Genomic DNA, 72,089 nt, shown 5'->3' with positions numbered 1-72,089 from the left:
TTGCAACCTCTCCAGATTCCAGAATGGAAATGGGAAGAAATCGGGATGGATTTCATCACTGGTTTACCAAGGACGGCTGCTGGTCATGACTCGATTTGGGTAATTGTTGATCGATTGACAAAGGTCGCTCATTTCATACCAATTCACACTACCTACTCAGGGAAAAGATTAGCCGAGATTTACTTGGCTAGGATCATGTGTTTACATGGAGTACCGAAGAAGATCGTTTCTGACCGTGGAAGCCAGTTTACTTCAAAGTTTTGGCAGAAGCTACAGGAAGAATTGGGAACCCGACTGAATTTCAGTACGGCTTATCACCCACAGACAGATGGTCAGACAGAGAGGGTGAATTAGATTCTTGAAGATATGCTCAGAGCTTGCGCTCTCGACTTTGGTGGAACTTGGGATAAGAACCTACCGTATGCAGAGTTCTCATACAACAACAGTTATCAGGCCAGTCTGCAGATGGCACCTTTTGAAGCATTGTATGGGCGAAAGTGTCGTACACCCCTCTTCTGGGATCAAACAGGAGAACGTCAAGTTTTTGGGACTGAAGTTCTAAGCCAAGCCGAAGAAAAAGTCAGAATAATCCGTGAAAGGTTGAAAACAGCTCAAACCAGACAGAAGAGTTATGCAGATAATCGTCGAAGGGACTTAGCCTTCGAAGCAGGAGACTATGTGTACCTCCGCGTCACACCTTTGCGAGGAGTGCACCGGTTTCAGACTAAAGGAAAATTGGCACCACGTTTCGTGGGACCATACCGGATAGTGGAACGCAGGGGAGAAGTTGCGTATCAGCTGGAACTCCCCGCTAACATGGCTGGAATCCATGACGTGTTTCATGTGTCGCAGCTCAAGAAGTGTCTCCGTGTGCCTGAAGAACAGACCAACACCGAGCACATCGATCTGCAGGAAGATCTAACTTATGTGGAGAAGCCAGCACGGATTCTAGAAACCAGTGAAAGGAAGACTCGGAACCGTGTGATCAGATTCTGCAGAGTTCAGTGGAGTCACCACTCAGAAGAAGAAGCAACATGGGAAAGAGAAGATGAGCTCAAGGCCGCCCATCCGCACCTCTTCGCCAGTGCCTCCGAAGCTCGGGGTCGAGATTCCGTTTAAGGGGGGTAGGTTTGTCACACCCGGAGTTTCGTCCTAAGCCTAAATCGTAAAAAGAAATCCGTAAATAACAATTGGCTTAATTAACTCAGGAAGAATCCCTCTAAAAGGAATTAATTCAATTAAATCGTGGCTCGCAAATCGACTAACAGGATTTAAATTCAAATTGCAGAAGTATAAAATTTGGGCAAACAAATTAATTTAAAACTCGGCAAAAGTGGGGTTTTCCTTTTTCCCTCCTTTTTCCTTTCTTTTTCCTCCCTTCTCAAATTGGGCCGAAGTCCAATTTTCCTCCCTCTCTCTTTTTCCTTTTCTTTTTCTTTTTCTTTTTCCTTCCCGGGCCGGCCCAGCCGAGCCGGCCCGTCTTCCCGCTCGGCCGGCCCAGCCGACCGGCCGCTCCCCTCCGCCCGCCAGCGCGCCCCGCCTGGGCCGTGGCTCCGGCCCAGCTCGCCGCTCGCCCGCGCCGTGAAGTCCATCGCCGCTCCCTCCCCTCTCGCGCCACTGACAGGTGGTCCCCACCTGTCAGTGACCGTTTTCCCCGCGCTCGCGCCCGCGCCCGCGCCGGCCGAGTCCGAGTCGCCGCCGCGCCGCAACGGCCGCCGCCGAGACCGCGTCGTCGCCGACTCGGTCTCCAACCTCCGCCCGCCCTAGCTGGTGCCGCCACCCTATAAATCCCGAGTCACCGCGCGCCGTCGCTCGCTTTCCGTCGTCGCTCGAGTCGCCGCCGCGCTGCCGCCGTTCGCCGCCGCCGCGCAATCTCGCCACCAGTCACCGGTCGTCGCCGCCTAGCCGCGTCATCGTCTCCGCCTCGGTGTCGCCGACCTTTCCCGGGCTCTCGTCATCGCCGGTGGACGTCTCGCGCCCGCCGCAGCTCCTCCGACCTCTCCGCCGCCGCGTCTCGCCCGTCGCTGGCACCCGTCGATCTCCGCCGCCGTTGCCGATCTCCCGCTCCAACCCGCGTCACCACCTTCGCCTCGATCTCGCCGACCCGTCCGCGCTCTCGCCGCCGCCAGTGAGCATCCCCATCCTCCTCCCCTCTCTCTCCCCCTTTCCGGCCGACCGCCGCCGAGTCGCGCGTCGTCGCCGGACGAGGCCGAAGCCCGCCGCTCCCGCCGGCCGCCGTGGTTGTCGTCGCCTCCGCGCCGCCGACGTCTGGCTGCCGTCGCTTGCGCCCGCGCGTGCCGCGCCGTCGCCGCTCGCCAGTCGCCATCGCCGCTGTTCTGCCGGGTTGCGCCCGTGCATCGCCGCCTCGGCCGTCGTCGCCGTCGCGCCGTCGCCGCTCGCCGGTCGTCACCGTCGCGCCGTCGCCGTCGCGCCGCCGTCGCCGTGCGCCGCCGCCGCCGCGTCGCCCACCGCTCCCGCCGGTCGCCGCCGTCAGCCCGAGCCGCGCTCTGCTCCCTCCTCTCTGTTCCCTCTCGCTGACGAGTGGGCCCCACCCGTCAGTCACCCCGCGCCCCTCCTTCCTCTCTCCTCCCGTGGGACCCGCGTGTCAGTCTCTCCCTCTCCCCTTCTCTCACCGACAGGTGGTCCCCACCTGTCAGCCGTCAGCCTCCTCTCTCCTCGCTGACGTCAGCAGCCCCATTAATTGCGCAATAATTGATTTAGGACTTTTCTGTTTAGTTAAAAAACCCAGAAAACTTCTAAAATTCATAAGTAATTCATCTAGTCTCCGTTTAGTTCCATTCAAATTTCATTAAATTCATAAAATTATCAAGAATCCATTAAAAATAGTTTCTTTTGCTGTTTCAGTAGAGTTTGTGCCTGTTTTATTTATTTTTGTGCTTTGTCGCTTAGATTCGGACCCCAACGAAGAGCCGGTTTACTTCGAGATCGTCGCCGAAGTTCCCCAAGGGCCAAAGCAAGGCAAGTGACACTCATCCTTGAACATATTGAACCCATTATTGCAAATTCCCCGCTTTATTACTTCAAATATGCATTGTTTTAATTAAAAGTACTTACTTTATGCTATTTTCGGGTAAACCTTATTATTATGCCGTTGTTTATCCAACTTTATTCATTGCTGGACCAGGGGTAACTTGATTAGAGTCAGGCCTAGGTTAATGCTTAGCCATGCTTAGAACAAATAGCTCATGGGATCACATTTAATTATGCTTAGTTCTGAATAGCCGAGATAATGGTTCACTACCCGGTACGGGTTAATGTCAACTAAAATATTGATAATGGTGGGCTGTGGGTGCATGGTTTTGAGAGTCGCACCCATGGTGATTAAGGACCGGTTCACGGGAAACCCTGGAAGTAAATAAGTGCTAACCACATGCCGAAATGGGTAAGGTGGGATTTGGAGCATGACTTCGAACTATTTGACGTACCCAGGCAAGGGTAGGCGTGATGGAGTATGGACGGGCAATCGTGGTGTAACGAAAGCTTCTCCTGCTTCCGGATCTACCAAGGCACAAGAGGGGACTGCCCGACTTGGTGTAAAGGAGGGGGTGAAACCTGAAGTGTGGTACGATTAAATAGGGAGGGTTGTGTAACGGGTCCTATCACGGTCTCCTTTCCGGTATGCCGTGGTGGTATGTCGGTGCACGTTCAAGTGTAGTGGAGTCGTGTCTTGTGGGTACAGTAGTACACCTCTGATCGGAGTATAAACTATTCGAATAGCCGTGCCCACGGTTACGGGCGAGCTCCCAGCTTCACTGTGATTAGTGAACCCCTAATAACTTGAGTAAATTGGTTATCTCTCGGGACTACTGCGACGTGGTGTAACGTTGAGTAGTGGTTGGGCCTGTTGCAACGTGGTGTAGCGTTGGACAGTGTTGTGGTATTTTACAACTGTTTATCTATTTATGCTGTACTGTATTTAAATTACCTTTATTCTTTTAATCTCTGTTACTTGTTTAAACTGCTGCTTTATCGCAACTAACCCTAGCCTGTCCTTGTTAATCCCTATGCATCATTTATTTTTCCCCCTTGTCCGTGTTACTTGTTGAGTACGGTGGTTTGTACTCAGCCTTGCTTAACTTTCCCAACCCAGAGCTAGAAGCAGAGTCCGATGGAGGTGCCTCTCAGGAGTGAGCTGTTCCGCCGTCGAAGTGTTGCCTGTGGACTAGAGCCGTACCCGCTGGAGCTAGTCTACCCCTTTGTTTTTCTTTCCGCTGCATTTCCGCTAGAATAAGTGTAATTTTCAGTTGTTTCTAAGAACGATGGTTATGTAATCAACATTGTCTTTTTGTGTACCCTGGCTGGTCCTGGACAGGGATTTAATACACAATTAAGTTCAGAAATTCGTGTGAGAAATTTCTGGGCGTGACATCCCCTCCTCCCTCTCCCTCCTTTTCCTCTCCGCAAGCCGTCGCCGGGGAAGCTGCTGCCACCGCGCACCTGCGCGCCTCGGTCCTCGCCGTCGTCCCTCCGCCCGCAGTCTACTTCGCCTCGGCGTCGCCGTGGTGGCCTCGCCGCCACCGGAGCACCGCCGGGCCTGGCACGTCACCGCCGCCTTCTTCCCGAGCCGGCACCATCCTCTGTTCTCCTCCTCTTGGTCCGGCCGCCGTCTTCGCCGTCGCCGCGCGTGCACGCTGTAGGTCGCCGCCTCCGCGCCGGCCAGGCGCCGTCTCCATCGTCACGTGGTCGCCGTGCCGTCGCCGCCGGCACCCGTCGCTGCCTTTCATCGTCGCCCTATCACACGCCGCGCCATCGCTGTTGTCGTCGCGCCCGTCGTCGCCGTGTTGCCGCGCCGTCGCGCCGTGCACCGCCACAGTCGCCGCCCGCCGGTCGGCACCGCCGGCCGAGCATCTCCCTTCCCTGCTCCCTTGCTCTCTCTCTGACCGACGACTCCCACCCGTCGGCCACACCTCCTCTTCCCTCCCTCTCTCCCGACCGACGTGTCCCACCCGTCAGCCGCCGGTCGCCCCCTTCCTCTCTCTCTCCTCCCCGGGACCCACCTGTCATCAACTCGCCACCCCTCCTCTCTCTCTCTCTCACTGACGTCAGCAGCCCCATTAATTGCGCAATAATTGATTTAGGACTTTTCTGTTTAGTTAAAAAAACACAGAAAACTTCTAAAATTCATAAGTAATTCATCTAGTCTCCATTTAGGTCCATTCAAGTTTCATTAAATCCAGAAAAGTGTCAAGAATCCATTAAAAATAGTTTCTTTCCCTGTTTTAGTAGTTTTATAGCCTGTTTTTCTTGTTTTGCCTTGTTTGTCGTAGCTTTTGACCACGTCGCAGCGCCGTTCGTTCTCGTCGCTGAAGTTCCTCGTGGGTCTAAGCAAGGCAAGTGGCACACTTCTTTGAACATATTGATCCCATGTTTATAAAATCCCCACTTTATATTCAAACATGCGTTGTTTTATGCAAATCTATTTATTTTATTTATTTATTCGGCATTTACCTTTATACCCGTTGATTCTCACTCATTATTATTGTCATCCCAGAGTTAATTTGACTAGAAATAGGGTTAGGAAATTCTTAGCCACGCTTAGTTCAACTAGCTCACCAATTCTTATTTAATTATTGATTACACTTTGATAGACCTTTAATGGTTGTGTCATGATGAATTTCCCCGATGTGGATTAATAATAACTAAAATATTGCTTATGGTGGGTTGTGGGTGCATGGTTTTGAGAGTCGTGCCCATGGCAATTAAGGACCGGTTCTCAGGAAACCCTGGAAGTCTTACACGTACTAACCATTAGCCAGAATGGGCAACAGTGAGACTCGTAATCTAGCTTGTCCCTATTCGACGTACCAAGGCAAGGGTGAGCGTGATGGAGTATGGACAGGCAATCGTGGTGTAACGAAAGTCTCTGCTGCTTCCGGATTCACCAAGGCACAAGAGGGGACTGCCCGACTTGGTGTAAAGGAGGGGGTGAAACCTGAAGTGCGGTGCGATTGTCTAGGGAGGGTTAGGTGAAAGGTCTTATCATGGTTTTCGTACTGAGGTATCGTGGTGATACGTTGGGGCATGGTAACATGCTTGGGAGCCATGTCTTGTGGGTAAAGTTGTACACCTCTGCAGAGTAAAACTATTCGAATAGTCATGCCCGCGGTTATTGGGCGAACTGACAGATTCACTGGGATTAGTTGAACCTTTTATAGTTTGATTAATCTTGGAACCGGTTTGACCCTATGCAACGTGGTGTAATGTTGGTCGTGGTTTGGGTCTGTCGCAACGTGGTTTAACGTTGGACAAAGGGTTGACCCTGTTGCAACGTGGTGTAACGTTGGACAGCAGATGATTATTTTAAATGTTACTTTACTTTTATTCAGTATATTTTATCTATTGTTTTGCTAAATTACGGCTGCTTTTGTGCAATTTAACCTTAGCCTATCCGTGTACCCTATTGCATTCATTATTCTCCCCTCTTGTGGGTGTTACCTGTTGAGTACGGTGTTTTGTACTCAACCTTGCTTAATTTTTCAACCTTGCTTAATTTTTCCCCCACCAGAGCAAGTGCCAGAGTTCCAGTCAGAAGGTTGTTCCCAAGGTTAAAGTGAGTTTCAGTCCGCCGTCGAGAATGCCTTTGGTGTGGAGCCGTCATCGCCAGCTTAAGCTGAAGATTAGATGGTTTAGTTTGTTTTCCTTTTCCGCTGCATTTCGATAGATAATTGTTTTATTTGTTTTTAAGTCGTGGAACTGTGTATTGATTTGTCATAGCGTGTACTCGGGCTGATTCCTGTACCGAGATTTAATACATGCTATTGTTCAGAAATTTGGTGTAAATTTCTGGGTGTGACATGAGCTTCTTGAAGTATCAACTCCTTTAGCTCCTCGTTATCCGGTACACACAACATGTTTCCCATCCAGATTGTTCCATGTTCATCCTCTGAAAAATCTCGAGCTTTACCAACTCGCGTATTTTTCTTTAGTTCAGCTATTTCTGGATCAATTGCTTGGGCCTGACAAACTTGGTTGCACCTCTAGGGTTGCCACAAAACCTTCTTCGACTATACCCAAATTTAGAAGTTCAAACTCCTGCTGCAACTGCTCGCAAACTTCTATTGCTACTGAGGCATTGCAGTAATTCTTCCGACTCAAAGCATCTGCAACTACATTTGCTTTGTTTGGATGATAATGAATACTTAGATCATAATCCTTGATCAATTCCAACCATCTTCGCTAGCGGAGGTTCAAATCCGGCTGTGTAAAGATATACTTTAAACTCTTATGATCCGAATAAACTTCACACTTGTTACCAGTTAAGTAGTGTCTCCAGATTTTTAGGGCATGCATTACGGCTGCTAGTTCCAAATCATGAGTCGGCTAGTTACCCTCATGCGGTCTCAACTGACGAGAGGCATAAGCAACCACCTTTCCTTCTTGCATCAGCACACATCCAAGCCCTGATCTAGAGGCATCACAGTAAACTTGGAAGTCTTTCGTTTGATCTGGCAAAATCAACACGAGTGCTGACACCAATCTTCGTTTGAGCTCTTCAAAGCTATTGGCGCACTCGATAGACCATCTAAACTTCTTTTCCTTTTTCTACAACTGTGTCATTGGCTTGGCTATCTTCGAGAAATTCTCAATGAACCGGCGGTAATAACCCGCAAGTCCTAAGAAACTTCTGATCTAGGAGACCGTTTTAGGTGGGGTCCATTTGGTCACTGACTCCACATTACTGGGATCCACTGCTACTCCTTGAGCATTGATCACATGATCTAGGAACTTCACTTCGCGAAGCCAGAAATCACACTTGCTAAACTTGGCATACAATTGGTGCTCACTTAGCTTCTCTAGCACGATCCGTAAATGTTGCTCTTGCTCTTCTTCTGACTTGAAGTAGATCAGAATGTCGTCAATGAAGACAACCACAAACTTATCCAAGTATTCCATGAACACCTTATTCATGAGATTCATGAAGAATGCCGGAGCATTAGTAAGTCCAAACAACATTACCGTACATTCATACAAGCCGTAGCGAGTAGTGAATGCTGTCTTGGGAATATCCTCTTCCTGAATTCTCAACTGATGATACCCTGATCTCAAATCGATCTTGGAGAAGACTTGGGCTCCCTTCAACTGATCAAACAAATCATCAATCCGTGGCAGAGGATACTTATTCTTGATGGTGACATCGTTCAAAACACGATAGTCCACACACATTCTCTTGTAGAAGTTCAAAACGCTGAGGTGGAGCACGCTGGGACGAGCCACCACTGTAGAAGTTGTTGGGGTTGTAGGGACGATGCTGGCGGACAATAAAGGTCGATTGTCCGTGCTGCTGATTCTGGGGATGGGGGCTGGTGTGGAATCGAGGCTTCTGAGGAGGCGGCTGGTTGGACCTGAACTGCGAAGCCTTCCTCTTCTTATCCATCTGGAGGTGCTGGTCCTCTTGACGGATGGCCTTATCCACTAGTCTTTCAAAGTCAGCATAGTCGCCCGAAAGCAACTGCTTCTTCAGCTCATCATCCAACCCTCCGAGGAACTTTTCTTGTCTTTCGGCATCAGTGCGAACATCCTCGGGGGCATATCGCGCGAGGCGATTAAACTCATGAAGGTACTCTGTCACCGTCGTGGTACCTTGCTGCAGCGCGCGGAACTCACGCTTCCTTTGTGTGACTATCCCGTCAGGGATATGGGCCTTGCGGAAGTTAAGACAGAACTCCGCCCAAGTCACTTCCGTGGTAGCGGTGCGGGTAACCAGGAAATTATCCCACCAAGCTAAGGCGGGACCCATCAGTTGATGTGCGGTGAAGGATACTTTCTCTTGGTCAGTGCACTGCAGTAGATTGAGCTTCTTCTCGATAGCATGGAGCCAATCACTTGCCTCCATGGGGTTGGTAGTGCTTGAAAAGGTCGGGGGACGAACGCGGAGAAACTATGGTAACTTGGACTGCACTGGGGGTGGTCCATGCTGTTGCTGGTTGTTCTGATTCTGATTCAAGAGCTGCTGTAGCACTTGTTGGTGTTGCTGCTGTTGCTGTTGCATCTGCTGCATCATCTAAGCGAGCATCTGAGTTTGGCTAGCCAGAATCTGGGCGAGTGACGGGTTCTCTGGTGGAGGCGGTTGGGGTGGTCCTCCGGTGCTGGACTGGTCGGTGTCGCGGTTGCCGTGGCGGGTGTTCACCATCTGCGGGAGCGGGGAACCGAAAGAGGAGGAAGAAAAAGAGACGGCTAAGCAAACAGGGGCTTTATTTAATTAGTGTACTGTAATTGTCTTGCTTAAGAAACACACTTAAAACCACACAACCCCTGGCGGTACAACCATAACCCCACTACTGCTATGGTTCACCACTAGCCCCAAGCGAAGCAAACCTAACACACCAAAACTAACACACAACGACTAAAACGAAGCTAAAGGCAACGCCTAGGGCACGGAAGGAGAGCGACGGTCGACGACAGGGGACGGATCTTCTTCCTCATCTGCAGAATGGCTCCTGGAGTTGCTGGGGAGACCATCTTCATCTTCACCCGAAGCGGACTCGCTGCTGCTAGAGACTGAGACGATCCTGTTATGGCTTCTTGCAGCATTGAACGGGGAGACTCCTTCCTCGGGCACTAGGGTCGGAGAGGTTGGCACCATCTGCATCAGAGGTCTTGGTTCATCCGGGGCACCGGGGTAAGACTGAACTCTGGGCGGCCCATGGGTTCGCTTCCTTGCCGTAGTGCGAAGCCTTGCACCAATGGGCTCTGGGAGTCCTCTGAGCCTGGCATTCTCCTTCTTCAATCGGTCGATCTCATCTTGCAGGCGGACGATCTGAGTGAGCTTGGCGTCGTTCAACGCCTTGGACGCTTCGTGGAGATCGTGATGCATCTGGTCGAGGCCCTGCAGCACCGTGCACATCCTACCGAAGGTAGGGTCTTGCTCACTCCGGACAGACCGAAACCTACTGACCATGGAATTGGGTCCACGACCAGGGTGATACCGGTAAGCCGAATGTCGAAACGTCAGGTCGTGCCTGGCCCTGAGCGTTGTCATCAGACTGTAAGCAGCTTCCTGGCAGGCATGCTCACGCGTGCCTCCGGCTCCTTCTGCTTCCAAGTTACGGAGGAAACCGGGGATTCCATGTAGCTCCAATCTGACTCGGTGGGGAAACTCGCCTTCAAGAGGATGGATCGTAGTATACTCCGGCTCATAGGGGTATCCTGCCGTGAACGAGACTTTTGCCAACTCTGCCACGAATCCAGCCATTCCGTTTCCACGATGGTACAAGGGGTGGTCAGCCATCTAAAGAACACAAGGATATGGAATCAATAGATGCAAAATTTTATTTCAAGATGTGGTTAGCACTTAATTACTTCCAGGGTTTCCCGCGAACCGGTCCTTAATTACCATGGGTGCGACTCTCAAAACCATACACCCACAGCCCACCATTATCAATGTTTTAGTTGACATTAACCCGAACCGGGTAATGAAACAATATCTCAGCTATTCAGATCTAAGCATGATTAATTGTGATCCCATGAGCTATTTGTTCTAAGCACGGCTAAGCATTAACATAAGCCTAACTCTAATCAATTTACCCCTGGTCCAGCATGGATAAAGTTGGATAAACAACGGCATAATAATAAGGTTTACCCGAAAAGTAAATACAATAAATACTTTAATTAAATCAATGCATATTTGAATTAGTAAAGCGGGGGAATTTGCAATAATGGGTTCAATATGATCAAAGATGAGTGTCACTTGCCTTGCTCTGGCCCTTGGGGAACTTCGGCGATGATCTCGAAGTAAACCGGCTCTTCGACGGGGTCCGAATCTAAGCGACAAAGCACAAAAATAAATAAAACAGGCACAAACTCTACTGAAACAGCAAAAGAAACTATTTTTAATGGATTCTTGACAATTTTATGAATTTAATGAAATTTGAATGGACCTAAACGGAGACTAGATGAATTACTTATGAATTTTAGAAGTTTTCTGGGTTTTTAACTAAACAGAAAAGTCCTAAATCAATTATTGCGCAATTAATGGGGCTGCTGACGTCAGCGAGGAGAGAGGAGGCTGACGGCTGACAGGTGGGGACCACCTGTCGATGAGAGAGAGGGGGAGGGAGAGACTGACACGCGGGCCCGGGAGGAGAGAGAGGAAGGGAGGGCGCGGTGTGACTGACGAGTGGGTCCCGCTCGTCAGCGAGAGGGAAACAGAGAGGAAGCAGCGAGCGCGGCCGGCGACGGGAGCTGCGGGTGGCGCGGCGGCGGCGGTGCACGGCGACGACGACGATAGCGCGACGGCGACGGCGCGACGACGACCAGCGTTTGGCGACGGCGCGACGGCGACGACGGCCGAGGCGGCGACGCACGCGGCGCTTCCCGGCGAAGCAGCGGCGACGGCTGGCGCGGCGACGACTGGCGAGCGGCGAACGCGGGCACGTGCAAGTGCAGGTGACGGCAGCTAGACGACGGCGTCGCGAAGGCGACGACGACCGCAGCGGCCGGCGGCGAGGACGAGCTTCGCACCCGTCCGGCGACGGCGTGCGGCTCGGCGGCGGTCGGCCAGGAAGGGGGAGAGAGAGGGGAGGAGGATGGAGACGCTCACCGGCGGCGGCGAACGCGCGGACGGGTCGGCGAGATCGAGGCAAAGGTGGCGATGCGGGTAAGGGCGGGAGATCGGCAACGGCGCCGGAGATCGACGGGCGACGGCGAGGGGACCGGACGCAGCGGTGACGGGGCGGCGAAGGAGTGTGCAGCGCCGGGGAGACTCCCTGGCAACGACGAGGGCGGCAGCAAGTCGGCGACAGCGAGGCGGAGGCGGTGACGCAACTGGACGGCGACGACCGGCGGCTGGCGGCGGAATCAACCGGCGGCGGCGGACGACGACAGCGCGGCAGCGACTCGAGCGGAGGCGGAAAGTGGGCGACGGCGCGCGGCGGCTCGGAATTTATAGGATGGCGGCGCCGGCTAGGGCGGGGCGGAGGTTAGAGACCGAGTCGGGGACGACGCGGTCTCGGTGGCGGCCGATGCGGTGGCGGCGGTTGCGGCGGCGGCGCTGACTCGGACTCGGCACGGCGCGGGCGCACGGGCTGGCGGGTCTACTGTCGCTGACAGGTGGGCCCCACCTGTCAGTGGCGCGAGGGAGGAGGGAGCGGCGACGGACTTCGCGGGCGCGGGCGCGGCGCGGGAGCTGGGCCGAGCGGCGGCCCAGGGGGCGCGCGCGGGGAGGAGGCCGGAGGCCGGTCGGCTGGGCCGGCCGAGGGGAAACGGGCCGGCTCGGCTGAGCCGGCCCAGGAAGGAAGGAGAAGAAAAAGAAAAAGGAAAAAGAAAAGGAAGGGAGAAAAATTGGACTTCGGCCCAATTTGAGAAGGAAGGGCAAAAGAAAGGAAAAAGGAGGGAAAAAGGAAAACCCCACTTTTGCCAAATTTTAAATTAATTTGTTTGGCCAAATTTTATTCTTCTGCAATTTGAATTTAAATCCAGTTAGTCGATTTGCGAGCCTCGATTTAACAGAGTTAATTTCTTTAGAGGGATTTTTCCTGAGTTAATTAAGCCAATTGTTATTTACGAATTCCTTTTTACGATTTTAGGCTTAGGACAAAACTCCGGGTGTGACATTCCCGGTACCAAGTCGATATGGAACTCGATCTCTCTTTCTGGTGGCATCGTTGTGAGATCATCTGGAAAAACCTCCGGATACTCACAAACCACTGGTATGTCTTCCAACTTCTTCGGGTCTTTGGCTGCTTCTGAAGATTGCTCTTCTGCTTTCATCTGATTCAAACTGGTTCCGATTATCGCTGACTCCAGCGACTAATAAGTCACAACTTTACTGCATTCACTGGTCAATGTGACGGTACGTTTGGCATAATCAATCACTCCTTGATGCTTGGTAAGCCAGTCCATTCCCAAAATGACATCTAGGTCTTTGAATTCGAGAAGGATGAGATTGGCTAGAAAGGATGTCTCTTGGATTTCTATGGGTACATTAGGGCTATAAAGGTCCAAAATCATACTATGCCCTGGAGTACTAACCCGCATCGGGTTTCTTAACTCTTCCCTTCTTAACCCAAGCATTCCCACAAACTTTCTTGAAATAAAAGTGTGTAGCGCCAGAATCAAAAAGTACTGTAGTAGGTACGGAGTTGACAGGAAACGTACCAAGTATTACTTCTGGCGCAGCCTGTGCTTCTTCTGCGGTGGCGTGGTTCACGCGAGCTTGCACGAACCTCTGCCCGCTGCGCTTCGGCTTCGGGCACTTATCGGCAAAGTGGTCTAGGTCACCATAGTTGTAGCACACACCAAGCTTAGAACCTGTATCCTTCCCAGCTGTAAGAGGCTGAGCTGTTGGTGGAGGAGCATTCTGTTGTCGGGGAGCTGGTGCTGGGAGAGCGCGTGGAGCAGGCGCGCGCTGGGACGAGCCACTGTTGTTGAAGTTGTTGGGGTTGTAGGAACGGTGTTGGCGGACAATAAGGGTCGATTGCCCGTGCTGCTGACTTGGAGGGTAAGGGCCGGTGTGGAACTGGGGCTTCTGCGGGTGTGGCTGGTTCGACCTAAACTGAGAGGCTTTCCTCAATCTGTCCATCTGGAGGTGCTGGTCCTCCTAACGGATGGCCTTGTTGACCAGCTTCTCAAAATCGACATAGTCACCCGAAAGCAATTGCTTCTTCAACTCATCCTCCAAGCCTCCGAGGAACTTCTCCTGCCTTTCGGCGTTAGTGCGGACATCCTCGGAGGCGTATCGCGCTAGGCGATTGAACTCATGAAGATACTCGGTCACCGTCTTGGTACCTTGTTGCAAAGTGCGGAACTCACGCTTCTTCTACGTGACTATTTCGTCAAGGATATGCGCTTTGCGGAAGTTGAGGCAGAACTCTGTCCAAGTGACTTCTGCGGTAGCAGTGCGAGTAACCAGGAAATTATCCCACCAAGCAAAGGTGGGACCCATCAACTGGTGCGTAGCAAAGGAGACCTTCTCCTGGTCAGTGCACTGCAGTAGGTTGAGCTTCTTTTCAATGGCATGGAGCCAGTCATTTGCTTCCATGGGGTTGGTGGTGCTCGAGAAGGTTGTTCTGGTGCTGGTTCACGAGCTGTTGTAGCACCTGTTGATGCTGTTGTTGCTGCTACTGCTGCATCATGAGAGTGAGCATCTGTGTCTGGCTAGCAAGGATCTGAGCGAGTGACGGGTTCTCTGGTGGAGGAGGTGGGGGAGGTCCTTCGGTGCTGGAGTGGTCGGTGTCGTGGTTGCCGTTGCGAGTGTTCACCATCTGCAGGAGCGGGAGGGGACAGAAAGAGAAAGAAGAAAAAAAACGACTAAGCAAATCGGGGCTTTATTTAATTAATGAACTGTAATTATCTTACTTAAGAAACACACTTAAAAAAACACACAACTCCTGGCGGTACAACTATAACCCCACTACTTTTATGGTTCACCACTAGCCCCAAGCGAAACAAACCTAACACACCAAAATTAACACACATTGACTAAAGAACGAAACTAAGGCGACGTCTAGTGCGCGAAAGGAGAGCGACGGTCGACGACAGGGGACGGATCTTCTTCCTCGTCTTTGGAATGGCTCCTAGAGTTGTTGGGGAGACCGTCTTCATCTTTACCAGAGGCGGACTCACTGCTGCTAGTGACTGTGATGGTGCCATTGCGGTATTTGTAGTGTTGAAGGGGGAGACGCCGTCCTCGTGGACCGGGGTCGGAGACGTTAGTACCATCTGCATCAGCGGTCTTGGTTCATTCGGAGCACCGAGGTGGGACTAAACTTTTGGTGGCCCACGGGTTCGCTTCCTTGCTGTGAGGCGAAGCCTTGCACCGCCGGGCTCTAGGAGTCCTTTGAGCCTGGCGTTCTCCTTCTTCAGGCGGTCGATCTCATCCTACAGCCAGACGATCTAGGTGAGCTTGGCGTCGTTCAGGGCCTTGGACGCTTCATGGAGGTCGTGATGCATCTGGTCGAGGCCTTGCAGCACCGTGCACATCCTACCGAAGGTAGGGTCTTGCTCACTCCGGGCAGACCGAAACCTACTGACCACGGAATTGGGTCCACGACCAGGGTGATACCGATATGCTCAATGACGAAACGTCAGGTCATGCCTAGCCCTGAGCGTTGTCATCAGGCTGTAAGCAGCCTCCTGGCAGGCATGCTCATGCGAGCCTTCGGCTCCTTCCGATTCCATGTTAGGAAGATAGCCGAGGGTTCCGTGTAGCTCCAATCTGACGCGATGGGGAACTCGCCATTGAGAGGGTGGATTGTGGTGTACTCCGGTTCATAGGGGTATCCTGTAGTGAAGGACACTCTTGCCAACTCTGCCACAAATCTAGTCATTGCAAGTCCACGGTGGAACAAGGGGTGGTTGGCCATCTAAGGAACAACAAGGATTTAGAATCAATGGATGCAAATTTTTTTTCAAGATAAATAAATCATAAAAGAAACAAAGTAAATTAAGTTTTACCCGTAAATCAATTTACTCACGCTTGTCAACCAGAGAGATTTAGCTTTTAAATAACTCACGCCTTTGAAAAGCACTAACACATTTTCAACGCAACTCTAACTTTCACAAACTATGCACGAACATGAAAAGCACAGGGCTCTTAGGGTTTCCATTGGGCTGATCCTATTGTCAAAGGTGGCTCTGATACCAACTTGTCACGCCCCGAAATTCCTCACACAAATTTCTGAAATTAATTGTGTAAAAAAAATCCTTGTCCAGGACCAACCAGGATACACAAATAGACAATGTTGATTACATAACCATCGTTCTTAGAAACAACTGAAAATAACACTTATTCTAACGAAAATGCAGCGGAAAGGTAGGGTAGACTAGCTCCAGCGGGTACGGGTCCAGTCCACAGACAAAGCTTCGATGGCAGACCAGCTCACTCCTGAGAGTCACCTTCATCCGGACTCCACTTCTAACTCTGGAGAGGGAAATAGGGCAAGGCTGAGTACAAACCACCGTACTCAACAAGCAGCACGGAAAAGAGGGTAATAAATGATGCATAAGGATCATCAAGGGCAGGCTAAGGTTAGTTGCAATAAAGCAGCAATTAAATAAATAACAGAGATTAAACAAAATAAAGGTGATTAAATAAATTAAAGAAAAAGTAAATAACAGTTGTAAAATACCACAACACTGTCCAACGTTACACCACGTTGCGACAGGCCCAACTACTACTCAACGTTACACTACGTTACAGTAGTCCCAAATGAAAGCCAGTTTACCCAGGTCATTAAAGGTTCAACTAATCACAGTGAAGCTGGTAGTCCGCCCGTAACCGTGGACACGGCTATTTGAATAGATTATACTCTGATTAGATGTGTACTACTGTACCCATAAGACACGACTCCACTACACTTGAACGTGCGCCGACATACCACCATGGCATACTGGAAAGGAGACCGTGATAGGACCCGTCACATAACCCTCCCTATTCAATCGCACCGCACTTCAGGTTTCATCCCCTCCTTTACACCAAGTCGGGCAGTCCCCTCTTGTGCCTTGGTAGATCCGGAAGAAGCAAAGGCTTTCGTTACACCACGATTCGGCATGTGGTTAGCACTAACTTACTTCCAGGGTTTCCCGTGAACCGGTCCTTAATTGCCATGGGTGCGACTCTCAAAACCATGCACCCACAGCCCACCATTATCAATATTTTAGTAGACATTAACCCGAACCGGGTAATGAATTATAATTAACAGCTATTCTGAACTAGTAATGATTAAGTGTGATCCCATGAGCTACTTGTTCTAAGCATGGCTAAGCATTAACCTCGGCCTAACTCTAATCAAGTTACCCTTGGTACAGTATGAATAAAGTTGGATAATCAACGACATAATAATAAGGATTACCCGAAGTTTTCTGGGTTTTTAACTAAACAGAAAACTCCTAAATCAATTATTGCACAATTAATAGGGTTTGCTGACGTTAGCGGAGGAGAGAGGAGGCGCCGACAGGTGGGGTCGACCTGTCGGTGAGAGAGAGGGGTGCGGGCGACTGACAGCTGGGCCCCACGGAAGGGGAGAGGGAGGAGGGCCGACGGGCGGCTGACAAGCCAGGCCCACCCGGCGGTGAGAGAGGGGAGGGAGAGAAGGGACCCGGCCGGTGGGGACCACCAGTCGATGAGGGGAAAACAGAGGGAGGCGCGGACGTCGGCTCCGACCCAGCCGATGGCGGCCAGCGGCAACCGGCGACGGCACCGACCGGCGGCAACGGCGACGGGGCGGTGATGGCAGCTGGGGAGCGGGAGCGTCGGTGGCGCGAGGGGCGGCGGCCAAGCACGGTGCACGGCGACGGCGGTGTGCGGCACAGCGACGGCGTCCGATCGCGGGAAGCAGCCGTGCGGGAAGACGCGGGTGGCGCGACAACGGTGTGACGACGGCGGAGCCAGGCGACAGTCTGGCAGCGACTGCCGGCGACCCACGGCATCCGGCGATGGCAGCGAGGAGAGAACTCGGTGGCGCCGGCAGCGGGAATGGGAGAGGAAAGAGAGGGGAAGCTTACCGACGGAGGACAAGGCGGAGGTAGGCGACGCGGTCCCGCGGCAACAACCGGCAACGAGGCGCGTGATCGGCGGCGGCGCAACGGCGGCCGGGTGTTGAGAGGAAGCGCAGGTGCTGGGGATACCCGCCGGTGACGACGAAGGCGTGGTTGCGACGGCGGCGGAACGGGACGTGCGACGATGGAGGCGGTGGCCGAAGGCGGCGGCGCGCGGCGCAGATCGATCGGCGGCGGCAAGGGTTGTCGGGCGCGGCAGCGGCTTGAGCGGATGGAGAAAAACGACGGCGGCGGCAGGAGAGGGGGATTTATAGGGGAAGGTGGCGCCGGCTAGGGCAGGCGGTCGTTGGAGACCTAGTCACGCACACGGGCGCAGCGGCGGCGGCTGTTGCGGGCGCGACGGTTGCGGTGGTGGCGGTGTTCGGCTCGGACATAGCGGGGAGGCGACGTAGACTTCGGCGCGGGCGCGGCGCTGGGCCGAGGCGAGGCGGAGGGGTTGGGCCGACAGCGACGGCCTAGGCGGGAGGGAGAGGAGAGCGTGCGGGGAGGAGGCGGTCGGTCGACTGGGCCGGCCCGGGAGGAAAGAAGGGAGGGAAAGGAAAGAAGGAAGAAAAAGAGAATGCGGAGGAGAATTGGACTTCGACCCAATTTGAGGAGGAAGGGAAAAAGAAAGAAAAAGAAGGAAAAAAGGAAATCTCCACCTTTGCCGAGTTTTAGATTAATTTTTGGACAAAATTTTATACTCTGCAATTTAAGTTTAAATCCTGTTAATTGATTTGGAACTTCGATTTAATTAAATTAATTCCTTTAGTGAGATTTTTCCTGAGTTAATTAAGCCAATTATTATTTACGAATTTCTTTTACGAATTTAGGCTTAGGATAAAACTCCGGGTGTGACATCTCCCCCTGTCTCCCTAACAGGTCGGACCCGAGGCTCCACTTGTCATCTTCTTCCCTTGGCCGAACTCGTGCACTCGTCGCGTCGCCACGCCTCACCTTCAACCTCCCGTGTCTTGCTCCGCACTCTCGTCGCGTCGTCGTGGCTACCGCTATTCGCCTCGTGTGCACCGCCGTCCACTCATCGTCGCGTGCGTTGCCCTTGCCTTCGCCGCCGGTGCGCCGTAGCCGCGTGCTGTCGTCTCGTGTCGCCGCTAGCACCGCCTCTGCGTTGCCCTGCCTCGCAGCTGCCGCGAGCGTCCGCGCGCCGTCGCACATTGCTGTCGCGCTGCCGCCTCGCGTCGCTGTTGCGTCGCCATCGCTCTCCACTGGTCGCGCCGCTGCCCTTGCTGCCACGCCAGCGTCATAGCTGTCGCCATCATTCGCCGCTTACCATTCTCCCTTGCCGCTGCGCATGTCAAGTCACCGCACCCACATCGCCCCGCGTCGTGCCGGTCTACTGCTGCCGCTGCGTCGCTCACGATTGTGCCTTGCTCGTGCTGCCGCCGTCGCTCGCCGCTCGCGGTCATGCATCGTTGTAACATCCTAGCCCAAGGCTTAATAGGATTTGATAAAATACTCATACCAACAAGTTGTAACTTCTTTTCTGGAAGCTTATCTCTAGAGAACTCCGAGGTTAAGCGTGGTTGACCTAGAGCAATCTTGGGATAGGTAACCGATCGAAAAGTTATTACAGGGTGCGTATGAATGAGGACAAAGTGCACAGAAAAGACTTCTTAGGGTCGGGGCGTGACTGAATGGTATCAGAGCCGACCCTAGCTGTTTCACTAGCGCGGGCATGTTGCGCATGGCACGTTGGCCCTACGGGGACACAATATGGCACATGGGCCGGACCTAGACACATAGACGTGGCCAAGAGGGAAACATTCCTGGTTGTGGGGACGTCGGGTCCTTTGAGGGTGGGTGAATGCATTCTAGCCCAAGGCTTAATAGGATTTGATAGAATATTCATGCCAATAAGTTACAACTTCTTTTCCGGAAGCTTATCTCAAGAGAACTTCGAGGTTAAGCATGCTTGGCCTAGAGCAATCTTGGGATGGGTGACCGATCGAGAAGTTATTCCAGTGCATGAGTGAGGACAAACTGCGCAGAAAAGACTTGTGTTGGTTGTGTGAGGAAAGTATTGATGTACTAGAGAGCGGCCACATGTTAACGGGCCCGACCCAGGGGGTTCCTAGGGTTGGGGCGTGATAATCACCGTCGGTCTGCCGCTGCCTGGCCACCGGCTCTCGGTCGATCTGGGCCATTTGTCCCCCCTCCTCGCGTGTGTGGACTCGGTCGTGCGCCCTCCTTCCTTGAGTCACCGGCAGGTGGGACCCACTTGTCGGCGCCACCTCTGCCCCTCGGCTGACGCCATAAAAGGTATTAATTGTGCAGTAGATCGTTACTTAATTCCAAAAGTTGATTTAAATGGCTCAAAACACTCCAAATTGAGCCATTCAAGTTGCAAAATTCATCTAAAATTGAGATCTACCTGTTTGTTTACTTTCCATGTACTGTTTACTTGGGTTTTTTCCTCATTTTGCGTGCCAACATGTAGTTTCTATCATTTCGGAAGACCGCGGTTGCGTGGGATAGATTTCAGAAGACATTAGTGAAGGAGCAAGGCAAGTCACACATTCCCCTTGAGCACATTGAGCCTATTTTTATAAATGTTTTATCGTTTGCAAATAAAATTGCATGTCTGGCTAATTACATGGGACTATCGGTATTACCTATCTTCTCGCTTGTTCCAAGTTTACCTGACATCAGCCCTTTGTTAAACCTGGGGTGATAATTTGACTATCTCAGGTTACTTCTGTGACCTAGCTAGAAGTATATGCTTAGCCATGCTTAATTAGCACTAGCTCATGTAATGGGATAATCATATTATCAGACATTCATGTACTCTTAATGAGCTATGTGCGTGGGTTATTCGGCAATGTTTCATTGTTCATAATTTACATAATTAAAATGTGACTAAATGGTGGGTTGTGGGTGCATGGTTTGCTAGTCGCACCCATGACAATTAAGGATCGGTTCATGGGATGCTTTGGAAGTCTTACCGCACTTACCACAAGCGGGAGTGGGTAACTGCTTGTTGATGTCAAAATGTGAATATTGATGTATCACACACGTAGGCCTGGGAATCACTTCTCAGAACGTAACAGTGCAGGACCTAAATCTCATAAAACCGAGCGTGCCAGTTAGTTTGATCATATAACTAAAAGATATAAAACATGGAAAGTAGTTAAACCCAAACCGCTATCGGCCAGATAGCCGATACGCTTCAGGACCCTAGCCGATACGTTGAACACTCGGCTTTACAAGAATTTCATGGTATCATGTAAAAGTATGCTCTATCTGCTGAATTATGAATAGGATAATCACCAAATAGTTCAATCGATACGTTGAACACTCGGCTTTACAAGAATTTCATGGTATCATGTAAAAGTATGCTCTATCTGCTGAATTATGAATAGGATAATCACCAAATAGTTCAATCAACTAACTTATCGTAAAAGATCGGACTTAACAGAGACAGTTTTAAGATTAATTAGTCGATCAGACCGATTTAGCACTTATCGCAAATGTAGTCAGTAGCCGATAGAACACTAAACGTGTAAATTAAAATAAAACTAGCTTTCTATACTAATTACTAACATGAAACAATAATAACTAAATACATACATGCTTATGCCAGACCTAGAAGATCGGACTAAACCAAGACAGTTCAGATCTAACCATAACCATGCATGAAATCAGCGTAAGATTGCAGCATATGAGTAATTAGATATCAAACCAGCGTAATCCACGAACCTGCTGTTAACACCAAAATTTGGTAAATTTCTATATTGGATTTGGATGAGAAAAGGTGCAATTGCCGATAGAAATTTTTATCAAGAAGAGACCGAATTCGAGAAGGAATCGTGAATACCAAGGCTTGGCGGTGCAAATTATCTATTAATTAGAGTTGGTTAGGATTTTTATTTTATCTCTAAGAGATTAGAGTCCAATTGGGACTTGTTTGTTTTCTTTTATCTATTAGAAACCGTGTCGTGTTAGAGATAGAGTTTGTTATTTCTTTTTATCTATTAGGAGTTGTATGTCATATCCAACACACCCTAGCATCCATCCGAGGGTATAAATATGTGTGCCCGGGGTTATTGTAAATCGTCTACAAACAGATCAATCAAATTTTGGCACATCAAATTTTGGCACATCACGACCGAGGTTTTTAGCTCTGGTGGAACTTGGCACCTGACGCGGGGCTGCATCGCTTCGATCTCCGGCGGAGGGGTAAGTCCTACGTTCCGTCGAGCCACGGTAATCGAATCAGCTAGATTAGGACTGTCTCGGTTAGGTCCGATCTTCTAATCTAGTTGTGTGATTGCTAGTTATCGTATCAGTTTCAGCTTGATTTACTTTTGTATCTTGAGTTGATCTGGTCAACCACTTTGGGTGATCTATATTGGTTTGATATTTGCTATTTGACATATTCAATCTATTACTGTCTCGGTTCGGTCCGATCTAGTAGATTGCGTTTATCAGATCAATGTATTTTGCTCACTATTTTATCGGAGTACCAGCCGATAAGTTACTAGTCATCGGCTTATTGGCTTGATTGCAATCTAGATCTATTTAGTATCTAGCCTAAAATTGCTAGGCGTAATCTTGAACTGTCTTGGTTGGGTCCGACCTTCTATGATTATTCTTAGCAATCTAGGCTAGATATTTTATAGATCTTGGTCGTTTGTCAGCTGTTTATAGTCGATAATCTTTGTCGATTTACATGTTTATCATATTTACATCAGTAGAGTAAAGTACCCGATTGCCTTATTGCATTATTTTTATACCAATCGGCTAGATTCATTTAGATCGGCAGTTATTTATGTTGCATCGGTTTGTGAGAATTACACGCAAATTGGTTTTAGCCGATTGCAGCACATGATTCATTGTTTATTCCAAGTAATTCATCGGTTTATTTCTTAGCCTTATCAATCTTCATGTTTGCTATAATCATATCGTGCTCGACTGCATACTATCTTGGTTAAGTCCAATCTCTGTACATCTAGTTCGATCTGGTTATAGGGGCTCATCCGATCGACTAAAATTAATAAGTAACTTGGCAGATGAAGTTGGTCTAATCTTTAATTTAATTCTATTTCTATCAAGTTTCTAGCCGATCCAAGCTTTTTATGGCCGATCGTTTATCATATTGGCTAACCGTTGCAGCATCAACATCTAAACGGCTGGATTATTAGTTACCTATCGGCTCAATAGCTGATCGACTTGTTTTACTGTTCATTTAGTCAGTTGCAGGATCAAACTGACTGGCATGTCCGCGTATAATTCTAAGAATTTAGGTCCTACACTGGAGTTATCTAAGATTGATCCCATGCCTTCATCTGTGACACATCAGATTACATTTTTGACGTCAACACCTGCCTACTAAGCTTAGTAGATCGGGCAAGCTTCTATAGGAAGATTGGACCAAACTTACATAGATCAAACCAAACCGAGATAGTATATAATTTGATTCAATATAACTATAAAAAACATGAAGATATACAAGCTTAATAAACGAGTCGATGAATTACTTAAGATAATGGTTGGCTAGAACTCCAGCAGTAAGCCCTCACGAGTACTTGCATCTGATCTGTTAATACAAACCCAGTCAACTAGATTGATCTGACTAAACTGAGGACATTATCAAGTTGAATAGATTCATATCGACAAGTCGAATAAAGAACTCGGGATGACTTGATCGAGAACCTATCACTACTTCAAATCACGAGCAGATCAAAAGTAATAGCAAGCATCAGATAAACAGTCGAACAACTAAACATGAGATCGAACTACATCGAGACAGTCCTATTCTAGCTGATCGACGGGTTGACATGCACGAACTACATTGCGAAACTGATAAACCTCGCACCGAGAGTTCGCTCTTATCAAAAGTTGGCGATGCGCCGAAGATGTTTGTATTGAACTAATTGTTGTCTTTACAAAGCCACGGGATACTCTATTTATATCCTAGAAATTAACTAACCTAACCAGATACATATCCGTATTTAATAACTAATCTGTTACACACGGACTCTAATTAAAGATAAAATCCTAAACAAACTCTAAGATATGAATATGGATAAACTAATTTACACAGACTGTGATTAATTCCGAATCTATCCATTACCATCGAGGCCTAACCAGACTCCAATTCTTGTCCGATCTGGACTCTATCGGCTGAACCCGAGTTGCGTTCCACTTGGTCTTCTGTCTGATTGCCCTGTTTCCTATCCAATTCGGTCTTTAATCGTGAGTTAATCCATAACGACCATTTGCTAAAATCTAGCGTTAACACTGCTAGACTTGTAGTATAGCTTCGAACTCTCCGACGACCTAGGAAAGAGTAAGCGTGATGTAGTATGGATGGACCCTGCGACGGTCTATGCTGCTGCCAGATTCACTTAGGCACAAGAGGGGGCTGTCCGAATTGGTGTAAAGAAGAGGGCGAAACCTGAAATGTGGTGTGATTGGATGGGGAGAGTTATGTGATAGGTCTTGTCACAACCATTCGACATGGTGATGTGTCTGCACAAGCATGGTGACATGTCGGTGGGTTGTGTCTAGTGGGTACAATTGTGCATCTCTGGCTAGAGTAAAACAATCCGAATAGTCGTGCCCACGGTTACGGGCGATCGACCATAAATCACTGTGATTAGTCTCACCTTTAATAAACTAGCTTAATGAACTGGTGTAGTTTAGGTGGTTTGGTTGGGCTTGTTCAACGTGGTATAACGTTGATCAGTGGAGATATAATATTGATTTAACTAATCAACTGTTTTACCATTTCTAGCTATAAATGTTTTATAACCGCATTTATGCAAATAGCCACAAACCTCCTTTTGTCTTCCCTTGCACGTGTGCGTTGTTGGTGTGGCTTGCTGAGTACGGTGGTTGTACTCAGTCTTGCTTTTTCTCCCCTTTCAGAAGTGTAGTGCTTCTGAGTTGAAGATGATGTTTCAAGACCAGTGCTCAAACCCCAGTTGAGTTTTGCCCCTATAGTGGAGCTGAAGTCCCGCTAGGATCACCTTTTCCGTTGTTGCTGCTTTCTTTTTGGTGTGAGGACTAAGTACCTCTTCTGTAAGTATTTTACACCTTATTTACGTTTGGATCTGCATATTAATTTGTCGTTTTGTGCACCCTAGCTGATTCTTGGATAGAGATTTAATACACAAAATAGTCTAGAAATTTAGGCTAAATTTCTAGGCGTGACAACCACCACACTCGCTGACATGTGGGCTATCATGGTCAGCGGATCAATCACCACTGCTCCTTCCTGGAGTATGCTCGGGTGCTCCCCTTTCACGCGGACCGCCCCATGTCCACCACCGCTCCTTCCCCTGGACCGTGGTCGGCGATTCCTTCACCACTACTCCCACTACGACGTTGTTTCCTCTTCTAACCGACGCCGCACCCATCACGTCCCCAACCAGTGTAGGCAACCCCGACGTCAGCCTCCTTTCACCCGGTCGTCGCACGACATAGTCACCTTCCACCCAGGCGGGCATACCTCATGTCCGGTGATGGACCACAGATCCGGTGGCCGCTGCTGGCTCTATACCACCCTTGGAACTGCTACCTTGTAGGGGTTGTCAGGAAGGAGGAGCGTGTGGACCTTGATGTGTTCGTGTGAGGCAAGGAGGCGCCCCACTAGTATGACAACATGCAGGTCGTCATGGTGGGGGAGTGGGGGCTGGTCTCGCGGCGTGGGCTCCTTCCTCATGGTGTTGCGCCACTGCTTGTTGACGCAGGCCATGTGGACGCGGTCGGCACGGCAGGGAGGCATGCTGTGACACCGAGGAGGATGGTGTCAGGGAGGTCCCCTAGTCCTCCTCCTCCATGGCCGCCGCCACTGTTGGAGGAGGAGCATCATGCTGCTAGCTGCTACGCCACACTAGTGCTGTGCTGCTTCAGGAGTTTGATGGGTGGAGCTGGCCATCTTACTAGGCTAGGGTTGCGTTCAGCTTTGAGGGAGATAAGGTAACTAATCCAGCGTGAAAAATATAGTAATAGATTAGTACATGAGTAATTAATTATTAATTATAAAAATATAAAATAGATTAATATGATTTTTTAAGCAACTTCCATATAGAAAATTTTCGCAAAAAATACATCGGTTTAGCAGTTTAGGAAGCATGTGCGCGGAAAACGAGGGAATCTAGATAACTTATGGGGCAGCCGAACGTGGCCTAGGGCAAATCTACTGCTTGAGGCCAGCTTCTTCTCTGATTTTTAGTTTTGTGAATTTTGATTTGAGATTTGAGAAGATGGATAGTAACAAGGGAAAGTACAAGACACTGATATCTTAATGAGGTGAACGGAAACTTGATGATATTGTAAAATTACAATTTTGATTAGTCTATTAATTAGTTAATCTACTTGGCACATAATTGATTAAGATTGATTGCGGCATATTTGCATCTATGTGTACAAATATTAATAGCTATTAGAAGATAGGTAGTTAATTAAGTAGAAGTGTTGCAGTGCACAAGTAATACATTTTTTTCTCTTTGTTTAGTAGATTGATTTGTATAAACTATGCTCTAAAAATTAATGTGCTCTATAAATTGATGCTATGTTAGAGTTCAATTTACGGTCTGAAATAATGATGTTATGTTTGTTGAACAGGTAAACATTTGCAGGCTGAAAAGTCAGCTATCAAGTATAATGCAGGTTATTCAGTATTTTGATATGGCAAAAACGAACTTTGATTGCCACATCTACAAATATAATTGAGTAATGATCGATAAAAGCTTGCCATGCTAATGGCATTATGATCAGTCCTTCGGTCTCACTTCACATATGCATGTGAATCCCAACATTTGCAGCGCTGATATATTCCATATTTCCTCATAATTAAACCAAACTCTTGGATTACAAATGAATGCAGATGCTATGTACATATACTTAGGAATAATCAAGAATAATACTAATACTGGTATAAAATAGTATTAGTATGAAATATGGGTGTCCCATTACAACGCACAGTTACTTTATTAGTAAAATTAAAAATCTATAATATAAAGTGACACGATGAACTTCTATATTGATTTTTTTAAAAAAAATACACCATTTAACGATTCGATTCGAGAGAAAGCCGAAAAAAATACTGAGATTAATTAGCCGAAGAACAGAGCATTAGAGAATGGTCTTGCTCATCTCGAAGGACGGCAGTGAAGTACAGTACTAAAGTGTATGCATGGACAGCGGAGCGGCCCTATGCAGATGTCCATGGCATCGGCAATCCAAGTGTGGTCGGTCTGCTCAAGCTAGCATGTTGGCCCATGCGAGCAGCAATCCGTGCCTGTGTCCTGTAGCCTACGGACGATCGGGTGAGTTTTTTTTTAATTTTTTAAACTTTTTAATAAATAATTGTATTACTAAAACCTTATGGAGTTATAGATAAGTAAATTCAGAGTCTAAACTTTTTTTACCAAGACAGCCCCTCCTGACGACGTGGTAGGAAGAGTTATAATGCCAATTGGCTACCCCACTTATGTGTCAAGGACTATTGTCATGCTAAACGGGATGACGTGGCAAAAGATTTATATGGTGAAAATATTTAACTAATCGGTTTAGTAATAAAATTATTTATTAAAATAAAAAATCAACCGATGGAGGAGGAAGAATGCAAGGAGTCTGCAGCCACGAAAGCTGGTGTACCAGCTCACTGTCTGTTGTCGCTTGGTTTTTTTAAATGAAATGTGAAAAAAATTTATATGTGTTTTTAGTGATTAAGAAATAAATATTAAAAAATAAACTACGATAAAAAACTAAAACTAAGTCTAAATTTAAAGTTAAATATTTAAATTTTAGCATAAGAACATAAAAAAACAAAAAGACGAGACCTTTGGTCCCTGCGGTGGTGCTGACTCGTCCGGCTGGAGCATTGCTCATATAAATCATGTGTGTTTTGTACTTGTAAAGACTCCTCTCATTCTAAAATATAAAATATAATATAAGTATTTCTAAGATTTCAATTTGGTGTCATAATACAAACATTTATCCACTGATACTTATGATTTTAATCACTCTAATAATTGCAGTACCAATCATATGCTTAAAAAAATAATCTATCCAATTCAAAATCCAAAAAAAACCAATGAAATGACTAAAAGACGATTTTTGAGATTTCCTTGGTCTTTCTTTGGAAAAAGACTAAAAAATACTTATATTCTATTTTAGAATAAATGAAGGCGGTACTAGCTACCTCTATTTGCAGGAATGGAATCGAACAGTCATCGGCAAACAAGAGACGAGAAGCACTTGGGCATATCTTCACTCGTGTCATCCGGGCTTCCTCCTCCGCCTTTTACAACAGTGCTGAAATATGCCGTGCAGATAGTGAGAGAAGATATGGAGACAATGGATCGGCTTGACGCAGACCAGACCCCTCTCCGGTATGAATTTTTTTGTTTGTTTCTGAAATAGCCTCATTCACCTTTACACTATAACAAACAGAAGTTACACATCTCGTAAAGATCAACCAAATTTGTTGTCAGTCCCACCATATCCCTCAGAAAACTCCATTCCACATTGCTGTACGCCTTGCTCATATCTAATATTATCTAAAGTCTTCGAAGCCGCAGGGAAATGGAGTTCCTAGCATTTTTTTGACTGGCGTGGCCGCTGTGGCCGCGCCTAACCCTGCCAGTGGATTGTAATCCAATCTAAATCGGCTCTAATTTATTTTTTTACTAATTAGTTTACCAAACCAACCTGCACCAATTATTTTTCATTAGTATCCGATCCAAACCAATCCAACTTTGATTTTAGCCCAACCCGCACCAATCCATTTGATTAAAATGGATTCAACCAACTCTTACAAAATGAATGCACCATTTGATATGTATAAACTTGGACCTAAAATTTTAAAACTCATGTTCACACTATAAAAGTTTATCAAATTTGACTGAAATTTAGTGGGATGATCTGTTATGTATAAAAACAACTTTATACAAATTTGGTCGATTTCTACATGTAGGCCCTACGTATGTCTATTATCTTATCCATTAGCTAGTATCTATTTACCCTCCACGGGTTTAATCCATTTAGAACCTAAAATAACCTAACCAAATCCAGTCCATACCAATCCATTTGTCTCTGTAACCCAATCCAATCCAGACCATTTGAAGTTACAATCCATTTGCACCCAACCAAACACAATCCAAATAAAAACCAACTCATTTAACCCATTTTCAGCCAGATTTTGCAATTTTCATAAAAGCTCTCGCTTTTATTTGTATTTTGTTATAGGTCCCTCGTGGAACAGTCTCTCGTTTTGTGCTCTTCTGTTTAGGCCCCCTACATCCTGAATCATTATATGTGAAGAAAGAGAAAATTCACAAAATAGGACTGCGCTCTGAATGATGGAAAGTTAGGGTCCTTTTTGAAAAATAGTGTGTCCCTATCCCCTACCCCTGAAACACTAGCCGTCGTCGGTACCCCGCTCCTCTCCTCTCGCTCGCTTCGTCGACCACCCCACGCCGTCGCCGCCAAAAGGATAGCTATGCTGGTTACGTGGGGCGCCACCTCGTGCTGCCGTACCACGCGTATGCTCTGTCCGATGGGGCTGTCGTGGAGGTGGGCGTCCGCGGGTGCGTCGCGGTGGCAATCCGAGGAGGAGGCTATCGCGGCGGGGTGGTGCAGCGTCCGCAGAAAGGGGCGCTGCTGCCGTGCTCATTGCCGGGCACGCAGACGGCGGAGTCGAGAGGGGCATGGTAATCCTCGGAGGCCCTGGCGACCCGCTCACCCCTGGGTGGACCGCCACGGCCGGGGTGGAGCACCTTACCAACCTATCCACGGCCGGTGCGCACCCCTCGTTAGGTTTGTTGGTGTATGCCTTGCAGCGGCAAGACCTGCGAGCTTGCCGGAGAAGGAAGGAGCAGCTCATAGACAGATCGATCTGAGCGCGTTTTGTAGCAGCATCAACTCCTCTCTTCAGCGACCCCTCACGGCCTCATTACCTCCGTCGGAATCAATCTCATCCATCCAGGCACGCAACAAGGTACAAACACTCACCTCCTTCATTTCCCCTTTATTTTTTGCTTTGCTTGGTTGATTTTGCATCCTCATTCGCTGCCTTTTTGGTACCACCACTTGCAGTTACCAGTTCTAGCATGCATAGTTGTTGATTGATGATAAATAACTAATTTTGTCATATGCTGCCCTACGATCTCCCTTCTAATTAGGTAGGTACAACACACAGTTTGTAGTGAGGAATCAACATCTTAATTATTTTGTATTTTGTATTAGAGTCTAACGAAATCTAAGTTCGTTCACTGCCATGCTATCTTTTCAGCTCTCTCATGATTGGTGGTAACTGTTGGTCCCTGTGAGTTTGCTGACTATGTGTTTGTGGAATTGCCTCCTAGCAGTAGCTGTGGAAGAGCTAGAGAGGGAGTTGAGAGAGGAGCAAGGATGACTATGCCATGAGGTGTTGCGGCTTACATGGTGTTTACAGGGAAGTGGATGAGGAGCAATATATATGACATCATTACTCATCCTGATGTTTACAAGGAAGTGGATGAGGAGCAAGTGGAGCGGGAACGAATGGCAGCTAGCAATTCGATGAGGATGGAAGTTAGATGTTGCTGGTACATAACAATTACAGCTAATAATAACTGTAAAATTGGCATGAACTATTGATCCTTCATAGAGTTTTTGCAATGTTATTTTTGTAAAAACATAAATCATACAATTTCCAAGAGTAGGAATATATTGTAGGGTCTAATGCTGCTTGTTTAAAATTCCAGGAATTAGATGGCAGTCTTTTTTCATCCACCATATTAGCAATTGGAGTTGCAAAGTTGGTCAAGAGGTATGATACTAATGTTTCTTGATCAGATTATAACTGAAAAATAAAACCAAAGAATGGCCTGTTAGCAACTCTGAAGATATGCTACAGTTTTAGCCTAAAGGGTACAATTCAGTCAATCTTAGAGATGCATAATATTGAATGTCTTTTCATTGAAAATGTAATGAAGAAATCACTTTATATGTTTGGAAAATAATACGTTTCTCTTGAACCTTTCACTTTGATGTTGACATGTTTAGGAAGAAATTGTACATTTATTTGTTATTTTTTCCCTCCAAATTACTAATAGAAGATGGTTGTTGATTGTTTTTTTTCATTTAGTGTATGATAATTGATCTATTTAATGTTTGTTGTCCTAGGAGGATTTATCTATCAATTCGTCTTGACTGTATATTCAATCTGAAGCAATTTTCTCCCATCTCTCATAATACAGTTCGTGAAGGTATAATTTCATATGCTGCCACGTTTATTTTGGGCCCCCTTAGGATAAAACTTTGAACTACTTACTAACTTAAATCAGGTTATATCCTTCAATAGAACAACATAGAAGCGTACAACAATTCTGGTTACCCTTATGTGAAGATTGCAAATCATACAGCAGAGTGAATACTAATTTTTTATAACAATACATTCATAGAGCAGACTGGTACAGCACGCAACGCGCGCGTTCCACTCTAGTCCAATTTAATTGCGGTATAGCCATTATCCCCATCATCGCTTATGTTCTGATCAGATAATGTGTCACTTTATATGCAATCAAGATGTTATCTAGGATGATTTCCGTCCAGGGACAAAGGCGTTCTGTATGGTACGGGACATATATAATCTCAGGCAAATTTTTCTTCAACTCATTTGCAAGCACCCTAGACACTATCTTGTAAATCACATTACAAAGACTTATTACGGGCTGGAGATCAGTTGTCTTGTCAGGCTCTTTCACAGTTGGGATAAGAGCTATACGATGATCTTTTTTTTAGAAAAATGATCCTTTAATTTTTATTTTAAAACTAAACTCTCTAAAACTTATATCCAAATCAGAACAAGTATTGTTGCGGTGGAAGCATTATCTAACTTAATGGCTACGCCAGTGCAAAAACGTTATTTAATTGGGCATACCAGTCAAAATGGTATAGCAGAAGAACACTGTTGCACCAAGTGCTTATGATATCCCCTTCTCCTATATATTTCATCCACAAAGATTGATTTTTAGAAGGCCACGTCATCGTTAAATCATAACCGTCCGATCCTAGTTTAGATTTCGCCACGTGTCCATCTGTAAGTCGGACTGACGCACGCCCAACCGATTTCCTCTCCCCGCCGCCCGCCGATCTCCTCCCCAACTCCCCCCGACCTACGCCATCCGCCGTCTGCTCCCGATCTCCTTTCCCCACCACCCGCCGATCTCCTCCCTCCCACCCCCGCCCTGCGCCGGCCGCCAGCCCACGCCCTGTGCCGCCCACTTTCTTCTCTCCTCGCCGCCCGACGTTCCCGCACATCCTGGTAGGCCTGACGCTGCCGCAGCACCTGCCGGTGGTGAGGGAGGAGCCGCCGCCATCGATGGTGGGGCTGACGGTGGTGGAGGTGCGGAAGGTGTTGCGCGCCCACCAGCGCTCCTCAACCCGCCGCCCACCAGCGCTGCCTCACCTCCTCCCCTCCTCCCCCCACCCCGCGGCCTGCTCTCCTCTCCCCACCGATCGCCACCCACGCCCGGATTCGTCGCGCCGACCTCCCACCCCTCCGCCCTCCACCGACCTACGCTGCGTGCCTGCGTCGGCCTGCTCTCCTCTCCTCGCCGCTGGCGCACTGCCTATTCCTGGATTCGTAGCATCGGGCTGCCCCACAATGCGCCGGCCTACTTGCCTCCCCCCGTGTGACGCTAGCCTGCTCTCCTCTCCCCGTCGCTCTACGCCGCCCGCATCGGGCCACCCTGCGCTGCATTGGCCTCCTCGCCTCCCCCGCGCATCCCATCGATCATCACAAGCAGATGGCGTGGCCACTACCTCCATCGACACCTGATGGATTAGATTATGGAGATGCCTAATCGCCAAGTCAATTAACCAACCATGCTGAAAGGGAAAGTCCAACCAAGAACATCAGACTCTCCTCTATTGGTATTATCTTTCTCAAGTTAATTGCTGTTTTTTGTTCAACCTATATGATTTTAGCAACTTTTATGTTTCTAATTGCTTTATTGTTTCAATGCTCAAAAATTTAGAATATAAGGTACATAATGTTACAATTTCTTGGTATGGTTACATTTTGTTTGGAATTATACATTTGCTCAAAGAATTGCCCAACCGTACTAAAACATGGTCACATGGAAATCCTGGTGAGTTCATCAGTAGTCTTTTATGGCTTACGTTAGATTTATAACTGATTTATAAACACGTCTGAACATACTAATCAGATTTGGTACTGCAATGAGCTTCTTTTTTTCAGGATCTATCTACATTTACACCTCAATAGGCAACCAAGATTTTCAGATTTGCTAAGTGCGTTGTGGAACTGTCAAAATATTGCTAGCACATGGAGGTTTGTTGTTCCATACATCCTTATTATTTTTTTGGGAATCCATCATTATTATTGATGTTTATCTATTGATGTTTTATTCATGTTTATTGATAAAAAATAGAGAATGCTAAGGTATCTCTTCAGAGACCAGAAAAAATGTTGTCCTTTACTAACTGAAATGGTTTAACCTTGCTAAAATTGTTATTTTACCATCTCGAACATGCCAAGCAATTTATTCCACTAGCTAAAAAGGCATTACGATATACCATGCCTATGGTCTTCAAATTCTTATATTTTGTTTACTGTAGCATGCAGTTGCCTCCATATATATTGTTCTTATGGAAAATTGATTTCATGAACTATCAATTGTTGCCTTATCGCGACAGTGGGCCAGATTTGATTCTTCCCTACTTCCCTGCATCAAATTCCATAAAGTTGATTCAGTTTTCATCCCATTTATATTTACATATCCTTTCTTATGTTACTCACCCAGTCATCAATATGCTATAAAGCTTCTTCCACAGCGTGCCACATCATCATTTTCTATGAGCCATTGGATTGACTGCGTGATTAGCAGATCGTCAGCATCAAACAAAACCTCTCGCCGAGACCAAAGGTCTGAGCGCATGTCTTTAATCCGCTTCGTCTTCGTCTGATGCCGCAAATCCATCCATCTCTCTTGTGAAACAACTGTTGTCAAAAGAGTAAGGGTAGCCGAGCGGTTGTGTTTAATGTAAAACTTAACTCATTCCTTCAATCCTTTTAGTATACTTTCATCTAACGTCTGTGATTATACCACTAATCCCTACCATCAATGTGTCATCAATTCATCAATTGATCTAGATGTTGGCATCCTATATAGTTGGTGGCTTCAGTACTGCTCGACTTCTCACCCTCTACTCATCGCATCTGCCATGGCGTCAATCATGTCCCCGAATCAGGTTTTTCCCTTCTTATATTCTTTGCTGATACTTTGTTCCTAACCTACTTGGAAGATTCTATTTTTATTACTCCAAATATCTGATTGATTTATATATGATGCAATGTTCACACATAACCACACAAGCAATATATTTTTTCTGTTGCTCTGCAACATCTTTTATGCATCGATATGTTTCTACTAGGGGTGGACAAAAAGCTCGCTCGACTCGTGACAAACTCGGCTCGTTTCATTTTTCTAACGAGCCGAGCTAGCATTTTAGCTCGTTAGAGATAACGAGCCAGCTCGAGCTGGCTCGTGAGCTGCTCGCGAGCCTAACGAGCTAGACTAAAGACACAAGATTCACCGGCGTTCATTGATTTCACCCTGGAATACATGTGTTCCGTACTTCATAGGTTCACCATGTAATTTGTTGGTTCAAACTTTAATATTTAAATACAATTTCATATGATTTGCATGTTTGAAATAAAAATGTGCTTGTATAACCTATTAAAAATTATTTAGGTTTTATGCATGGCTCACGAGCCTAACGAGCCAGCTCGAGCTTTATAACAAGCCGAGCCAAGCTGGGTTTTTAGCTCGTTACAATAACGAGCCGAACCGAGCCGAGCCGAGCTGGCTCGTTATCCAGCCCTAGTTTCTACCCTAATTATATCTTCTACGTCAACCCATCCCTGGCCACTTATGCATGGTAAAGCTGCACATCCACATTGATGAGCATCCATCAATCCTGCTCCTAAAATTGTTGTTTGCACAAGCCATGGTGAGCTTTCGGATGATCCCTATGTCCTAATGACCGCAAGTTAATTAATAGTAAAACCTTGACTTTTTCAACCTTCAGTCCCTAACAGTGTACATGTATTATTAGTTATGCCGATTTTCACGTATTATTGGTTATGCCAATTTTTTTAGGTGAGAAATGCACCCAAATTAACGTTGGATAGATTTTGGTACGCAGTTTTCATACATGTGTACTTGCAGGTACAGATCTAAGCAGCACAAAACTAATGATACATCTGAACTTGCAACCTTGGTCTCTAATAATGGATATCTCAAGCCTTGGTTATATTTTGGATGATAATCTTTGTCCCCCCCCCCACCTACATCTAAACTTTCAAAAATATCCCAAATTTAAAACTTTATCTGAATACTTTGATTAACCCCATGAAACTTGGTGATTCCCTCTAGAGTGAAATGAGGTGATAAATTTAGTTTTATGATCTTGATCAATCATCAGGTAACCTTTTCTGTAGCAGCCATGCTGAAAAACTTATAAAATTGGGTGCCCAAATAAATCTAATATCATTTGCAAAGCCAAGATTTAGATATGAACATTTTTATACTGTGATATTCCATCTAACTTATACTAACTTCTTTTTATATAGTTTGATATTCCATCTAATTCATTCAATCTCTATACGCATTTGATATTACACGGTTTGTACTACTATATTTGAGGTAGATTGAACGCCTAGAAAGTGGGCCTTTTAGGTGCCGTAAATCCTTTCAATTTTCAAGCAATTAAATGGTGTTTATGATTTGGATGTCAAGTATTCAACCTGTAAACATCCCCATTCGAAAACACTTATCATTTAAGGTATGCATCAATTCATGGAGAATGCAATTTGATAAATCAATATTTTTGTTGGATTTGGTTTCATTCATTCAAAATGTTGACAGGCAATTGGATATTTCATCTTTAGCACCCCTCCCCTTCACCTGCAGAGAATATCTAGCCTTTTGTTTTCTTATTTGGAAATTTTCACTTGCTGTTAAAAAATTTAAATATAGCCATACATATTATAAGATAGATTCTTAACCAATTGTAAGTCTTGTAGTGGAACTAGCCTACCTAGGTTTAAATTCTAGATTTAACATAGGTGATCACATTTAGCACTAATTATTCTTTCGCAAATAGTTTGTAAGTTCATATAGGTGAGTACATATGTTTACAGTGTGTTTCACAAATTTTTTTAAGGATAGCTCCATTTAACACCTACAACGAATTTTTCCAAAATTTAAATCCCACCTTCTAGGTCCAACGAGAAGAACTGGGGCCATACAAACATCTAGATGTATCTATACTATTATATCCTACGGTGCACCAACTCAGTTTACTCATTTACTCATCTACTCATTGGATAGATCCAACGGACAAAATCATCATCTGTATCCATAGAACGGCTCAGATCTATTCCCCATCCTCCCACCTATTCTCCGCACGCACCTCCTCCATCTTCGCCTCTGTGACCGCGTATGTCGCCCGCCATTCACCATTCCCCCTCGGTCGTCGCCTCCGTCGGGCCGCCTCCTCTCCCGGCTGCAGCCTACGCCACCCCGCCTCGGCCGCCGCCGACCAGCCTCCGTCGCCTCCTCGGTCGCCCACGCCGGAGGACGCGTACGCCGCCTCCTCGGTCGCCCACGCCGGAGGACGCGTAGGCCGCCGCCTCGGACGTCTCCTTCGTTCGCCGCCTCCATCGCCCACGCCGGCCGCCGCCTACGCCATCCCGCCTCGGCCGCCGCCAACCAGCCTCTCCGTCGCCCACGCCGGACGCCGCGTACGACGCCGCCTCGGACATCTCCTTCGCCCACGCCTAAGCCGCCGTCTTGGCCCCCACCAGCCGTCCCCGCATCGTTCGCCACCTCCATCGCCCACACCGACACCGCCAGTAGCACACGTCCCCCGCGACGCCTCCGCCTCTCTGCGACCGACGCTGCCTTCCCTCCACCGCGCCGCACGCTCCTCGGATCTCCACCGCCGCCGACCCTCCACCACGCCGCCGCCGACCCTCCACCACGCCGCCTCCGCCCCTCACCTCCACCGAGCCGCCGCACATTTAACGCCACCTCGGCAGCCGCCTCCGTCACCACCTAAATCACTGCCTCCATCCCTGCCTCCGTCGCCTCCTCGGCCACCGCGAGGAAGCAGGTGGCTCAGTAGGAGATGGAGCGCTCCAAGTTCCTCCTCGCGCGCGCGCGGAGTAGGAGAGGCATGCCGCGACCCCCATCTCCTCGCGGGTTCTCCTTGCCCATGCCGCCTGCACTGATCTCCATCCACAAGTAGCGTGCCGACGTCCTGGTGCTTCCGCCGCATCCTCTCGCAGATACGCACACCTCTCTTTCTCATCCTTCTCTAATCTCTGCACACACCCTTATCTGTCTGCCTCAACCTCATGCTTTCTCTTCTAGATATGGAAGTTTTCCTCTTCTCATTAATTAACCTCAGTACTAATTACAGTCTGTTCCCACGAAAAATTGGTCTTCATCTGAAGCCCCATACACGTATGCGACCATGTCTGACGCTATCTGCACGCCTGTGATACCTCCGCGCACTGCATTCCTGGTTCAGGAGGTCTCCACGAGAATTGCTGCATTCTATTTCGTTTTCTTCAAGCAGCAAGTTGTGAGCTGATGGATGATTACATCTCATTTGCTTGTTTCCTTTCATGATATCACGTCGTATATGCCGTAAACATGGGTGCTAAAAACTACTGCCTCCGTTTCATAATGTAAGACTTTTCTAGTATTCACTACACGATATACCAATGAATCTAGACATATATATAAACAATATACATTGGCTAATAGATGAATGTAAGCATAGCTAAAACATCTTACATTGTGAAACAGAGAGAGTAACTAAAAACTTAGTAAAGTAGTAAATCGGATTCACACATATATGTATTCTTACCGGAATACAAAACTTTCTACATTTTCAATGTGAAATTATGCTATTCTTCTTGAAGATAAATATCAAATAGTAACCACATTATCTTTCTTTTATTTTTTTTCATATACTCTTTGGTGATATATTTGCAGCAAATGCCTCTCTTTTTTAAGACTAAACTTTAGAGGGACTAAAATGTGGACGATATTTCTTAATTTCTTTTTTCGTCCAGGTTTTAGGTCAATTTTTCCAATATCTGCTAATCATGGCCAAAGACTGGATAATCTCTGCCTTGTTAGTGGTGTTGTTGTAGCTATTTTTGCCAAGTAATTTGAAACAAAGGGAGTAATTTATTTTTATATTCTGCAGCTATACGTAGTTTCACATTTAGTTTAACAGAGAGGATAACTTTGTTTACAAATATGTAGTCATGGGATTATTGTTCAATTTTACTAAATTTTAGTTTTGGAGATGTGGGTTACATCAGCCTCAATTGTTTCCACTGGCCTTAATTTTCAGTAGTTCTGACTGGTTACTAAAGTTCCTCCAACATATTTCGTATGTCCAGTACCAGTTTACCTTCATTATTTCGTACCCTATTGTAACTGCTGAATTTCTCAATGTAGTTTTATGAATTCATGTACCACTGTCATTGGAATATTAGTGTAGATTTGTAGTCCTGTTTTTTAATGGTTGCATCGTGTAGAGAGGGTCATGATCTAGGTATGTGTAATTTATTGTATATAAGACATATGGATGGTCTATATCTAATTATCCTCTACACATGGTAAGGAAAATTTGTTTACAATCTGCTTTCATCCCTGCTTGATATTTATAGTCTAAATCTTCTTTTATATTTTCTTGTAAGTAGCATGTCAACACGGCAAACCAAATTTTGTTTTTCCCAATCTATGCTACAGTGTTACAAATTTCAACACACAGTACGAAACTAATAAATGATGGAAATAGAAGTGGAACAGGCCAACTAAAAAATAGTGGGATCCCTCTGACTCTGAGTACTATTTTGCGGTTAAAGCTTACTGGTGCAGGGGAATAAGAATGGATAGTGATTTCCTCTGTTTCATGATATCTTATTCCACCTGAATATTACCTAGGGTTAATTACCTTAATTACTGAACCACACTGTGTCATTGAAGGATCTTATTCATATCTTCATTATATTTCCTGTGGTTAACTTTCCTGGTATATTGAATAGCTTGCTCATTCCTTAATTATTGAACAGCTTGCTCATTCCTTATCTTTTTAGTGATATCAAGGAATGATCTTTTTTTTTCTTCTGATAAATAGCAAGCCTGCAAATAAGAAAATTTAATGTGTTAATTTGTTCCAGATGCAGCAGTTGTGTGCCTGTGTAAAATAGTGTTATGCATGTTTACTTTGCAATGTGCATTAACTTTACAATTTATCAACACGAAGGGGTTGTTTGATTTTAACTCGTAAAATCAAACTGTTTTCAGATTATGACTGTTCAGGCTACAACTAATACTGATAACAATTAACAAATCGTGTTTACTTGTATTTTTTTCCCAATGCACTGACATATAATTAACAGGTTGTTTCAGGTTTTCTACTCGCCCAAGAATGCTTGCCGACTGTCGCTCTCTCTTCCATCCCTGTCTCTATGACCCTGAGACAGACACTAAGTTTGTCCTCCACTGTCAGTCAACCCTGAGCTCTGCTCTTAATATATTTTAACTCAGTATCTTTAGTGCAGCTTGCCATATCCATGGACATAAGCCATGATGTTAGTAGGCTGCAATATATGCATTAGGAAGTATGTTGCCATGTGAACTTTTGGTTTGTAAATGTCTTATAAATTCATATGTTATGAATTGTCGTAGAGATGTTTAGAATGGTGCAATGAAATGACTGACAGTGAATGAATGGTATAACATATTCATAATTGATTTGCATCACTAAAAATTACCATAGCGTTAGCACGGGCATATAACTAGTATAAAAAAAGCAGTATTTGGTTGAGGATTTTCATCCGTCTGTGCTCACGCCAGCTGCAGCAATATCTTTGTTCTTTTCTTCCTCCTGTACGACAAAGCCTTGGGTCAGTCCTGGGCCGCAACTCCAGCAGCGTGCGTGGGCCGCAACTTCAGCAACGTCATCCTGGGCCGCATCGTCCTGAGCAGCCCGGAAAGAAGGGGAGGCTGGGCGCGCGGGCTGTCGGCTGGGGCCCAAAAACGGGTCGTGTCGCCTTGCGGCGATCGAATGAATTTTTTGAATTTTAAATTTTATTTATTAAATATTTTATAAATTTAATTTTACGTTTCAAAAATTCACATAACTAACCTCCTGCCGCCCTCTACGAGCGGAATGCCGACGTGGCAAACGGCCACCCGGCTCGGATGGATGGCCGTGCTAGGAAATTTTACATTTAGCCCCTTTCTGCCCTCTGTAAGGATGGAAAGGGACTAAATGTAAAATATCCATGTGTGTCCTAGGAACTTTTCATGATCAAATTGTAGTTTGATACATATATGTATAACATATGTAATTTCTTAATAAAAATACTTTCTTGGCTTAGTGGTCACTGTCACTCTCTTCTATCCTAAATACTAGAGGTTGAATCCTCATTGTAACATATTTTTCTTTGATTTTTGCTTGGGCATTTTTAGTTGGCAAAAATAGGAATAATTATGCTTTAGTGGGGATTCGACCTCTGGTTTTTCTAGTTAGAAGAATGCAATGATAACCACTAAGGCAAGAGAACATTTATGATCAAACTAATACATATGTTATCCATATATGGATCAAAACGTGTTTCAATTACAAAAAGTTCTCGAGGTGGCATGACAATTTTGCATTTACCCCCTTGCCGCCCTTACAGAGAGCGGAAAGGGCCTAAAAAGGCCCGATGTGCCGTTGCCGGCCATCCCTCCCGGCCGGGTGGCCGTTTCCCATGTCAGCATTCCGCTCTTTCAGAGGACGGCAGGAGGTTAGTTCTGTGAATTTTTGAAACGTAAAATTAAATTTGTAAAATATTCAATAAATAAAATTAAATATTCAAAAAATTCGCGATAGAATAGGGGACGGGAATTCCATAACGAGTAACTTTGTTCTTTTTTGTTTTTTTTTTTACGTGAAGATCACCCCGCGGTCGATTCAGCTAGCTCCGCGGCCGCGTGCGCGGGATCACGAAAAAAATATCCAATTGGTGCGTATGAGATTACGAGAGGAGTAAGAAGGAGGAGAAGAGAAGAAGGTAGTTTAATTTGCGACTGCATACTGCTGCTTTTTCTAAGTAAATATATTCAATAATGTGGCGAGATATATTGTGAGATAAATGTGCCAAGGTTAGTCCTCCTTCATTTGCCTGGACCTTTTTCCGTTCTAAATATTGACTATAGTTGTCGAGTATACATATTGTTAGCATATAATACATAAATTTTTTGATATACTAAGTACAGAAACCCATGCATATTCTCACTGCTCTCCAAAACATTCATGAATTTTGAACTTTATATGTTATGTAATGTTATATTCAGAAATTATTGTTATCTGCATTATGTTTCTGCATTATAAGCTTTGTATAACACCTTTAACATAGATCTATTGCTTGGAATTAAAAAAAACATATGCTTTATTGTACTAGGCTTCTAGCTATTTCTATTGGGTTCATTATTTTCATGGTTGCTAATGAACAAATTAGAGGCATCCCGCACTAATTTAAAAGGAAGAATTTTAAGTATTTTCTAGGAGTAGCGTTGCGTAATTACAATTCTTCAAACCATTCATTTACTTTGTTGTAACGGAGACATTTAGGCATTTAGCTATTATTCTAAATGTGAGATTCATCCATGCAATCACTCCTTACATTGCCTGTAAAACCGGGATTAAAAACTGAAATACTCGAGCACAGTGTTAATCTCATTGTTGATCCGTCATTCTCCTAAATTCTGTTGCAACGCACGGACATCTTGCTAGTGTGTATATATTCCATCCAAATAGATTCAATATGACTATATTTCGCCAGCCATGAATTAATGTACAAGGAAATTAAAGAAGAAAACAAAATTGAATGGTTGTCTTTGGCATTCATTATCACCATGTAGGTGCTTATATTATTTCACGAAATTCATAAAACAATTCAATGAGCAATCCAACATGTATGTATGTACCGTGTGTGCTCCGAATCTCCGATCCATCCACCCATCATCTCTCGGTATCCGGCCAGAATTAATGTATACAGTATAGATAGAAATATAGTCTTTCATCGGTCAGCCGCTGGTGGCGATCCAGTCGAGGAGCGACCGGAATTGCTTGGCGACGGCGCCCTTCTGCCACCGGAGCCGCTTCCACCGGCTTCCCTGCAGCGCCGGGTGCAGCCCCAGGATGTGCTCCGGCATGAAGTCGTGCCTCGTCAGGATCCCCACCACCGGCGACCTCTGCAATCACATAATCTTCAAGTATTAGGATATGACTAATGGAAGAGTGTGATTCATAGAGAAAGTTCTAAATCAACTTTAAATTTAAAACTAAAATTTTAAATATTGGTCGAAGCGAGAAGCGAAAAGATTGGGATGAAAGGAAAAAGAATTTCGGATTTGGTTTAGAAACTGGTGATTGATTTGATCATGGACAGGTGGACTTACGTCGCAGGACTTCGGCACGACGAGGAGGTGGCGCAGGCCGACCTCGCGGAAGAGGACGAGCGCCTTGGCCAGCGACATGGTCTCCACCACCGTGTACGGCGACGTGTTGGTGAAGGGGTGCAGGTCGACGTACATCTCCATCTCCTCCGGCGACAGCTCCACGTCGTCGATGGTGTCCTGCTTCCCGGACCCGCGCTTGTCGAAGTCCTGCGCCTCGAACCTCCCGGCCACGTAGTCCTTGGGGTACCGCTCCGCCGCCGGCAGGAACTCCCGCTTCTTGAGCAGCACCAGCAGGTGGGCGCGCAGCACAAGGCCGTAGAGCACCGGCGCCGGCGAGAACGGCGGCTCGTCGACCACCGGGAACGCGTGGTGCCCCGTGGTCCGGAGCGTGTGCACGACGTTGGCGACCTTCTCGACGCCGTCGAAGCTCCGCAGCGGGCCGGCCACCACGTCGCCGACGGCGAGCTGCCGCATGTAGGGCTCGGCGTGGCCGTCCAGGTGCGGGAGCCCCTTGAGCTGGAGGATGAGGTCGTAGATGCTGGAGTTGAAGGAGTCGGCGACGGTCTTGGAGATGAGCAGCACGAGCATGACGAGCGGCAGGAGGAGCAGGTTGTTGGTGAGCTCGAGGATGATGACGCACACGGACACCGTCATCCGGAGCGTGCCGCCCAGGAAGGAGGCGGAGCCGAGGATGGCGACGAGGCCGTGGTCGAGGCCGGAGTGGCCGCCGAGCAGCATGGCGACGAGGCGGCCGTAGGTGGCGCCGGTGAGGATGATGGGTACGAACAGCCCCGACGGCGCGACGACGCCGTAGCTGAGCACGCCGAGCGCGTAGGAGGCGACGAAGAAGGCGAGCATGGAGCCCGGGTGGTAGACGTCGTTGGTGCCCGTGGAGTAGAGGTTGCGGATGGCATCGTCGTTGATGTTGAGGAAGAGGCTGGCCAGGTCGTTGTAGTGCCCCGCCGGGCAGTGGAACCGCCGGAACCGATTCAGCGAGTGGCAGCTCCCATTCGGCGGCGACGGCGACGGCGGCCCGTCGGCCGGGCACGGCCGGCACGGCGCCAGCCACGGCATCCCGAACACGCAGCACGACGTCAGGATGGACATCGCCGCCGCCAGCAGCAGCTTGTGCGCGTTGCCCCTCCTGCACAACACCACCCAACAAATTTAGCAATTTCACACCAAATTTCGTGAAATTCTCACCAAATATGTATCGTACTCGTTGATCACGCTGTAGATGCGCAGCACTTTGATCATGAGGAAGTTGTAGAGGGCGCCGAGGAGAGCGCCGGCGACGCCGATGAGGACGACGATGGGGATGTCCTTGAGGTGGTAGGTCATGAGGTCGTCGAACTTGGTGCTCACGTCGTACATGATGAGGCCGCCCTTGCCGAACAGGCCGCACCTCCCCGACGAGCACAGCTCGATGAACAGCCGCAGCACCACCGCCACCACCGCCGTCGTGAAGAACGACCGCCAGATCAGCGCGCTCCGCCACCACGACGAGAGGGACTCGAGCGCGAAGAGGACGCCGCCGACGGGGGCGCGGAAGGCCGCGGTGACGCCGGCGCCGGCGCCGATGGTGACGAGGTCGCGGCGGTCGCGGTCGTTCTTGAAGTAGCGCAGCCAGCGGCAGGTGAGGCCGTACTTGCGCGAGCCGCCCTGCCCGAAGACGGCGGCGATGCACGCGCCCGTGTGCACCATCGGCCCGGCCTTGCCGACGTGGAGCGACGACGACACGGCGGTGATGTTGCCTATAATCTGCAAGGTTGAAATCGAACCAGAGATACATTATTATCCAGTTTACCTGAAAGCTTCCTATTTTGTCAGATACACACACTACGTTCATCGTTGATGTTCTCCTCTCGCTAGGTTTAATACCTGTAAGCATCCATATTATCATCGTATTTAAATTATACATGTAAATTGGATCAAATATGTGCATGTACATGGTATCCCACACATATTCCACGTTTTAAAATATAAGTGTTTTTAAGATTTGAATGTTTTACGTAAATCTTTTGCCCCCACTGACCGTCACAACCTTATCCATTTCTCATTTATTAAGGAGCAATATGGTTTTTTTTTTCTTTTTAATCTTAACCTATACTTAAAAATGCTTATATGTTTTCGGACCCAAACTAGTTGCCATTTCTTCATATAGTAATGAGGACCGTGGGCAGTAAGATAGTAACGACAAGCGCCATTCAAATCTTAATGTCCATATATATCAATATATGGTTGAGCGCATCGTCTTTAATTTGTATAGCGATAAGAAGTTTGCATCCATCGTAAAGAAATAATCTTAAATTTTTTCCCATATCCTCTTATTGTCCCTTGAAATCTTACTGCTATAGAGCAACCCATTTATACCAGCCTATAGAGCAACACTGAAAAAGGATTTTCCCATACAGTACCCGCTGAACCTGCATGCAGTACAGCTAGCAACCAGCATCGATGAGTGTTTAGGGTCTAGTGATTAGGGTTTGGCGTTTAGTGTTTATTCGCAATAAGGACCAGTTAACATAGAGAGACTGCTCATCAACGTCGGTTTTTGTTGTGAACCGGATTTAATGACTATTGTTCGGTGTCCACCTGTGAATTTCTCACTTCTTTGAGTGGCACCCACCTCTACCGACCTGTCTCCCTTTTGCACCGTCGCCACTTCTGCCATCCGTGCCATCCTAATGAGTGATAAAGGAGGCCACACGGGTGTCAGATCTAGCTAGCCTAAGGCCATGGGCCACCGGATCTAGCCCCCACACTGTATATTCTCTTGTGATGGGAAAAATGTTGAGGATATTATGGCACCCTTTTCTTAGTAAGTAGCACCCATTCTCTTTTCACATCTCCCTCTTCTTAAGATCTGATCAACTGCCACAAGCTTTGAGATTGCCAAATCTAGCCTACATGGGCTCTCCATGACAGCATTGGTGGCTCCTATTGGGACTTCGCGATTGTGTTAGCAATTGCTATTGCAGACCTAGTAGAACTCTCCTTAGAGCCGCCCGACTAGAAGCGTGCTGAGAAGGGATAGGTCTAGCATGGAAAACATGGGGATCTAGCCCGCTCACATGCTGGATCCGCATGAAGGAAGAAGAAGGTAAGCATCCCCTCACCATTCGATGGCCGGATCCTCCCTAGTGGCGAGCCTTCTCCATAGATGACGACGAGTTCGAGGACTTTATTCATGGATCCATTTCCTTGCCTTGATATTTTTGCCAAAGATCCTAATGATGTATAGCTATGCTTGTGTTGTGGGTTTACAATGTTGTCGTGAGTTTATTGAATTAATGTGTCTAGCTCGTTCTTGATCTTTGATGTGAATGGCCCTGTTCCTGATATGTGAATATTGTTGGTGCTTCTTGATTTTTTAAAAAAGAAATACCAGACGTTCCACGCGCTATATGAAGGAGCAGAGTAATCTAAACCCTCCCAGGGGAGGTTACAGAACAGAAAGGGGGAAGAGAGAAAAGGAAAGGCGGAACAGATCGCCATTGGTGGATGATCCGCTTACAGGGGGAAAGCATTCTGATCCCTTTAGGGGATGTCCCCTCATTTATTGCATGCTATTTAAATAGTCATCAAAAAATTGAAAAAAATTATAACAATAGATCAATATAAGATATATCACTACACAGACATGCAACTTTAAATATGATTTCTATAATTCATAACAAAAATAACAAATTGAACTCCGAATAATATACATATACTCACAGTCATATTTGTTATTTTTTCTATGGATTATAGAAGTCATATTTGAACTTGTATGTTTGTGTAGTGATATATCTTATATTAATCTATCTTCATAATTTTTTTTAAATTTTTTTATGACTATTTGGATAGAATGCAATAAACGAGGGGATATCCACTCGAGGGTTTAAAATCCACTCCCGCTTAAAGTGTCTGAGGACAATAATCTCCTAAAACAATGGGGTGCTTCTTGATTTTGTTCATTGGAAATGGAATGGAAATGGGGATCTTTAGCGGGTACGATGTGGATCCGGCGCGCGGGGGACACATCCATGCCGCACAAAGAAACGATAGAATTCCAGTGCTGGTTTGGACCCTGCCAGCAATAGGCTTTCCGAATTGGCACTAATGGGATCTTCTGTACTACTAGTGTATTTTGATTAACGGACGATCCACCAAAGGAGAATGATATATAGCACACAGATTGCATGGCAGAATTTCTAATATCTGCAACGTGTGTTAAAATTAGACTGCCAGCAGCTATATGTAAATTTCACATTAAAACATTATTCATTAATGAGAAATCTAATTTCCTTATCTTATTTAGTACCAATAATACAGTATTTGTCAACACGTTTATGGTAAACTCTTTGATGAACAATAGGATTCAACTAAAATAATAAGATTCTGACATGTGGGGGAGATAATATTAAGACCATGTTTAGATGGCAAAAGTTTTTGATAAAGATGTCACATCGAACGTTTGACCGGATGTTGGAAGGAGTTTTTGGACACGAATGAAAAAACGAATTTCACAGCTCGGCTGAAAACCATGAGACGATTTTTTTGAGCCTAATTAAGCCATTATAGCACATGTTGGTTACTGTAGCACTTATGGCTAATCATGGACTAATTATGCTCAAAAGATTCGTCTCGAGATTTCTCACATAACTGTGTAATTAGTTTTTCATTTCATCTATGTTTAATGCTCCATTTAAATGTTGAAAAATTTGATGTGATGTTTTTGGAAAATTTTTTGGTAACTAAACAATACCTAATGCCGAGGATGCGATAGAACAGCAACACAAATAAGCAAATAATTCAACACATTTTATTTCACAGGTGGTCAGCTATCTTTAGTTTATTAGTCACCTAAACACAAGGAATTTGCATAAATATAGTCTTAGGATGAAGTAACACTTCAGTAAATCTTTGCTGTCACTTTAGTTAGCTTTATTATTTTAATTTTATGGTTCATTAAGATAAGTTTTGAATATATAATTAATTTATGTATGTTGACCTATATCTCTTTATAAAAAAATGAGGATAGAAAAGAGAAAAATCATTCACTCAACGTGCAGTTGTCGTATTTCATGATTATTTGAATTTTCAAAGGTTCTAGGGAAAACAAGGTATAAATTATTGAGGACTTCTTATTATATAAAAAGTATTTAAGGACTTCGTAGCTTGGCAAGATGGCATCCCAATTCAATCGTAAGTTGTGCTGTTACACCTCACTTTCATGAGATAATTAGAGATATACGGGTTCTACCATCAATGATTGATCCATTTTATAACTCTCACCCCCAGTGGGAGAACAACTAGATAAAGCATAAACGGATGGCTGATGTAATGGATCCAAACAACACCAATAAAATGCCAAATCCTCAATTATTAATGATGATGCCCACGTAAAACAAAAAGCCACACGCAAAACAATTCTTTTCTGCAAGAACATGCATGCCCTCTCATCGTAAAATATTTCACAGCTTAATACTAATATGGAACGAAGAGTTAATGCCCCTTTTGCCAGTGGATATTTCAGGCACTAGTTAAGAAAAACGAAAAAAAAAAAGACAATTGACCACCCTCATCGTTCTCCTCTTCCGTATGGTTATATGCAAAAATTTAAATTTTCAGTCTTAAATTTAGAATTAATTTTAGAGTTTTTCATTATAATTTTATTTTTTTTAATTACTAAAGAACATATATACAAATTTTATTTATAAACTATTTTTTGTTTACAAATTTGTTATTTGATTTTTTTTTAAAAAAAATCAAAAGATAGCCTTGACACAACAGTTGGGGAGGGCCTCATCGCCTCGTGTGCTCATCTCTGCTGAGCTGTAGAGGATAGGAACGCACCTTGACAGCGAGGGTCCTCAGCGAGAAGATGTTGGGCGCGTCGACGCCGTTGAGGTAGGCCTTCACCTCCGGGATCCCCGACCCGCCGGCCGCCGGCGACACGAACGCCGTGATGGACGACGCGAACAGGAGGAGCACCAGGTTGGTGCCGGCGAACAGCCAGAACGCCGCCCAGTAGCTGCGCACGAAACGAGGAGTTCGGACTTCAGACAGAACAAATGAACTTCTTCCAAAATTCAGGCTGAGATCCAACATCACTTCACACAAGATGCTCTAATGCATTAGCAGATTTGGAGACTCAATTGATCTTTGTTTAGAACAAGAACAAACAAAAAAAAGATTGATCTCCTCGCCAAAAAGAATTAATGATCTTAATGCAGAGTATGAGCATAATGCACCTGCTGGACTCCATGAGGGAGGACACGGCGGTGTGCTTGAGGCCGGCGACATTCTCGACGGCCAGGTTGATGACGAAGCCGACGATGCCGGTGATGATGCCGATGGCGAAGCAGAAGGTCCACTTGAGCACAACGTACCGTACTTGGTCGGCTTTGGCTCTCGACCTCCAGTTCTGGTCGAACAGGTCATTCTCTATTATCCTGTAACCCCAAATCAAATCCAGAAACAAAAGAATTAGCGTTGTTTTTCACGACGAACAAATCAGAGAGCTGTATAAATTAGCACAGATTAAAGATAACTTTAGCATTGCAATTTGAGCAAGAAGCGCGGCAGGTAGACGAAAATGCCAAGTGGGGGCAAGTAAGAGACAAGAATCTCTGACAAGGCAATGGTTGCCAGGAACATGACATGTAGTTCAGAGGAATACTGAATCAAGAAACAATTGCAGCTGGATCGTCGAAGCAAACGAGACAGGACATTTGAAATAAAATTCAGATGCCATCAGCAAGAAGCAAGCAGGCATGCTAAGCTAGCTCTCGAGAGGACACAATTGGATCAAGAAACATTTGATTCTGACACTGAAACATGACCGATTTGGGGAGAACCCAGCAAGGACCGGATCCGGAGTCCCTGACGAGAACGAACCGAAGGGGAAAAAGAGCAGGTTTGCGTACTCGTAGTCGAGGCTCTCGATGGGGCAGGGGTTGGAGCCGACCATGGCGACCTGGGAGGTGTTGTTGGTGGCGCTGCGGTGGAGCAGCGCCCTGTTGAGGGACGGGCGGTGCTCGTCGTCCTCCATGAGGAGGTCCTCCTCCCGTGGAGCCGTGGACGCCATGGGAGTATGGGACTGAGCTTGCAGCAGAGGAGGGAGACGACGGGGGGAGCAGAGCAGATCAGCGTCCAAGTAAATAGACCCGTTTCAGTTGGTTGGGTGGGCCTGGTCCATAGACCAAGATGTGGAATTATTGCAGTATTTTTTTTAACGTGGCAAATATCCTTATCAATCATAGCATTGTTTTATCAACAAATATGTCGTGCCAAACACATGGCAGAAAAAAAATGATTATTTCCTTTTGCTGTATTGACCAAAGACTAATTTGTGCTCGTCGTGATGGATCAACAAAGAGTTTCATACTTTCATGCGCTTTCCTTCATTAGTTTTAGAGCAAACATTTCAATTTGTGCCTGGTTTTTCGTATACTTTCATCCTATGCACTATGTTTTAATTTGCACTATGTTGTGTTGTGCCATATGATCGAATGAAAATGTTGTAAAATATGGATAGAACTTATGAAACTTGTTGTATTTTGACCAAGTTTTACAATGTTTTATTCAAAATTTATGAAATCATTAATTTTTCACTGGTTGGATTATGCATGTTGGTATTAAATGAGACTTATTTTTATTACAGTTTGGCGCAAAGTGAAGGTATATGTCAAACCTTGTGTAAACTGAAACGTGTGTTTTCCCAGTGCAAAATGCAATTTACACTTTTTAGTTTGATGATAACGAATGATGTACCATTAATATTAAATATGTATTGATAAATATAAAATTAATAAAATAGATTAGTGGTAACTGCCCTTTCCTGTTCGGTTGACAGCTTGGGGCCATATTCAGATTTAAATGTGCAATTTAGAAATAAAATTTGAAATCTTAGAGAATATATGTTTTCTTGTAATATCATCGGTATATATTATACTCTGCCATAAAAGAAGAGATGCACATTGAATGAAAAAAGAGAGTAATGCATGTTGTTTATTGCCTAGCTTGTGGCTTATCAAGTTGACATTGTTCAATACCGCACAATTGGATACTATAGATATCCCATTAATATATTATTTGTATAATGGGAAACAAGTCCCCACAGTCCTGACCTAAGGAGGTACGCACGTATCCCTAAGGCCCCGGAGTGCCTAGGTGTCATGCATAGAAATTCCTCACACGAATTTCTGAATCTTATTATGTATTAAAATCTCCGTCCAGGACCAACTGGGGTACACAAATAGACAAATTTACATCACCATCATTCTTAGAAACAACAATAAATAGAATTAAAGTCTAACGACATGCATCGAAAAAAAAATAACGGCATCGGGCTTCAATGCAGCTTTGCTCCACATCATAGGCAACACCTTGATGGCGGACAACTTCAATCCTGAGAGTCGCCTCCATCTGAACCACACTCTACCTCTGAAGTGGGAAATTAACGCAATGCTAAGTACAACCACATACTCAACAAGCGGCATAGACAAGGGGTAATAAATGAATGCAAAAGGATCTCAAGGATAGGCTAGGGTTAGTTGCACAAAGTAGCAATTAAATAAAAACCGAGATTTAAATAAATAACAAGAATGAATAATAAGTAAGTAAAGCATTTGGTAAAGTATCTCAACACTATTTAGCGTTGCACCACGTTGCAACATGCCCAACCACTACTCAACGTTACATCACGTTGCAGTAGTCCCAACCCGGTGCCAGTTTACTCAGGTCACTAAGGTTCGATTAATCACAGTGAATCTGACAGTTCGCCCGTGACCGTGGGCACAGCTGTTCGAATAGATTTACTCTGATCAGAGATATATTACTGTACCTAGAAGATACGTTCCACTACACTTGAACATGCGCCGACATGCTACCATGTCACACCAAAAATGAAACTATGATAGGACCCGTTGCATAAGAATCCCTATTCAATTGCACCACACTTCTGGTTTCACTCCCTCCTTTACACCAAGTCGGACAGTCCCCTCTTATGCTTAGGTGGATCCGAAAGCAACAGAGGCCATCGTGTACCATGACTCCCATCCACACTCCATCATGTCCACCCTTGCCTGAGTATGTCAAATAGTTCGAAGTTATGCTTTAAATCCCACCTTGCCCATTCTGGCTTGTGGTTAGCACTAAATTACTTCCAGGGTTTCTTGCGAACCGGTCCTTATTTGTCATGGGTGCGACTCTCAAAACCATACACCCACAACCCACCATTAGCGGTATTTTAGTTGGATTTAACCCTAACCAGGCATTGAATCATTAACAGCTAATCAAGTCTAGCAATGATTAAGGGCTCCCATGTGCTACTTGTTCTAAGCAGGCTAAGCATGGCCTATGACTAACTCTAATTCAATTTCCCCTAGGTATAACATGAATAAACAAATGGATAAACAACGACATAATAATAGGCTAAATCCGGAAAATAAAATAATATAAATACAATAAATACTTTAAATATAACAATGCATGTTTGAATAAATAAAGCGAGAATTTGTACAATAAATGGGATCACTATGGTCAAGATGAGTGCCACTTGCCTTGCTTAGCCCCTAGAGGTACCTTTGCGACAATCTCGAAGTAGACCGGCGTTTCGATTGGCTCCGAATCTAAGCGACTAAGCACAAACATAAATAAATAGGCTCAAACTTTAATGAAACAACAAAAGAGACTATTTTAATGGATTATTTGTATTTTTATGTATTTAATGAAATTTTAGTGGACTAAACGGAGTCTAGATGAATTAGTTATGAATTTTACAAGTTTTATGTGTTTTTAAACTAAATAGGAAAACCTTAAACGATTTATTGCGCAATTAATGAGACCACTGACGTCAGCCCGAGGGGAGAGAGGTGGCTCCGACAGGTGGGCCCCACCTATCGGTGAGAGGGGAGGGAATAGGGGCTGACAAGCAAGCCCGACCGAGAGGGGAGAGGTGGCCGGCTGGCGGGTTGGTCAGTGGGGGAAAATAGACGAGGGGAGGAGATGGTGGTCGCGGCGGCGACGGCGGCGCCATGAGCGGGCAATGGCGCAGGGCACACCCGAGAGGGGGCGGTGTCCATGGGCTGGCGCTCGAGCATTGGCGACATGCGGCTTGGCGATGGCGAGATGAGGACGACAGTGGCGGGAGGGTGCACACCTGTGGCGGTGACGCGTTGGCGATGAGGCAGCACACGGGGTGATGGCCGACGGCGCACGAGACCGGCGACGGATAGTAGGTTCGATGATGGCGAGGTGGGCGGTAGCGGCTCAGGTGTGGTGGAAAAACCGGTGCCGTGGTGAGGGGGAGGGGTTAAATAAGTGGGGATTTACCGGTATTTGGAATGGGGGAGAGAGAGGGAAGGAAAGTGGAATCCAGGGTGGATTTGGGTGCCATTGGCGGTGGCTGCCGGTGGGGATGACGGTGGCGTTCGGGGTTGAGTTGGGCAGGGAGAGGGGAGGGACTGATGGGTGGGACCCACCTGTTAGTGGGAGGGTGCAAGCCAGGCCAGTGGGCCAGTGCGGGGAAGGAGAGGAGGAGCGCGTGCAGGAGGAGAGGAGAGGAGGTCGGCCACGACCACGCGGCTGGGCTGGCTTGGGGAGGAGAGGAGATGGAGGGAGAAAAATGGGATGCCACCTAAATTGGAAAAAAAAGAAAAAGGAGGGAAACAGGAGAAAAGAGGGAAAAATTCGGTTTGCTAATTTTTAAATTAATTTTTGGGGCAAGTTTTATAATTTGAAATTCAACTTTAAATCCAGTTAATGATTTCACTGTTCCCAAGATATTTTAGAATATTACAGCGAACTTCGATTTAATTAAATTAATTCTTTCGAGGGGATTTTTCCTGAGTTAATTTGGCCAATTATTATTTAATAATTTCTTTTGTTGATTTTGGCTTGGAATAGAGACTTGGGGCGTGACACCGGGCTGGCCAAGGAAACTTGGAAAATTTCCCTAGGGGACTACGCGGTGGCCAAACTAGACCAGTTGTACTTGGGGTAACCGCTAGTCAAAAGGTTTTTGGCTACAACCCTAGGCTTGAGCAACGGTTGGAAGAACTTGGAGTGCAAGCCAACTCTCAACTACCCACCAACTACATTCAATGCGGTAGGCAGGGAACAATGGGCGACATGCGCCCACGAAGATGCCTTGGCATAAGTGCAACACAAATAAGACCTCCTTCTCATGGCTTCGTGTCATCCTCCTCCTTAGTCTTGTCGCACCATGGTTTCCTTGTGGCAGAGCATGTCGAGGGCCTCTTGCTCCATGCCAACCCTCTTGAGCGCCCACTCATTCATAATACGAGAGATGTTCACGCAGGCTTCGAAAAGATTGCGGACCTCCTCCAGTAGTCTGTGCTCCTCGATGAGAGTTTGGCGTCTGAGCCCAGTTCATCATGCTTGACAGTGGCGGTGCCCTAACGCTAGGCCAGATCAGTTGCCACTAGCTCCAATGCATTAGGTTAACAAACATAGGGTTGCCTCGGTCTATGCCCTGAGGAATGCTCTTTCATGGCCCATGATCAAGGCAAGGTCAATGACCCTAGGCCATACAGCTCTAGTCACCGAGGCTTGTGCCTTGATGTTTGTTGTGGCCTGCATGGCCATGGCCGTGGACATCGCCTAGGCATCCGTCTTTACTATTGCCTTCATCTCCTAGATGTTGGCCTAGATAAATAGTGAGTCCACCTCACATTCAAGTGAGGCTATCTCAACATAACATCCAATGTGGATGATCCTACTGAGGGCCCATGTGGTGTTGTGCATTGCCGGGGTATCAAGCTGATTCCTCAGGTGATATGAGCACTTTGGGCTGCTTCATCTTGTTGGAAATAGGAGAATGAAAGAGTCAATCGAGTAAGAAAACTTACCCGACCTTATGCCCTTTGAAGTCCCTATGGGACTTGCTGCCCCTACGGCCTTGAAGCATGGCCTTAGGGGCCCCACAACATCACCCATAGTTTTGGTCCTCTTCTTGGGAGGGGACGGTTCATCGGGCGAGGATGGCCTCCAAAGATCCGAGTAGTAGGTGAAACCCTCACTATTTTCGAAGAGCTATCCCTTAGCCTGTTGCAGTGCGTACCAACTCTCTAGTGCCAATGCTCCCCTTGGCATCGGGCATCAGGATGCGTATGAGGGGGAGAGATTGGTTGTTTCCCCTTCCCCTTTGTTTCTAGCACCATGTGCCTTGCTGGATCTACCGCTAGCGAATCTAGGTCAGGACAGCATCGTACCATTGTCGTTCTCGTCTAGAACATGAATAACGTGTGGGATCAAGCAATCTCTCCTCAATAATAACTTAGGCATCGAAGTAGGGGAATCTAGAGATGGTCTGTTGGCGTAGCATAGCGCCTTCGTGGCCTCTAGGAGAACCAAGAAGGTATCATCATCACAGGGCACCAACATCTAGACACATGTATGCATCGCCCCCTCTAAATGTTGCCTAGCTGCACGATGTGATTCTAAGTTATGTTGTTTGGACATGTAAACTTCTAGGCCCTAGGGGCATGGATGTAGGGGAATGACGCACACAAGCCATGAGGTTGTCAACCATTGTTGTTGAATAGTAGCCCTTTCACATGCAACTCATCTACGTGTGCGAACATTGGTCCATCATGGCGTCTGCACGTCGGGGCTTCTTCCCAACCATCCCGTGCATTTGCCGTGCCTAGGCGGTTCTTGGGTGTCACCTTGATGTACAACCATTTATTGTGTTAGTCCTCCCATTTGCTATGCATGTAGTGTGCAATGTAGGGTGGAGAGCTTTGGTCTGTCATAAAGCCATATCACCATGACACCTCGAGCTCATTTGTGCCCTACCTCTTGGTCCGCCATGACCAAAGCACACAGAACTAGCATAAAAGATTGACATATGACATAATATCGACAAACATCTCACACACGTGTGCGAGGATGATTAGCATCACCACTGAGCTCAAGGGGTGATGGATGAGGTGGATCTGGTATAACTCTAGCACATGAAGGAAGAAGGTGAAGAACCATGCCAACAAACATCAAGGAGAAGAGTACCATCTACCTTGGCTCTTATGGATGGCAGGAGAGGGGATGTGGCGATCCACGTCATTGTGAATCCCTTTTGTTGGACAAGCATGCCCATCTTTTTTACCTTCTCCGACTCAAAGGCAGTGTCAAGATGATAAGGGAGAAAACAACATCGCCTCTCACTAAACGATGGGCCGTGTGCATTGCAATAGTGATGAAGGGAAATAGTGGGTTTCCGATAGCTAAGAGAAAAAAAGAGAAAGCAAAGGGGTGAGAGCAATGAGCTTTGGGAGACAAAGAACTCAGGTGTTCGAAAAGTTTTCGCTGCTGCAACTCTTCCTCTTCTACAAGGAATGTGAGGTGCCAGGAGTTACTCAATTCCCACAAATCAAGGCACATCCATGTCACATTGTGTAGGCATGGCTTGTGGAATAATGGTAGGGGCAGAAAAGCCATGTGGGCGGTTGGGGAGGAGCCAAGCGATGTGTGCTCCTTTGCCAACCCATGACACGCACAGACAAATTTAGCCTTAGGACCAATCGGCCCATGTGGACTGTGTGAGTTGGGCCCATAAGGGGATTGGTTAGATAATTGCCCTATCAACAACTAAGTCAAGGGCCTTGCCCCCAGTGGTGGCCCCTCTGTTGAGGCTAATGTTTGGGGGCAACTATCATTGCCACGATAAACAAGGTCCCAACAGTGATGGCCTGAGACCGGACACGTGTCTCCTCAAGGCCCTGTGGTGTGCAGGCGTGTTAAGTAGACATGGCTAGCCGAACATGACATATCATGCCTAGGGTGGCTGTCAAGCTAGAGGTTTGACCTAGGTAGTCATTCGGGCTGAGGCACCAGTAGGGAGGACATCGGTGTGAGCTAGCCCTGAACTGCCTTACAAACTTCATTCAATGCCAATAGGCAGTGGGCACTGCACACTCACTAGCATGTCCTAGAAGAAGTGCGTCACATATATAAAAGACTTTATGGGATTGAGGGCAGCCAAGATGAGATGTTTAACACCCCATCTCTTATACACAGATAACCAAATCATGGGTGGCCTCGGTCTCTCTAGATTGTTTAACCCCCCCCCCACCAGCTTCCACCAATTGTGCTGTTGACAAGTGTACTCAATGGCACATCACAAACCCCCTCCCTATAGGAGGGGGGGGGGGTCCACAGGGTATTCATTTGAAATGTAGTTGGTTTCTTTCTCCATTTTTTATCCATCTTGGAAAAAAAAGGGTCCATAGAGTATATAAGGAGAGAATCTAGACCAAGTGAGGGACTTTTGGATGTTCGCCTTCCATCGTAATGTACCCCCGAGGCTGAACCCACGAAGGGGGCATCCCAGGTCCTGCTCTTGGCGAACACCTGACGACATATGTTTCATGAAAATAATATAATTTGTTGGATTAGATGCAAGAAAGTCACTATGGATTATTGCATTTAAATTTGCATGTGATATATTAACACATTTTATGCGTTCAATCTATGAAAATGTAAGCATTAAGCGCCAAAAGTTTACCAATATTTTCAGTGCAGAAATTCCATTACTGTTATTACCAGTTTTATGAAGGGGCCGATATTCTCTCTTAACTGGTGTTGACAACTTTAGCACAAATATATTGAAATATTATTGCTTCTTATATCGATTTTGTGGATTGCCTTGTTTGTATGTAAATTAACTGAATCTTGCAAGGGATTATTTCTTCTTTTCTCTCTTATATTCTTCGGAGGGCATCCTACTCCCTTATAAATTTAATAAATGATGTCATTTACGTTTTGATACATGTTTGACCATTTTTTTATTTAAAATTTTTGTACGAATTTAAAAAAATGTAAGTTATAATTAAAATATATTTAGTAATTAATCCGAACCCATAAAATAAATAATAATCATATAAATTTTTATATAAGACGAATGATTAAACTTGTAAAACAATCAACGCTATCATATATTAAAATACACCGGCGTCTAACATAGGTGGTTTGATTGTCATCAACTAGGAAACTGAAAAAAACAATGAATGACCGTATCATATCGACAGTGTCATGTGATGGAATACTCATCATGTTATGTGAAATGCGAGAGATTTTAGGATGGAAGTATTGTCAGATTTTTTAATAGCTATTTTAGATATAAACAACTACATTAATATTAGAAAGTGAAAATCTTGTTTAATATTAGTTGAGAAAATTGTATATACAAAATTTTTACTCTAAACATATCGAGGGTTAAAACAAAATATTTATAAACAAAAAATAATTTGTAAATAAAACTTTAATATTGAAGTCCTAGGGAGACAACCTAGAGGGGGGGGGGGTGAATAGGTTTCCTGAAAAAATCTTTCAAATCGCAGCAGTCAGAACATGGGCCAGACCGTCCGGTCTAGTTGCCGGACCGTCCGGTCGCCGCTCTCGGGTTGGGCAGAGAGCTCTGGATGGACTGTCTGGGTTTGAACACCGGACTATCCGGTCAGTGGAAACAGCAGATCTGAGGGTCTCCTTTTCCTATGAAGTTCATGAGAATGTGAAGTGATGATGTGTGAAAAATAAACACAGAGAGATCGCAGGAACAGAAAGAACACGAAAATCACAAAAGCGATGACACGAGAGTTTTATCCCAAAGTTTGGATCTTTCGATCCTACTCTCCGTTGAGATGTTCCTGTGAGCAGGATCTCTCTCGATACTTTCCCTCTCTTGGCTTCCTCCCACAAGGCCAACACAGGTCTTTGGATTCACACCTAAGGACTAGCAACCCCTTCGATCGACCACCAAGGTCAAGATTAAGGCGGCTTGCCCAGCCCTAGGTAGCAATCCGCTCTACCCTACAGCCCTCTATGAGAAAGCACAAAAACCCACTAACAATCTTACCTTTTTCCTTGCGGAGGTTAGGCAACAACCTTCACAAACTTGCTCCTGGACGATCCACACAAATCGGAGACACACGGGCGACGCCTATCCGTCTAGGAGATCAATCTTCAAGAGTAATAGGTCACCTTGACTCCATATGCATCCATCAATCACCTGAGAACGAACACTCAACCATTCACTAGCCTAAACATTATCCCTAAGATGTGATCCTATGATTAATCTCTCTAGAAGGTGTTTTAGGTTAGTGGGGAGTCTTAAGAGGTGCTAAACATACCCTAGCAACTAGAGAAATCGAACAAAAAGCCTCACCAACGGCTAGATCTCAAGAGGGCCTTATATAGGCTGGTAGATGTCACTTAGCCATTGGAAAAGAAACCTAACCGGACTGTCCGGCTAGGGAGCTGGACAGTTCGGCCGACACTTAGCTCACTTACTCAGGGCAGGGGCCGGACCATAGTCCGGACCGCCTGTCATCGGACAGTCTGGCCAGGGGGCCGGGCCGTCCGGTCCCTGCTGTTTTGGAAAAACAACAACAAGCCTCCGCTCAACTTAGACTCAACCCTAAACACTCTTGGATGCATGTGGAGCTTCTGGTGACCACTCTTAATAGTACAGAGTTCCTACGACTCAAGACGAAAAATAAAAACTTCTTCGAACGCCTTCGTCTTCGTAAAACCGTCGCTTCGGATCACACATGCATCAAGTAAGTCACGTAACCCTTCAATTTAATTGATCTCTCATCTTCTCTGCAATCACAACTCATTAGCGCACACATGCTTGGCTAGCATTGTCATTAATCATCCAAAACTTTGTTTAGGGGCTAGATGCACTTTCAATCTCCCCTTTTTGGTGATTGATGACAATACTAGTCAATAAAACAGTATATATGAAGAGATGCAATAAATCTAACTCCCGCTAGATGTATGCCAACATCAATACACAAATATGCATGAAGCTTGAACTAAAACAACATAAAGCGATAGAGTTCATGCATGATCACACATCAGAGTAGGGAATCAAAAGTGCAGACTAGCCTAACAATCATTACATCCCAGTGACACAAAAGTTCAGCAATCAAACAGAGAGGGGTTGGACTGTCCAGCTTCATCGCGGACGGTCTGGCTGACGCAGACTCATAAAGACTGAAATGTTGACCCCTCTAAAGGCTGCAACTTCTCCCCCTTTGGCATCAATATACCAGAAAGGGAAGCTTGCAAAGGGAATGAGATGGTCAATCCTCATTTGACGGGATAATCTCGGTGGCACCGGAGTTGACGCTCGTGGTGTCGTCCTCTGTCTGGACCCCGTCACTCTCAGTAGCCTGCTCCTGATCATCTGCCTAGGGAGCACCAAAGACGATCTTGGGCTGAACTGGCACGTTCATCTGAGGTGCACCAAACACAAGCTCTTGCTCGACCGGCTGCTCTGGCTGTTGTGCTGGCTGCTGTTCTGCCTACTGGTCAGGCTCCCCCTCAGCTTGAGGCTCTGGGGCCTCCTCATCTCCTACTGCCTCTTCCTCATCAGACTCTGCCTCTTCCGATGACTCTGCTATTGGCACTTCTGACTCCTCATCTCCTTCCTCAACATACTCCTCCTCCTCCTCTGTGTCAAAATCACTATCAACAGGAGCAGTGTGAGAAGAGGATGCGCCAACGTCACCGGCGATGGTGCGAGCAGCCTCATAGGCAGCAAACGGGTCCACGAACTCCTCAACGTCTTACTCGGAAGGAATCTCGTGCCTAGACTGACGTAGAAGTTGATTGATTTTCCTTTCATTGGATTGGACTTAACAGCTGTCTTCTTGCAGATCCCAAAGATAGCAGAGATAGCTTTCTTGACTCACAAAACATTTTCTCATCTCACAAAACATTTTCTCATCTAAGAGCTTGGTGAAGATGTCAGCTAGTTGGTGTTCGGTTCTCACATGGGTTAGAGAAATGTCTCCTTTGGTTTCATGGTCCCTTAAGAAATGGTGTCAGATATCGATATGTTTGGTTCTTGAGTGTTGGACTGGATTGTTGGCTATTTTGATAGCACTCTCATTGTCGCAAAGAAGTGGGATACTAGTCATGGTATATCCAAAGTTTTGGAGTGTTTGCTTCATCCATTGGAGTTGGGCACAACACGCACCAGCGGCTATGTATTCGGCTTCGGCGGTGGATAATACTATGGAATTTTGTTTCTTGGATGACCATGAGACTAGGGATCTCCCAAGGATTTGACAAGTACTAGAGGTACTTTTTCTATCAACCTTACACCCGGCGTAATCCGAATCGGAATATCCCACTAGCTCAAAATTGCACCCTTTTGGATACTGAAGCCCTAGGTTTGGAGTATGCACTAGATACCTTAGGATTTTCTTTACGACCACCAAATGACACTCTTTGGGAGTGGCTTGAAAACGAGCACACATGCAAACACTAAGCATGGTGTCGGGCCTAGATGCACAAAGGTAAAGGAGGGAGTCGATGATTGAGCGATATACCTTCACATCAACCTCCTTACCGTTGATGTCGAGGTCGAGGTGTCCATTGATTGGCATTGGCGTCTTGATGGGTTTGGCACCGTCCATGTCAAACTTCTTAAGGACATCCTTTAAGTACTTTGTTTGCAAAATGAACGTGCCATCCTTGAGTTGTCTTACTCGCAAGCCGAAGAAGAACTTCAACTCCCCCATCATAGACATCTCGACGTCTTGGTCATGATCCTACTAAACTCTTCACTAAATGAAACGTTAGTCGAACCAAAAATTATATTGTCGACATAAATGTGGCACACAAACAAATAATTCTTAAATTTCTTGGTGAAGAGAGTAGTGTCGGCCTTCCTGATTTCGAAGCCATTCTTGGCTAGGAAATCGCGAAGACACTCATACCATGCCCTTGGAGCTTGCTTGACTCCATACAAAGCCTTGTGAAGCTTGTATACATGGTAGGGGTGCTTTGGATCCTCAAAACCTGGCGGTTGCTCCACATATACCAATTCAGAGATTGGTCCATTTAAGAAGGTGCTCTTGACATCCATTTGGTATAACTTGAAATCATCGTTAGTGGCATATGCTAATAAAATGCGAATGGACTCAAGGCGGGCAACTGGCGCAAAGGTTTCACCGAAGTCAAGTCCCTCGACTTGAGTGAAACCTTGGTACCACAGTAAGGAAGCGAACCCACGGACCCCCAAGAGTTCAGTCCTACGCTGGTGCCTCGGATGAACCACGACCCCTGATGCAGATGGTCCCAACGTCGCCGACTCTAGTACCAGAGAACAGTGCCTCCCCCAACAACGTTGCTGGAAACCCCAATGGGACCATCACAGTCTCTAGTAGCAGTGAGTCCACCCTCTGATGAAGATGGTGATGACCTCCCCAACAACTCTAGGAGCCGCTCAGAGGACGAAGAGGAAGACCCGTCTCCTGCCGTCGATCGTCGCTCTCCTTCCAAGCACTAGACGTCGCCTTTAGTTTCGTTCTTTAGTCATTGTGTGTTAGCTTTGGTGTGTTAGGTTTGCTTCACTTGGGGCTAGTGGTGAGCCATAGCAGTAGTGGGGTTATGATTGTATCGCCAGGAGTCGTGTGGTTTTAAGTGTGGTCTTTTTCTTCTTTCTCTTTCTATTCTCTCCCGCTCCTGTAGATGGTGAACACCCGCAACGGCAACCGCGACACTGACCACTCCAGCACCGAAGGACCTCACCCACCTCCTTGCTCAAATCCTTGCCAGTCAGACGCAGATGCTCACCCTCATGATGCAGCAGATGCAACAACAGCAGTAGCAACACCAGCAACTGATACAACAGCTCATGAACCAGCACTAGAACAATCAACAACATGGACCACCCTCGGTGCAATCCAAGTTGTCGGAGTTCCTGCGTGTCCATCCCCCGACCTTCTCGAGCACCACCAACCCCATGGAGGCAAATGATTGGCTCCATGCTATCGAGAAGAAGCTCAATCTACTGCAGTGCACTGACCAAGAGAAGGTATGTTTTGCTACGCACCAACTGATGGGTCCCGCCTCTACTTGGTGGGATAACTTCTTGGTTACTCGCACTACCACTACGGAAGTCACTTGGGCAGAGTTCTGTCTCAACTTCCGCAAAGCCCATATCCTTGATGGAATAGTCACGTAGAAGAAGCGTGAATTCTGTGATTTGTAGCATGGTACTAAGACTGTGATAGAGTACATGCACGAGTTCAATCGCCTAGCGCAATATGCCCCTGAGGATTTTCGCACTGACGCCGAAAGGCAGGAGAAATTCCTCGGAGGTTTGGAGGATGAGTTAAAGAAACAGTTGCTTTTGGGCGACTAGGTTGATTTTGAGAGACTGGTCGACAAGGCCATTCGTCAGGAGGACCAGCACCTCCAGATGGACAGGAAGAGGAAGGCCTCCCAATTTAGGTCTAACCAACCGCACCCATAGAAGCCCCGGTTCCACACTGGCCCTCACCCTCCAAATCAGCCGGACGGGGAATCGACCTTTATTGTCCGCCAGCACTGTCCCTACAACCCGAACAACTTCAACAATAGTGGTTCATCCCAGCGTGCTCTAGCTCAACGTGCTCTCCCAACACCAGTTCCTCGGTGACAGAATAATCCTCCACCAACAGCTCAGCCTCCTCTAGCTAGGAAGGATACAGGTGCTAATCCTAGGGTGTGCTACAACTGTGGCAACCCAGGTCACTTCGCCGACAAGTGCCCGAAGCCAAAGCGTAGCGGGCAGAGGTTTGTGCAGGCTCGTGTCAATCACGCCACCACAGAAGAAGCCCAGGTAGCACTAGAAGTGATACTGGGTACGTTTCCTGTCAACTCCGTACCTGCTACAGTACTTTTTGATTCTGGTGCTACGTATTCTTTTATTTCAAGCAAGTTTGTGGGAATGCTTGGGTTAAGAAGGGAAGAGTTAAGAAACCCGATGCGGGTTAGTACTCTAAGGCATGAAGTCCCAGAGAGACAACCTAGAGGGGGGTGAATAGATGTCCTAAAATTCTTTCAAATCACAGCGGTCAGTAAGGGCAGGACCGTCCGGGCCTAAAGCCAGACCGTCTGGTCGGCACTCTCGGGTTCGGCCGAGAGCTCTGGCCGAACCGCCCTGGTTAGAACGCCGAACCATCCGGTCAGTGAAAAATGCAGACTTGACAGTATGCTTTTTCTATGATTTTCCAGAGAACGTGCTGTGATGGTGTGTGGAAAATAAAAGCAGACAAATCGCAGGAACAAACAGAACACAGAAATCACAAGAACGAAGACACGAGAAATTTATCCCGAAGTTCGGATCTTTCGATCCTACTCTCTGTTGAGGCGCTCCTGCGAGCGGGATCTCTCTCAATCCTTTTCCTCTCTTGGCTTCCTCCCACAAGGCCAACTTAGGTCTCTGAATTCACACTTAAGGACTAGCAACCCCTTCGATTGACCACCAAGGTCAAGATCATGGCGGCTTGCCCAGCCCTAGGTTGCAATCTGCTCTACCTTGCAGCCCTCTATGAGAAAGCATAAGAATCCACTATCAATCTTACCTATTTCATTGCGGAGGTTAGGCACCAACCTTCACAACTTGCTCTCGGGCGATCCACATGAATAGGAAGCTCGCGGGCGATGCCTATCCATCTAGGAGATCAATCTCTAAGAGTAATAGGCCACCATGACTCCACATGCATCCATCAACGCCCGAGAATGAACACTCTATCACTCACTAACCTTAACACTCTCTCTAAGACATGATCCAACATTTAATCTCTCTAGGAGGTGTTTTGGGTTAGTGGGGAGGCTTGAGAGGTGCTAAAGTTGCCCTAGCAACCAAAGAACTCGAATCACCAATGGCTAGATCTTAAGAGCCCCTTTTATAGGCTGGCAGACGTCAATTAGCCGTTGGAAAAGAAACCTAACCGGACTGTCCGGCTAGGGGACCGGACCGTCCTGCCACCGGACTGTCTGGCTAGAAGTCCGGACCGTCCGGTCCCTGCTGCTTGCGAAAAGCAGCAGCGAGCCTCCGCTCGACTTAGACTCAACCCTAACCACTCTTGGATGCATGCTTAGCTTGTGGTGACCCCTCTTAATAGTACGGAGTTCCTATGACTCAAAACAAAAAATAAAAACTTTTTCAAGTCCCTTCGTCTTCATAGATCCGTCGCTCCGGGTCACACAAGCATCAAGTTAGTCACGTAATTCTTCAAACAAATTGATCCCTTAAACTTCTCTGCAATCACAACACATTAGCGCACACATGCTTGACTAGCATTGTCATTAATCATCCAAAATTTCGCTTAGGGGCTAGATGCACTTTCAGGGCATAGCATGATTTTGGATTGTTATAGCCCTAATGTGCCCATAGAAATCCAAGGGACACCGTTTCTAGGCAATCTCATCCTTCTTGAATCCAAAGACCTAGATGTCATTTTTGGGAATGGATTGGCTCACCAAGCATCAAGGAGTGATTGATTGTGCCAAACGTACCGTCACTTTGACCAGTGAAGGCGGTGAAGTTGTGACTTATCAGTCGCTGAAGTCAGTGATAATCGGGACAAGTCTGAATCAGGTGGCAGCAGAAGAGCATCCATCAGAAGCAGTCAAGGATCCGAAGAAGTTGGAAGACATACCAGTGGTCTGTCAGTACCCGGAGGTGTTTCCAGATGATCTCACAACGATGTCACCAGAAAGAGAGATTAAGTTCTGTATCGACTTGGTACCTGGAACTACACCGATCTACAAGAGACCCTACAGGATGGCAGCCAACGAGATGGCAGAAGTGAAGAAGCAAGTGGATGAACAGCTTCAGAAAGGTTACATCCGACCGAGTACCTCGCCTTGTGGTGCCCCGGTTATCTTTGTTGAGAAAAAGGATAAAACCAAGAGAATGTGTATGGACTATCGTGCTTTGAACGATGTCACTATCAAGAATAAGTATCCTCTGCCCAGGATCGATGATTTGTTTGATCAGTTGAAGGGAGCTAAAGTTTTCTCCAAGATTGATTTGAGATCAGGTTATCACTAGTTGAGAATTCAGGAAGAAGATATTCCCAACACAGCATTCCCTACTCACTATGGCTTGTATGAGTGCACAGTAATATCGTTTGGACTTACCAATGCCCCAGCATTTTTCATGAACAAGTCAGAAGAAGAGCACGAGCAGCATATGCGGATAGTGCTAGAAAATGTCACGCCCAGAAATTTACAACAAATTTCTGAACAATAGCATGTATTAAATCTCGGTCCAAGCATCAGCCCGAGTACACACTATGACAAATTAATACACAGTTCCACGTCTTAAAAACAAATAAAAACAATTATCTATCGAAATGCAGCGGAAAAGGAAAACAAACTAAACCATCTAATCTTCAGCATCAGCTGGCGATGACGGCTCCACACCACAGGCACTCTCGACGGCGGACTGAACCTCACTTCAACCTTGGGAACAACCTTCTGACTGAAACTCTGGCACTTGCTCTGGTGGGGGAAAAATTAAGCAAGGCTGAGTACAAACCACCGTACTCAACAAGTAACACCCAAGAGAGGAGAATAATGAATGCAATAGGGTAACAAGGATAGGCTAAGGTTAAATTGCACAAAGCTGCAGTAATTTAGCAAAACAGTAGATAAAATAAACTGAAATAAAAGTAAAGTAAACATTTAAAATAATCATCCACTGTCCAACGTTACACCACGTTGCAACAGGCCCAAACCACTGTCGAACGTTACACCACGTAGCGACAGGGTCAACCCTCTACCCAACGTTAAACCACGTTGCGACAGACCCAAACCTCTGCCAACATTACACCACATTGCGCAGGGTTAAACCAGTTCCAAGATTAGTAAAATTATTAAAGGGGTTCAACTAATCCCAGTGAGTCTGTCAGTTCGCCCAATAACAGCGGGCACGACTATTCGAATAGTTTTACTCTGCAGAGGTGTACAACTTTACCCACAAGACATGGCTGCCAAGCATGTCACCATGCCCCAACGTATCACCACGATACCTCAGTACGGAAACCATGATAAGACCTTTCACCTAACCCTCCCTAGACAATCATACCACACTTCAGGTTTCACCCCCTCCTTTACACCAAGTCGGGCAGTCCCCTCTTGTGCCTTGGTAGATCCGGAAGCAGCAGAGGCTTTCGTTACACCACGATTGCCCGTCCATACTCCATCACGCCTACCCTTGCCTCGGTACGTCGAATAGGGACAAGCTAGATTACGAGTCTCACCGTTGCCCATTCTGGCTTGTGGTTAGTACGTGTAAGACCTTCTAGGTTTCCTGAGAACCAGTCCTTAATTGCCATGGGCACGACTCTCAAAACCATGCACCCACAGCCCACCATAAGCAATATTTTAGTTCTATTAATCCACATCAGGAGATTAATAATGATTACAACCATTAAAGGTCTATCAAAGTTTAATCAATAAATAAATAAGAATTGGTGAGCTAGTTGAACTAAGCATGGCTAAGCATTGCCTAACCCTAAGTCTAGTCAAATTAACCCTGGGATGACAATAATAATAAATGGGGATCAACGGATATATTGGTAAATGCCCAACAGATAAATAAAGTAAATAGATTTGAATACAATGCATGTTTGAATGTAAAAGCAGGGGATTTTATAATCATAGGTTCAATATGATCAAAGAAGGGTGCCACTTGCCTTGCTTAGACCCACGAGGAACTTCGGCGACGACTTCGAGAACGAACGGCGTTGCGACGGGGTCAAAACCTACGACAAACAAGGCAAAACGAGCAAAACAGGCTATAAAACTACTAAAACAGAGAAAGAAACTATTTTTAATGGATTCTTGGCATTTTTCTAGATTTAATGAAACTTGAATGGACCTAAACGGAGACTAGATGAATTACTTATGAATTTTAGAAGATTATCTGTGTTTTTAAACTAAACAGAAAACCTTAATGAATTATTGCGCAATTAATTGGAGGGAATGACGTCAGCACAGGAGTGAGAGGAGGCTGACGGCTGGGGCCCATTTGTCGGTGGGAGAGAGGAGAGATTGAGGGGATGACATGTGGGCCCGGGGAGGAGAGGAGAGAGAGAAGGGAGGGCGAGAGGGCAGACCGACATGCGGGGCCCACGGGGAGAGTGGGTGTCGCTGGCTTGCGGGCCCGACATGCCCGAGAGAGAAAACAGAGAGAGGAGGGGAGATGGCCTGCTCGGCCTTAGCCGAGACAGAGGGAGGGGCGGTCGGCGGCGGAGGGCGGTGACCGGCGGACGGCGGCGCGGACCGGCGGGTATGCGGCGGACGGCGGCGACCCAGTGGGTGGCCACGCGAGAGCTGGCGACGGCGCTAAGAGCGGCGGCGCCGAAGGGAGAACGACGGCGGCCCGGGGAGGACGACGACGACAGCGCGACGGGAGGGCAACGGCGCTCCGGTGTCGGCGAGGTCGCGTCGGCGACGGCGAGGCGAGGGTAATGACGGGCGGAGGGGCGACGGTGACGTCTGGGGCACGCACACGCGTGGCGGCGGCGATGACCTCAGCGACAACGTGCGGAGGGAAATAGAGAGGGGAAGGGGGACGGTGACGACTTCAGCCGGAGCGGAGGAGGGAGAGGGCGGCTGAGCGGCGGCGGTCGGCAACCAGCGATGGCGATAGGGTCCGGTGACCAGTGGTGGTGGATGCCCGGCGACGGCCGGTGACTGGCGGCGGCGGAGGTGAGCGGAGCGGCCAAGCGGCAGCGACAGAGGAGAGGAGAGGCGGCCTTGACGGCGGCGCGGGGGCAGCGACGGCCGGCGACAGCTTGACAGCCGAACGGTGGTTGGTGGTCGGCGGAGGCGAAGGTGGCGGCTGGCGGACGGGCGACGGAGACGGCCGAAGCGCGCAAGAATGCGGCGGCGGCATCGGCTCCGGCGGCCACGGGTGGAGAGGAAAAGAGAGGGATAGAGAGGACAGCAACGGCTTACCGGTGACGAGGACGGCGGCGGCAAGTCGGCGAGGGCCGAGGACAGGTGCTGACGGCCGACACGAGGTAGATCGGTGGCGGCGATGGAGATCGCTCGGCGGCGCTAGCGCGGTGGCACGACGGACAACGGCCAGTGACGGCAACGGCCGAGAAGAGAAAAGGAATCCGACGGGGCGGTGCGCGACGATGGCTTGGCAGCGTGGCGCGTGCGCGGGGAGGCAGAGGAGGTTGGAGGGAGGGGAAACCATGGCGAAGGCGGCCGGGGACTGGCGGTGGTGTCGGCGCGACGACGGCTTGGCGTCGCGCAGCACGGTGACAACGACTGAGGGGGCCCGCTGCCGCAATGGTAAGGTGAGGGGGACGATGCCAGGATGGCTCATCAGCGGCAAACAGCAGCGCACGCGCATGGCGGCGGCACATGGGCTAGCGGGGGTGGCCGAAGGGGAAGAAAAGGAGGGAAAGGGGAAGGGAATGCTCACCGGCGGCGCGAAGGGCGGCAGCAAGTCGGCGTCGAACGGGAATGGGTGATGACGCGGCTCCGCGACAGCGACCGGAGGTGAGGCGCGAGCTCGACTGGCGGTGGCGAGGCAAAGGGCGCAGCGACGGCTCGGGGACGTGCGAATAAAGGCGGCGGCGGCTCGAGGAGAGGGGGATTTATAGGTGGCGGCTACCGCGCGTAGGGCGGGGACGTCGTTAGCGCGGCGACACGGATTGCGGCTGGTGCTTGGCGACGGCGCGTCCGACGCGGAGGAGGCGGGGGAGGTTGTTGGCGGCGGGCACGGATTGCGGCCGGTGGTTGCGGCGCAGCCGTTGGGCTGGCGCGGCCTGGGCACGGCGTGCACGTTGGCAAGCGCGAGGGCGGCGCGAGCGCAGGGCGGTGACCAACAGTGCGGCTACCCGGTCAGCACAGCGGGGTGACGCCGGTCCAAGAGCGGGGCGGCAGTGGCAAGGAGAGGAATGAGGGGGATCGGGAAGAGGCGACGCACTCCGACAGCGGTGGCGACCTGCGCGTGCAGAGACGAAGAGGGACCGGCGGCGGCCGGGGAGACGCGGCAGCGGCCAAGCGGCGACGGCGCGGCAGCGGCCAAGGCGACCGAGTGAATGGTGACGGCGACGCGGAGCAGCGGTGACCCGAGGGCGGCGCGGTGATGACGGCGAGCGGCGGCCAAGCACGGGCACGAGGCGCACGCAACGCGTGGCACGGTGGGGACGCGTCGCGGCGTTGGCTCGGCGGCAGAGGCGAAAGGCGGCCGGTGACTTGGCGCGACTGCGCGGATGCGGCGCACGGTAGTGAGCGCGGCGACGAGGCAGAGCGGAACCGTGCGCAGGTGGCAAGGCGCAACACGGACGGCGTGGTGGCTATACGCGACGACACGACGTCGGGCGGCGCGGAGCGACGCGACGGCGGGCACCGAGGGAGAGATTGAGGAGGAAGGGGAGAGCTCGCTGGGTGGACAACGGCGACAGTGGGGCGGCGGATGACCGATGATGGCCGTTGACCGGCGGGCGAAGGCGCAAAGGTGGAGACCGGTGGCGATGGCCGACGGCGGGGAGCTGCGCCCGACGGTGAATGCGGCGGCCACACGAAGGGAATGCCGGGCGGCTCGGGGAGGCGACGACGACGTGACCGGTGCGGCGGCGCGGCAACACGGCGACGCTCCGACGACGGCGGGGAAAGCGTCGGCGTCGGCCGGAGGAGCTAGACGGGCCCGACAGGTGGGGCCCACCTGTCGGTGTCCTGGGAGAGGGAGAGGGCGGCGAAGAGGACTTGGGGCTCGGTGGTTTGGGCCGTGGCCTGGCTCGGTCCGGTGTGGGAGGGAGAGAGGTAGGGGCGAGCTGGGCCGGGAGAAGGACTGGGCTGGCCCAGCGGGAGAGGAGGAAGAGGCTGAAGGGAGAGTGACGGAGGGAGGTGATGCGGACTTTGAGGGCCGGTTGGGACACGACTCGGGAAATTGCAGACAGTACACGCATTCACACGGCAAAACCAAATCATGCACGAATTAGAGATTCGTACGACAAATTAGATTCGATACATGAAACCGTGAACTGTTAGCGGATCAACGGCAGGAGTTAACGACCCGTTAAATTGAGATTTAACGACTCGCTAAACTAGAATTAGACGACTTTAATGTTAAACCAATCTACGCTTACGAAATTGAATTCCGCAACGTAGATCAATCTCACGCTAGCTAATAGATTGGAAAACCTAAGCAATTACACGGTAGATTAACGATAGATTGATTTGCATGAATAAAACGTATGCAAACCTGAGGTTTGGTGGAGAGATCAGCAACGGATTGCGGTTGTTCCTTGCTGTTAGGCTAGAAAACCTGAACAATTAAACGGTAGATTAATTTAGATTGATTCGCAAGAATAAAATATATGCGAATCCGAGATTTGGTGGACAGAGACCAGCCGACGACGTGCTGCGAACAAGGATGCAGCAGGGCTGTTAGCGGCTTGCTGCGCAGCTGCTGGGATAGGGGCGGCACAGCTGTAGCGGAGGCGGAAGAGGCGACTGGAGATGCACGGGAGAGGGAGACGGGGAAAAGAGGCAAGGGTGTAGGGGGTATTTATAGGGGGAAGCTAGAGATAGATCTTGTTATCCATCCCCTATTAACAAGGAATAGATAAGATTTCAAAGAGATAAGATTTAGAATCCTAATTAATTGGAATTGATTTTTTTGGTGGAGATAGAGATGAGGCTGCATGGCTTGGAGAGGAGGGGGAGAGGATCGTACAGTCCAGGGAGGAGGAGGAGTTCGGCCAAGGGAGAGGAAAAAGGAAAAGAGAAAAAGAAAAGGGAAAAAAGGGAGAAGGGAAAAAGAAAGGAAAAAGGAAGGAGGGAAAAAAAAGAAATTGCCTCCAATTTTCCCGATTTTTATTAAGTTTATTTGAGCAAATTTTACTGACTGCAATTCAAATATAAATCCTGTTAATCATTTAAAATGCTTTCGGGACATTTTAGAACATCCGAAAAGCTCCCAATTAAATTAAATTAATTTATTACACTGGGTTTTCTCCTGAACTTTAATTAATAAATTATTTTTAATGCATTATTTACTTATTTCTTGGCTTGGGTAAAACTCAGGGCGTGACAGAAAAGCTAAGAGAGCATCAGTTGTATGCCAAGTTCGGCAAGTGCGATTTCTGGCTTCGTGAAGTGAAGTTCCTAGGTCATGTGATCAATGCTCAAGGAGTAGCAGTGGACGCCAGCAACGTGGAGTCGGTGACAAAATGGACACCGCCTAAAACAGTCTCCCAAATCAGAAGTTTCTTAGGACTTGCGGGCTATTACCGTCGGTTCATTGAGAATTTCTCGAAGATTGCCAAGCGAATGACACATCTGTTGAAAAAGGAAGAGAAATTCAGATGGTCTACCGAGTGCGCCAATAGTTTTGAAGAGCTTAAGAAAAGGTTGGTGTCAGCATCCATGTTGATTTTGCCAGATCAGGCGAAAGACTTCCAAGTTTACTGTGATGCGTCCAGATCAGGGCTTGGATGTGTGTTAATGCAAGAAGGAAAAGTGGTTGCTTATGCCTCTCGTCAGTTGAGACCGCATGAGGGCAACTATCTAACTCATGATTTGGAACTAGCAGCCGTAGTGCATGCCTTAAAAATCTGGCAACACTACCTAATTGGTAACAAATGTGAAGTTTATACGGATCATAAGAGCTTAAAGTATATCTTTACATAGCCGGATTTGAACCTCCGTCAGCGAAGATGGTTGGAATTGATCAAAGATTATGATCTAAGTATTCATTACCATCCGGGTAAAGGAAATGTAGTTGTAGATGCTTTGATCCGGAAGAATTACCGCAATGCCGTTGTATCAACAGAAGTTTGTGAGCAGTTGCAGCAGGAGTTTGAACGACTAAATTTGGGTTTAGTCGCAAAAGGTTTTGTGGCAGCTCTAGAAGCGCAGCCGACATTGGTGGATCAAGTTCGTCATGCCTAAGAGAATGATCCAGAAATAGCGAAACTAAAGAAAAATATGCGAGTTGGTAAAGCTCGAGATTTTTCAGAAGATGAACATGGAACAATCTGGATGGGAAACAGGTTGTGTGTACCTGATAACAAGGAGATAAAGGAGTTGATACTTCAAGAAGCTCATCAAACTCAGTATTCAATTCATCCCTGGAGTACAAAAATGTACCAAAACCTGAAAGAAAAATTCTGGTGGGTCAGCATGAAGAGAGAAATTGCAGAATATGTCGCCTTTTGCGATATCTATCAACGAGTCAAAGCAGAACACCAAAGGCCAGTAGGACTATTGCAGCCTCTTCAGATTTTGGAATGGAAATGG

The 72,089-nt window shown here is 47.1% G+C and overlaps 1 protein-coding gene and 2 long non-coding RNA genes across 5 annotated transcripts; 2 read left to right on the top strand and 1 right to left on the bottom strand.

The window, feature by feature from the left end:
- Window positions 1-28,918: 28,918 nt before the first annotated feature.
- LOC102717271 lies at window positions 28,919-31,510 on the top strand. Of its 3 annotated transcripts, XR_005812377.1 has the most exons (5): window positions 28,919-29,467; window positions 29,566-29,651; window positions 29,762-30,056; window positions 30,216-30,280; window positions 30,637-31,510. It is a non-coding gene; the product is annotated as an uncharacterized LOC102717271 (long non-coding RNA). The 3 variants fall into 3 exon arrangements; XR_423728.3 differs by lacking the exon at window positions 30,637-31,510 and having other exon boundaries at window positions 28,921-29,467; window positions 30,216-30,624; XR_005812378.1 differs by lacking the exons at window positions 29,566-29,651; window positions 30,637-31,510 and having other exon boundaries at window positions 28,927-29,467; window positions 29,838-30,056; window positions 30,216-30,624.
- Window positions 31,511-40,124: 8,614 nt separating this feature from the next.
- On the top strand, window positions 40,125-42,096 carry LOC121055152. The gene is made up of 3 exons (XR_005812323.1): window positions 40,125-40,363; window positions 40,514-40,630; window positions 42,011-42,096. It is a non-coding gene; the product is annotated as an uncharacterized LOC121055152 (long non-coding RNA).
- LOC102716992 (putative chloride channel-like protein CLC-g) lies at window positions 41,431-49,139 on the bottom strand. The gene is made up of 6 exons (XM_015840455.2): window positions 48,935-49,139; window positions 48,260-48,460; window positions 47,862-48,039; window positions 43,240-43,781; window positions 42,021-43,164; window positions 41,431-41,813 (listed from the first exon to the last, which is right to left on the bottom strand). Exons 1-6 carry the CDS (start codon window positions 49,093-49,095, stop codon window positions 41,646-41,648), a joined length of 2,394 nt encoding a protein of 797 aa, XP_015695941.2. The 5' UTR covers window positions 49,096-49,139; the 3' UTR covers window positions 41,431-41,645.
- Between the last annotated feature and the right edge of the window lie 22,950 nt (window positions 49,140-72,089).

This window comes from Oryza brachyantha, chromosome 8 (genome assembly GCF_000231095.2).
Source record: "Oryza brachyantha chromosome 8, ObraRS2, whole genome shotgun sequence".
Taxonomy (NCBI): Eukaryota; Viridiplantae; Streptophyta; class Magnoliopsida; order Poales; family Poaceae; genus Oryza; species Oryza brachyantha.
This window is presented reverse-complemented; position numbering and strand designations above follow the sequence as displayed.

Bases quoted from the DNA above. Each gene is read 5' to 3' on its own strand.
- LOC102716992 (XM_015840455.2), bottom strand. From the start codon at position 49,095: ATGGCGTCCACGGCTCCACGGGAGGAGGACCTCCTCATGGAGGACGAC. The intron at 43,165-43,239 runs GTACGATACATA...GGTGTTGTGCAG, and splicing joins ATCTACAGCGTGATCAACGA to GAGGGGCAACGCGCACAAGC. The intron at 41,814-42,020 runs GTAAGTCCACCT...ATGTGATTGCAG, and splicing joins TCGTGCCGAAGTCCTGCGAC to AGGTCGCCGGTGGTGGGGAT.